At 46.5% G+C, this 72,089-nt stretch overlaps 1 protein-coding gene across 1 annotated transcript; it reads left to right on the top strand.

The window, feature by feature from the left end:
- Positions 1-36,735: 36,735 nt before the first annotated feature.
- On the top strand, positions 36,736-63,166 carry LOC311225797 (uncharacterized protein; the record flags this gene model as incomplete). The annotated part of the gene is made up of 12 exons (XM_084311191.1): positions 36,736-36,956; positions 37,067-37,355; positions 38,132-38,887; positions 38,978-39,205; positions 39,395-39,518; positions 39,679-40,573; positions 51,350-51,414; positions 54,278-54,494; positions 55,325-55,613; positions 56,500-57,333; positions 57,728-57,958; positions 61,994-63,166. The coding sequence occupies 12 exons, from the start codon at positions 36,736-36,738 to the stop codon at positions 63,164-63,166; spliced, it is 5,322 nt and encodes a 1,773-aa protein (XP_084167317.1).
- Positions 63,167-72,089: the final 8,923 nt, after the last annotated feature.

Here is a 72,089-nt window from a genome sequence, read left to right as displayed (position 1 = left end):
AGCCAGTTTCGAGAGCGACTGCATCAGGCGTGCTCTCTCGCAAAAGAAGCGCTCTCTTCTTCCCAGAGAACTATGAAACGGCACTATGACGAGAAAGCTGTTTCTCGATCTTTCCAGCCAGGTGATAAGGTTCTAGTCCTGTTACCTATCCTTGGTTCTGCTCTTTCCGCTCGTTTGTTGCCTCAACTCCAATAGTTCCGGACTCTCCTGACGTTAGTAATAGGTAAATGCTGTCACCGTGCCTGATTCCTTCCCACTGCCCCGCATGGAAGATTGTATTGACAACCTTGGATCTGCCACCTATGTTAGCAAACTAGATTTGTTAAAGGGTTACTGGCAGGTCCCTTTGACCCCCCGTGCCTCGGAAATCTCGGCGTTTGTTACTCCTGACAATTTTTTGCAATATACTGTAATGCCTTTTGGAATGCGTAATGCCCCGGCCACTTTCCAGCGACTGGTGACCCTAGTCCTGGCTGGTGTTCCAAATTGTAATGCCTATCTCGATGACCTGGTTGTCTATTCAACCAACTGGCGTGACCACATGACAACCTTACAAACTGTCTTTGACCGCTTAGCTGGAGCCTCCCTGGCCCTTAACCTTGCCAAGTGTGAGTTCGGCAAGGCTACGGTTACCTATCTTGGTAAGCAGGTAGGACAAGGACAAGTGCGTCCGGTGGATGCAAAAATATCTGCAATCACAACTTTTCCAGTGCCTACTACTAGGCGGGAATTGCGTAGATTCCTTGGGATGGCTGGGTATTACCGTGGTTTTTGCCAAAACTTTTCTTCTGTCGTCACTTCTCTCACTAGCCTGTGTAGCCCGTCCAAACCATTCATTTGGACAGCTGATTGTCAAAATGCATTTGATGGTGTTAAAGCTCTCTTATGCAGTTCCCCTGTTCTCTCTGCTCCAGATTTCTCCCTGCCGTTCCAGCTCGAGGTGGATGCCAGCGGGGTGGGAGCTGGAGGGGTGTTATTACAGGAAGATCACGATGGTGTCAGTCACCCGGTTTGTTATTTCTCCCGGAAATTTAACAAACATCAACTAAACTATTCCACTATTGAAAAGGAGACTTTGGCTATGTTGTATGCGTTGCAACATTTTGAGGTGTATGTCGGTTCGAGCGTATTACCAGTGGTAGTATACACCGACCACAACCCATTGGTTTTTCTGTCGCGGATGTACAACCACAATCAGCGCCTCATGCGTTGGGCGCTCATAGTGCAAAATTATAACCTCAGCATAAAGCATAAGAAGGGGTCTGAGAATGTGTTGGCGGATGCTCTATCTCGGAGTTAAATCTCTGTTGCTGTCGACTCGTTGTCTGTTGCTGTCGACTCGTTCTACTGTATATTGCTGTCGACTTGTTCTATTTTGCTGTCTACTCGGTCTATGTTGCTGTGGACTCGTTTTATGTTGCTGTTGACTCAGTCTCTCTTGCCGTCAACTCGTTCTGTCATTGTTGACCCGAGTGGTTGTTGTACCAACTGCTAGTTTTTTTATAGCTCTTTGTTTTGATGTACATGTTATCTCAGAGATGTTATCTCGTTGTTAAAGAAAAAAAAAGACATGTTTAGTTGGTGTTAAGTGTCAAACATGTTTTTGTCTTATGTATGGGGGTGTTACATCCCAATGTATATATTCCCCAGTGTGTGTCTCCATGTGTGTGTGTTCTCCATTTTGTTTCCTCCCTCCAGCCATTGTTCCCTTCACCATTGGTCCCTGCCAGGCCTGCCCTCACATTATAGCAACACAGCACCGATTGGTGGATGGTTTTCCAGACTCCAACACTCAATCAACACCACCCAATCATGGATCACCCCACACCTGTTAAAACATGGCTTCTCACTTCAGTCTTTCTCTCTCTCTGGCATGAGGCTAGGCCTAGTGTGATTTTGTAACCTGTAACTTTGTAACTTTGACAACATTGCATTTCGTTTATTGACCTTTGAGACTTAGTGGAAATGTCCTTGTGTGTGTATGGCCACAGAGAGAGCATTGTTAGTTATAGTTTGTTTGTGTATATATTCTGCCTTTGTTTTATGTATTATTAATGTGTTTTCTCTCTTTCTCAGGAAGCACAGATGGGGTGAGCTGCCATTTCCTTTGGATATTGTTTTCTCCTGTTTTGGTTAGGTAAGAGTAGTTTAGGTAATGTAATTTCTTTTACCATAGATTAGATTGGGTTTATTTGGAGTATAGTGGTGTTTGTTTGTTGTTTTGGCCTGGGCTCACCCTTGAGCTACATGTGCTTCCTTTGCATCTTTCAATAAATATCATTGTTGTTTACAAACGTGGTCCATCTTTTCTGTCAACCAACTGTTATGTTACAGCCCTTTACCCTTAGACTCACAGGGGTCGTAACAGTACTATATACTCATGCTAGAAGTGTGAATTGCTTTCACTTCAATACTGTTTGGCCACTAAGGAATGTAAAAACAACCTTGGGGCCTCTGGCCTCTGCTAGTAACAGATAGGTATTTTCCAACACAAGGTAATCTGTTACTTCTCCAGTAGATGTAATGACTAGAAGGGGAGGAGTCCATCCTTACTATGTAGTGTACGTTGGTTGGCTAGTGAAATGACATCACAGTGACACCACTGTTTTTAGACCAATAGAAATATGATGCAGGATCAATATAAAAATGACTGTTCCTCCTTCGAGAAGCCAGATTTGAGATTTTGAAGACTTGCTTGCAGACAGCAGGCACAAGCCGTGTCAGATGAGATGTTTTTGTTTTATACTTCTTTTAACTGAGTTGGACATTTCCAATGAAGTCTCTTCTGTAACTTGCTTTTTCTAAATAAAACAGCTTTTTATAATATATCTTTTTGTATCCATTCTTCTGACCAGACGGACGGGTAAGCATTGAAATGTTTTTGCATTGTAACTTTACCCATTGCTTAGTAATGTTCCTGATTTATGATGTAAAACCTTAGAAGTGTGTCTTTAACCAGTCGGCAACAACAAAGTCCCGTAATGTTCCTGATTTATGATGTAAAAACCCTAGGAGTGGGCTTTTATCCACACAGAGACCTAGAGAGAGAAATATATATATATAGATTTAGAAGTGGGTTCTGTATAATGGGATTATCAAGTAAAGCCATACAGTGATAATACGTGTAACGGATAAGGGAAATGGACCTCATCTGAATAAAGAGAATCCTTCCCAGTGCAAATAAAATAAAAGATTCCGCAACCCCAATCACTCGACCTAAGGTCGATGACTGGGTGGGGTCGGAACGGTGCATTCGCTATCTCTTGTCGGTCAGTGAGTAACAACAACATTTTGTAGACTCATTTGGTTCTGCATGTCAACCACTTCGCAGGACGCTGTTTGATGTCAAGATGAGCAGACCAATGAGTTATGAAGTTATCGATCTGACCTAAGACCTAGCGTGGGCACTTATCAATAACTCAATATACGTTTTTCTTTTTTACAAAACACCCAGTGTTTCGGTAGTGACTGCATAATACATAAAACATAATATTTAGCATAAAACCCCCAAAAGTGTACCTTATTGAAGAGAATATGTGTTCCATTCTTAAAGTTACACACTGATTTTCTGACTTTGGAACACATTTATTTCAAAATGATGGGATTAAACTACTTATCTCTCCATTTTTAAATAGATCATCACATATTCTTAGTAAATATCTATGTCTGAATACTTAATTGTTTTGTTAAATAGTTTTTCTAGTATTTCTAAATAATGTATAATGTATAAATAAAGTTATGTGGAATGACATAGGAAAAAAGTATTGAACACACTAACTGAAATTAATTCAATACTTAGTGGAGAAGCCTTTGTTTGTAATATAAAATAGTAAATTGTATAGTAGTGTACATAGGAATAACATTCGAATATTATTCTTTTGGTAACGTTTTATTTCTGACTACAGTACAGTATGTATTACTATCTACTACTACCTACTATGCTGCTATGTCTATACTACTATCTACTACTACAACTTTTTTCTCTAAAACACTGGAACGCATTGCTGCCTCCCAACTCCACTCCCATCTCCAATTCCAACACCCTCTATGAACCCCTTCAGTCTGGCTTCCGTCCCGCTCACAGCACCGAAACTGCACTGGTTAAAGTCATCAACGACCTCCTCATCTCCGCTGATTCCGGAGCCCTCAACATCCTGATCCTACTCGATCTCAGTGCAGCCTTTGACACAGTGTGCCCTACTTTGTTTACTTGTTTATTGCACAATGTCGCTCTATTGGTTGGATTCTTATTATATATTATTACTATTGTATTATGCACATCGTTGCGGGCAATTTCATTTTATAAATAAGTATTGTATATTAGTACACTGCATAGTATATTGTATATTATATGGTAACTCAGTTACTTCTATTCTGCATCGAACATTGTACATATGTCTATACTGAACACTGTGACCTCTTTTTTTACTTCTAATTTACATGCTATACTATTTTATTTCATACTTATCTTGTCTAGCACAGTCTCTGGAGCGTAACAGTAAGAAGCATTTTGTATAAAAGTATTCTGTACTTCTGTATGACAACTATTAAAGAAACTTGAAACTCTTTAGATCAGAACATACTTGAGGGACCCTAAGAACATCCAGTCTTTAGATCAGAACATACTTGAGGGACCCTAAGAACATCCAGTCTTTGGATCAGAACATACTGGACCCTAATAACCATCCAGTCTTTAGATCATAAGATCCTTGAGGGACCCTAAGAACCATCCAGTCATTAGATCAGAACATACTGGACCCTAAGAACATCCAGTCATTAGATCAGAACATACTGGAGGGACCCTAAGAACATCCAGTCATTAGATCATAAGATCCTTGAGGAAACCTAAGAACCATCCAAGTCAAGTCAAGTCAAGTCAAGAGTTTTATTTGTCATGGCATACAAGTATACAATGAAATGCGGGTGGTCTTGCCCGCAACGATGTGCAATACAGTAGTAACAACATATAATAGAATCCAATAAAACAACATTGTGCAATAAACAAGTAACATAGTAGGGCATATCGGTATTTGTACATAGTTATTTACATATTTTATACAATCTCAGGTTATGCTACAGTATACTATTTTTAAAGTGACCTTTCCTTAGTGGCCATAAGTGTGGGCGTGTGCAGCATGAGTGTGTGCTTGCTCATGTTAAAGTGGCTGCTAGTGTGTGAGCGTGTACAGTGTGTGTGCTCATGTGTGCTTGTGTGTGTAGAGTTCAGTGTTCAGGGCTCTGATGGCCTGGGGGAAGAAGCTGAGCCGAAGCCTCTCTGTCCTAGTAGCTGGTGTTCGCAGGCGTCTGCCTGACCTCAGCAGCCTGAACAGGCTGTTGTTGGGGTGGTGTGGGTCTTTCATTATTCTGCAGGCTCTGGATTTGCACCTCTTGTTGTATAGAACCTGCAGGGGTGGTAGTGCAATACCCGTGGTACGCTCGGCTGAGCGCACCACTCTCTGTAGGGCCTTCTTGTCCTGTGCCGTGCTGTTTCCATACCAGGCAGTGATGTTTCCAGTCAAGATGCTCTCTACAGCTCCGGAGTAGAAGGACTGGAGTATCTTCCCAGATACTCTGAACTTCCTTAACTGTCTCAGGTGGTAGAGGCGCTGCTTTGCCTTTTTTACGACTGAGTATATGTGTGTTGACCATGTCAGATCCTCTGAGATGTGGACCCCCAGGTACTTAAAGCTGCTCACCCTGTCCACGGTAGCCCTGTTTATCCTCAGTGGTGTGTGTGTCTCCTGCTGTCCTCTCCTATAATCCACGATCAGCTCCTTGGTTTTACCAATGTTCAGGAGCAGGCTGTTGTCCTGGCACCAGTGTTCCAGTACCTCAACCTCCTCCCGGTAGGCCTTCTCGTCGTTGTCCGAGATCAGCCCCACCACCACTGTGTCGTCCGCAAACTTCACTATGGAGTTGGAGCTGAACTTGGCCACACAGTCGTGTGTGTATAGTGAGTACAGCAGGGGCCTCAGAACACAGCCCTGGGGGGACCCGATGTTCAGGGTGATGGTGTTGGAGGTCTGACCCCCCACCCTGACCGCCTGGGGCCTTTCGCTCAGAAAGTCCAGTATCCAGGCGCTCAGAGCGGAGCTCAGACCCAGCTCGATCAGCTTGTCCACCAGTCTGGTGGGGACTATGGTGTTGAACGCTGAGCTGTAGTCAATGAACAACAGTCTCACATAGCCCCCCTTCTGAGAGAGAGGGTGCTGTGCAGTACTTGGGAGACCGCATCGTCAGTGGACCTGTTTGGCCTGTATGCAAATTGCTTGGGGTCCATATCACTGGGGAGGGAGGCACAAATGTGATCCTTGACCAGCCTCTCGAAACATTTCATGGCCACAGAGGTGAGTGCCACCGGTCTGTAGTCATTGAGACATGTTGGGGAGGGTTTCTTTGGTACAGGGATGATGGTAGACATCTTGAAGCAGGCAGGGACCACTGACTCCGCCAGGGATTAATTAAATATGGCGGTGAACACTGGGGCTAGCTGGTTGGCACAGTCCTTAAGTATGCGTCCTATTATACCATCTGGGCCAGCAGCTTTTCTGGTGTTCACCTGCATAAATGCTCTTCTCACACTGTGTTCCGGCGTTCCCGCCCCCCCGCGGTTGCCCCCCCCCCTCCACAATAGCCGGCGCGCCAGTGACGTCACTAGCCGTTAAGCTAGCGGCGCCACTGTCTACACTAAACCAAGCGTAGAAAGAGTTGAGTTTGTCCGCGAGAGAGGCGTCGTTGCTCCCCATTGAGGGGGCGCTGACTTTGTAGTCAGTTATTGTCCTCAGTCCCCGCCATACGCCTCTTGTGTCGTTTTGTGCCATTTGTGTCTCCAGTTTATCAGCATATGTCCGTTTTGCAAGTTTTACAGCCTTGCGCAGAGTATAGACTGAAGCCTTGTACTCTTCCATGTTTCCCGACTCTCTGCCCAGGTTGTAAGCAGTGGAGCGGGATTTCAGAGCTGCTCTGTTAGTACTGTCCACCCACGGTTTCTGGTTTGGGAACACCCGCACCTTCTTTGTGAGTACAATACTATCAGCCAGTGTTGTGATGAAGCAAATAACGTTGTCGGCGAACTCGCTGACGTCACTGGCGCTTCCTTGAAACATATTCCAGTCAACATCCTCGAGCGCATCCTGAAGCGTGGCCCCTGATTGGTCGGTCAATTTTTTTGTCTCATGTGACACGACGGCGTCACGTGATCTTTGTTTGTAAGCGGGGAATAACAAGATGGAGTCGTGATCGGATGAGCTTGTAGCCCCCATCAATGGTGGAGCCGCTACAGCCTTGTAGCGGGCTCTGAACAGGGTGTAGCAGTGGTTGAGTGTGTTAACCCCTCTTGTGGAGCAGGCGATGTGTTGAAAAAAGGACGGCATCACTTTTTTCAAATTCGCCTGATTGAAATCGCCAGCTACGATCATCGCTGCGTCCGGATGTTTGATCTGATGTTTGTTGAGATGATATTGTAGCTCTGCCAGGGCCCTGGCGGTGTTCGCTTGTGGAGGGATATATACAGCAGTCATGATGACCGCAGTAAACTCTCGGGGAAGGCGGAACAGGCGGCATAGAATGGAGAGATGTTCCATGTCCGGGGAGCATGAACGGGATAGTACCTGCACCTCCTTGGGGCTAACCCAACCGTTGTTGGTAATGAGGCAGACACCCCCGCCGACGCTCTTGCCGGAGGCTGCCGTGCGATCCGCACGTAGGACGGTGAAGGAGTCCGAGGGAGAGACGCTGTGGTCCGGAGTCACTGGCTTGAGCCATGTTTCCGTAAAACACATGATGTTGACGTCTTTTATTTCTCGTTTGAAACGGACCCTCGCTCTCAGATCGTCCATCCTCCCCTCCAACGAACGTGCATTCGCCAGGAAGAAGGATGGAATTGCTGGGCGGTAAGCAGATCTTTTTAACCTTAGCCTGATGCCTCCTCGTTTCCCTCTGTGTCTCTTTCTGCCGGCTCCTTTGTCTTTGTTGTCCCGCCTGATCTCCGGTGGCCATTCTAGGCATAAAGTGTCTCCAAACTCCTCTTTGAGTCCGGAGTTTAGGTCCATAAGTGTCTGGCGGCCGTATGACGTCCCCGCCAGTGATGTTTTCATTAAAAAAGTAGTAAAAACAAACATAATAGCTAAAAATGTGCACAATCGTTGCTGTCCAGTCATTAGATCAGAACATACTGGACCATAAGAACCACCCAGTCATTAGATCAGAACATACTGGACCCTAAGAACCACCCAGTCATTAGATCAGAACATACTGGACCCTAAGAACCATCCAGTCATTAGATCGAGTCGAATAGGTTCCAATATTCCCTTCTAACACAGAAGAGATAAAGAGGTTTCTTACCAAAAAGGGCTTTAAAAATAAATATTCTTGAACATCATCTAAAGGTCAGCAGTTTTCACTCTTCGTATATTCAATAAACACAATAAATAAATCATAAACCACCTCCTAATATATATATAAAAAATTGTAATAAAAGATTCCACCACAACATGTGTAACTCAGGCTAGGAGGGGGTCATCCATGCTGAATCAACTGCATTGTGGTGGGCCTGTGGCCACCAGGGGCGCTACTGAGTGGGGGAAGACAACTCTGAAGGCATTCAAGGGGAGATACAGCATATAGCGATATAAACATAGTCATAGCATCAAATTAGTATTTAGATAAACCACAGACAAATAAAAAAAATAAGCCGTTTCTAAGAAAAAACGATTTGTTATGTCCATTTATGTAGCATTTATCAACATGTGCGCCGCCATTTTGTTCACGCTAAATGCTGACGTCACAGAGATGGTTTCGCCCGCAGCCTCCCACGTACCTAGCTACTACTACTACTACTACTACTACTACCTGCAGCACGCTCTAGCAATATTATTAGGCTCCTCAAATATCGTTATTCATAAAAACACATTTATGTAATGTAGCAGGGTGGATTATCCCTGCTTTATGGGAGTGGTTGTACACGGCCACCGGGTAGCGGGACGCAGCAGAGCTGAGTCTAGCTGGATCCCCGACTTTAGGCCAGGAATGTCAAAGTGGAGGTCGCGCAGCAGGAGCGGATGGGGCCTAGGATTCACTGACCTAGGGATGGTACTCTGGTCCTTCTTGCCCTCCAGGGCGATCAGCAGTAGCTCCCCACACACCCCCACTTCCCCCAATACTTCCTTAGCCCTCCCACACCTGATGGCAGTAAGATGGATAATGTTTTCGCTCCCCAAAGCAGTACCCTTCCTTAATTACCTGTAGAGACCTTTAACAATGAACTATAGGCAGGGGTGGGGAAAGGGTTAAATGTTAATAAGCATTACCCGGTCAGAAAAGGGTTAAGACGGCAGACTCAGTAACAAACACACACAGTGCTCCCATTCAGTGTTTGTTTAGTGAAGTCTGATTCAAGTTACACTTAATTACAGTCTGATTCAAGTTACACTTAATTACAGTCTGATTCAGGTTACAATTACGCCCTGGCCACCTAGTGCTCTCGCTCTGTAACACAGACTAAAGTGCTTCCCACACTGGGCTAGACACAGTAACAACACCTTCCCTTTAAGGGCTTATATACTGTTCAGTCACTCCATAGGTGGGGAGAGAGGGGAGGAAGAGGGAAGGGATAAAGGGGTTACTGAATGGGAATTTTATAAAGGAACACACATATTATTACACTCAAAAGAAATGAACAGTGGGCCCACATTTAGCAAATAAAGTCCTATCTAAAGCCGGCTTGAAATAGTTGAATAGCCCCTATACACTGCCCTCCAGCGTTCGTTCAAAGCACCGTTTATCTTCACTCTTACATAGCCTGCGCCCCACAGTGGACTGTCTACCGAACACGTTTCAACACTCAGAACACCGCTGATACTTATCCAAGATTACGGGCCCAATCTTAGCACCACTAGTCCGGATGCTAAGATGGCAGACGGAGATCCCGCGATAACAGCCAGCGGGGCGGAGTAGACGCTGGGCGCATTAATCAAACGCTCAACTACCGCATTTATTTCTGGAATAACCCGTTTTGTAGCTGAGTCTGTTCCTCGCTCGCTTGCTCGCTGGTGCTCTCGTTGTAGACGTCCTCTCTCCTCTGTGTAGAACGCCAAAGAGGAAGTTCCTCTCTGTTGCACTTCGCGTTGAACTCGTTCTTCTTTGCCTGATGTCCTTCCTGCCCAGCGACCACCACCACCCCCTGCCGGCACCTGTAGTCCTGTCCCGCTATGAAACGCCAATGTTTTGAAGAAGGAGAATCAAAGAGCAGCAAGTTAATAGTCAATGTCGGGGAGGGGTGATCAAAGAGATCCGCACGTTAAGTGTCCATGTCCGGGTAGGTATGATCAAGAGCGGTCAACTGGTTACAACGTCCTCATGAACACAGGAAATGCAAAAGATTAACGTTAGCCACCCTGAATAACAACCAGACATATTCAGGTGGCTACAGTAATATTGTACAGCATTGAGCAACCCCAACAGGGGGATGCTGCATGCTCTGTCATCTTTGAGATGGCGAGACCTGCAGTTGGCACCTGAGATGGCGAGAGCCGCAGTTGGCACTGTGTGAGGCCACGACATTTGAGCAAATTAATAATACTGCATGTTCTGAAGGTCCAGATTAATAATTCAAATTAGTTCAACAGAAACAGGCCCGGACTGGCCATTGGGAGCACCGGGAGTTTTCCTGGTGGCCTGACCTGCACGCGTGTTGCTTTTTAACAGCGGAGCAGTGCAAGAATGTGACAATTTGACCATGTGACCGCGGCAACGCGGGAGAGCGGCAGTGCGGAAATAGGCTGTCTCTAAGACAAACTCTAACCTTAACCAGCTCCTTAACAGCGCCTAAACTTAACCGTTCTAACCTTAACCAACTCCGAAACAATGCCTAACCTTAACCTTAACCTTAACCATGCCTAACCTTAACCTTAACCATAGAAAGAATATTGCCATTCTCTAAGACAAACTCTAACCTTAACCAGCTCCTTAACAGCACCTAAACTTAACCGTTCTAACCTTAACCAACTCCGAAACAATGCCTAACCTTAACCTTAACCTTAACCATGCCTAACCTTAACCGGCAAAAGAATACACGTTAAAAAGAAAATCACGTTAAAAAAAAAAAATTGATGGGATTCGAACTCGTCAACAACGGACCGCAGGACCGCTGCGCTGCCAGGTGAGCTGAGCGCCGAATGAAAATCATGGCGGATTAGGGCGGTTACATAATTCCGCAAGCTCTGCCGCTCCGCTCTGCGGTTGCCGCGCCTGCCGCGGGGCGTGTCGCAGCCAATCAGGGAAAACGCGGAAGCAACGGCAGCACTGCTCCGCTGTTATTAAGCAATAGGCGACCTGCACAGATAAAAAAAAAATTATAAAAAAATAATATATATATATATATTTTTTTTTAATAATTTTTTTTTCTTTTTGGCAGGCCATTGTTTCTAGTTGTGGCGGCGGCGCAGCGCGATAGTTAGATAACCTAGGTGGGTGGGGAACAACCAGGATTTCACTGTCTGCGACAGAGTTGGAGTACTATCTGACTCTCTCTCCCTCCCGCGGATCACACACACAATGGAGCCGTGCTGCCGCTTGTGATTGGTGGAGGCGGGACCAGGCGATACAACTGATTGACAGCGGAGGCGGCGAATGGAATGGCAGATGGCACTGATTGATTGGACATTTTATTAACATATTGCAGAATGGGTACAGTACAGCTCAATACATACAATTGTTAAGGGGATGCAGACCAGAGAAAGACTTTCGTCTAGTTTACATCAGGGTCCCCCATTTTCAATTAATCATAATTGAACTCATAATCTGCACTCAGATGCAGAATAACAGCCAGGCAGTGAGCCAGGTAGTGAGGGACTCGGGAGAGATACAGTAGAGCTGTTAGGGTTTGAAACCGACCTCAACAGCACGGCACAGACAGGTAGTTCAGAGTTATTTATTTACAGAATCAAAAAGAGTCAAGTAACAATTCTGAACAACAAAAAGGGAGACTGCCTTCGGCAGAGTTATCTGCGGCTCTGCAGATCCTCTTGATGTTAGAGGTGGGGAATCGGCGTTGACGCCGTTGCGGCTCTGCAGATACTCCCAGCTTCAACTCGGAGTGGAAAACGGAGAGAGAGAGATATCAACAACAGTCCAACAGTACACAGAGGCAGTGCAGTTCAGTCCTCCCTTAGCTGAGTCCAGTGCAAACAAAAACGATACTCTTCAGTGTTATCCAAAACACACAATTTAGCTGAGTCCAGTGTAAACAAAAAACGATACTCTTCAGTGTTATCCAAAACACACAATTTAGCTGAGTCCAGTGTAAACAAAAACGATACTCTTCAGTGTTATCCAAACACACAAAAACAGATTTCCAAAAAGGATTTGGTTCCAAAACTCACCGAAGCGCAAACGCGTAAAGCGGGCAACGAGGCGCAGCTCCAAACAGAGGATCAAGGTATTCCCAGCGGCAATCCAAAGATGTCCTGGACGGAAAGTGGACGAGGCACAACAACGGGGGAAAAGCAGGCAGAAGCAGTAGTATTCAAAACGACCCGACATCGATTGAAAGAAGGTCCCAGTATATGAAGCCTCTGGGGCGCTAATCACAAACTATGACAGGTGCGTGATGAAATTGGTAATCGCTCCAGAAGCGTGTGGCGGGGAATGCACCAATCAGCACCGTACCTTAGAGGAGCGTGTGGCGGGGAACGAACCAATCCTCACAGTACCCCCCCTCCACGGGAGCCACCCGGCGACCAGCCCGACCCGGCTCGTCCGGGTGGGCACGATGGAAGTCGGTGATCAGGCCGGGGTCCATGATGAGCTGGCGGGAGACACAGCTCCGTTCCTCCGGGCAGTATCCCTCCCAGTCCACCAGGTACTGGAACCCCCGACCCCGCCGTCGAACGCCCATCAACCGGCGGACCTGCCACTGGGGGTGTCCGTCCACCATCTCGGGAGGAGGCGGGTCCGGAGCAGGAGGCATAAGGGGACTGAGAGAGACAGGCTTAACCCGGGACACATGGAAAACGGGGTGAATGCGCATGGACGCAGGAAGCTTAAGACTCACCGCCGCCGGACTGAGTACCTTCAGAACCTCAAAAAGACCGACGAACCAGGGGGTTAAGCTTCTTGGCCGAGGACCGAAGCGGAAGGTCCTTTGCGGACAGCCACACCCTCTGCCCAGGGTGGTACGTCGGCGCAGGGATCCGGCGCCGGTCAGCCCCACGACTGGCGCGCTCCGATGACCGGAGCAGCGCAGTCCTGGCGATCTCCCAGACCCGACGGCACCGGTCGAGATGGTCCTGTACGGAGGGAACTGCCACCTCCGACTCCTGTGCAGGGAGAAGAGGGGGTTGGTAGCCCAGAGATACTTCAAAAGGTGAGAGGCCGGTGGCGGAACTGACCATGGAGTTGATGGAGTACTCGACCCAGGGAAGGAAACAGCTCCAAGAAACGGGTCTCTCGGCAGCCACACACCGAAGAGCAGACTCCACGCTCTGGTTCATCCTCTCCGTTTGTCCGTTAGTCTGGGGATGATAACCAGAGGAAAGACTGACCGTTGCCCCCAATCCCTTGCAAAAAGCCCGCCATACCTGGGACGTGAACTGGGGCCCCGGTCCGAGACGACGTCCTGGGGAAACCCATGGAGGCGAAACACGTGGCGTGTCAGGAGGTCCGCCGTCTCGGCAGCCGAGGGAAGCTTGGGAAGGGCCACGAGGTGAACCCCCTTGCTGAACCGATCCACCACGGTCAGTAGGCACGTGTTCCCCTGGGAAGAAGGAAGACCCGTGACGAAGTCCAACGCCACATGGGACCAAGGGCAGCTCGGAATGGGAAGGCCTGGTGGGAGGCCTTGCTGCGGGCGCAGACCGCGCAGGCCAGTACGAACTCCTTGACGTCGTTCCTCATGGTGGGCCACCAGAATCGACGAGCCAGGAAGGAGAAAGTGTGATGAACGCCTGGGTGGCAGGCGAACCAGCTGGTATGGCCCCACTGGAGGACCCGGGACCCGACTGAGTCGGGGACGAAGAGGCACATTGCCTCTTCGCCTGGAGCGTGATGGAAGCGTAGGGCACGCCTTACCACCCCCTCGATGCCCAAGTTGACCACTCCCACCACCCTGGCCTCTGGGAGGATGGGAGTCGGGTCCTCAGTGGTTGGAGCCCCCTTGGAGTGTAACCGGGACAGGGAGTCGGCCTTCGTGTTGCGGGAACCAGGGCGAAACGTCAGCGAGAAGTCAAACCGACTGAGGAAGCTGGCCCATCTTGCCTGCCGGCCATTGAGGCGCTTGGAAGCACGGATGTACGTCAAGTTCTTGTGGTCCGTCCAAATGGTGAATGGCTCCTAGGCCCCCTCTAGCCAATGACGCCACTCCTCCAAGGCAGCCACAACCGCCAGCAGCTCCCGATTGCCGATGTCGTAGTTCCTCTCGGCAGGGAGGAAACGACGCGAGTAGAAGGCGCACGGATGTACCTTCTGGTCCGTTGCCGACCGCTGAGATAAGATAGCCCCTAGTCCAGTATCCGAGGCGTCCACCTCTACGATGAACTGTCTCTTGGGGTCTGGATGGAGCAAGACCGGGGCGGTAGTGAACCTCTTCTTGAGGGAGCGGAACGCAGCACACGCCGCTGGGGACCAGTCGAACGGCAGGGCGGGAGAGGTTAGCCTGGTAAGTGGTTCCGCCACCTGACTGTAGTTCCGGATGAATCTTCGGTAGAAGTTGGCGAACCCAAGGAAGCTCTGTAACTCCTTCCGAGAGGTGGGTTCCGGCCACTCCTCCACGGCCCGGATCTTGCGAGGGTCAGCTCGGGTCAAGCCTCTCTCCACAATGAAGCCCAGGTAATCGACGGAGTCGGAGTGGAATCGGCACTTCTCTGCCTGGACGAAGAGCCGATTGTGGAGGAGGCGCTCCAGCACACGGCGGACATGCTGGATGTGTTCCTCGAGGGTCTTGGAGAAAATGAGGATGTCGTCTAGGTATACCACCACAAACTCCTCCAGCATGTCACGAAGGACGTCGTTCATGAGCGCCTGGAATACCGCCGGAGCGTTGGTGAGGCCGAACGGCATTACCAGGTACTCGTAGTGGCCCCTGGGAGTCTTGAAGGCGGTCTTCCACTCATCGCCCTCACGGATACGGACCAGATGGTAGGCACTCCGGAGGTCCAGCTTGGTAAAGACGGTAGCCTGGGTGAGAGGCTCGAAGGTGGAGTTCATGAGAGGAAGAGGGTACTTGTTCTTAATGGTGATCTCGTTGACCTGGCGATAGTCGATGCAGGGTCGAAGGTCTCCGTCCTTCTTCCCAACAAAGAAGAAACCGGCCGCCACAGGGGAGGAGGAAGGCCGAATGAGTCCTGCTTCCAAGGACTCAGAGATATATCGATCCATCGCTGCCTTCTCAGGGACGGTCAGACTGTAGAGGCGGCTGCCGGGAAGGGGAGCCCCTGAGCAGAGGTCGATGGCACAGTCGTAAGGCCGTTGAGGCAGAAGGGCCTGAGCCCTGGACTTACTGAAAACCTCCTCGAGGTCGTGGTACTCGGGGGGTATAGTCGAGAGGTCCGGGGGCGGCTCACAAAGGGATCTCCGGGGCGAGGGACAGGACGCCGCCTGAAGACACTGGGCATGACAGGAGGAGCTCCACCCCCTGATGGTACCGGAGGACCAGGCGATGTGGGGCTCGTGCAGCGCGAGCCAGGGCCGGCCCAGGACTACTGGGACAAGAGGGGATCTGGTGATAAAAAACTGGAGTCTCTCAACGTGGTTACCAGCAATGGTGAGAAGGACAGGACAGGTGCGTTGAGTGATGTCAGCCAGGCGGTGCTGGTCCAATGCGAACACCTCCAATGGCCTCACGAGGTCCTCTAGTGGAATGTTGGCCTGGGTAGCAAACTCGAAATTCAGGAAACTCTCGTCAGCACCCGGGTCAATGAGTGCCTCCACCGTTGCCTGTTGGTCCGCCCAGGCCAGGGTGACGCTCATCAGACGGCTAGGTGGTGCACGGTTCTGGGAACGAGAAAAACGGCTCACCAGGATCTCCCGGGGTCCCGGCGAGCCTGGTCTTTTGGCCGGGTGGGGCAGTTGGAGATACGGTGCCCATCCCGACCGCAGTAGAGGCAAAGGCCGGACCTGAACCTTGCCTCCCGTTCAGCCTGGCTAAGGTGTGAACGTCCCAGCTGCATGGGTTCCTCCTCGGGCACCGAACGGGAGGGGTAGGAACCACCAGTTGTGGTGGGAGCAGGACGGACCGCAGTACCGTCACGAGTGCGGGGGGTCTGGGGAACTTCTGGAGGTCCCAGTCGGGCTCTCTCACGCCTTCCGTCCCGGAGGCGTCCGTCGATGCGAATGGCGAGGCTGAATAGGTCCTGGAGGGACTCAGGTTCCTCACGGGTCGCGAGCTGGTCCCTGACAGCGTCGTTGAGCCCCCTCATGAAGGTGAGACGAAGCGCTTGATCGTTCCAACCGCTCTCCGTTGCCGCCAGTCTGAACTCCAGCACGTAGTCGGTGACCCCGCCACTGCCCTGCCGGAAGGTGCCTAACCGAGCTCCTGGGTCCTGGCCACGGGCTGGGTGGTGGAAAACCCTGCGGAGCTCTGCCACGAAGTCTGGGTAGGAAAAACAGAAATCAGCCCCCATTGCCCAGGAGGCAGTAACCCACTGTGCTGCCCGGCCTGAGAGCAGGTTAGTCATGTAAGCCACTCGGGCTCCCTCTAAAGTGAATCGGCTGGGTTGATGAAGAAAAACCAACTCACATTGCATGATGAATGTGGCACAATCCTCGAAGTTACCATTGAACAACCGTGGTTCGGAGAGACGGGGCTCCCGAGGTGCGGGATCGGGAGGCGCGGGGCCTGCCACGGCTGCGGGTGATGCTCTGGCCGAGGCTCCTGTGTAGTAGGTGGGGTTACAAGCAGGGCGTTAAAGGCTTCACTCAGCGCTTGTAATTGGTGGAGAATATCAGCCTGCTGATTACCCTGGGCTGTCTGCAGGCTAGCCAGAGAGCCAAGGGACTCCTGAATAGGCAGGACCTGGGCTCGGAGCTCCTGTACAGCAGCCGCAGCCGCACCTAGCTGTAGGCTGTGGTCGTTGGTTAATTCAATCTGGACCGCCAATGCTGTTTTGACTCTGTCTGTGTCGGCTGAGGTCGTCATGGTCGGGTCGTAATGTTAGGGTTCTAAACCGACATCAACAGCACGGCACAGACAGGTAGTTCAGAGTTAGCCAAACACTAGGGCGTATTTATTTACAGAATCAAAAAGAGTCAAGTAACAATTCTGAACAACAAAAAGGGAGACTGCCTTCGGCAGAGTTATCTGCGGCTCTGCAGATCCGCTTGGTGTTAGAGGTGGGGAATCGGCGTTGACGCCGTTGCGGCTCTGCAGATACTCCCAGCTTCAACTCGGAGTGGAAAACGGAGAGAGAGAGAGAGATATCAACAACAGTCCAACAGTACACAGAGGCAGTGCAGTTCAGTCCTCCCTTAGCTGAGTCCAGTGCAAACAAAAACGATACTCTTCAGTGTTATCCAAAACACACAATTTAGCTGAGTCCAGTGTAAACAAAAAACGATACTCTTCAGTGTTATCCAAAACACACAATTTAGCTGAGTCCAGTGTAAACAAAAACGATACTCTTCAGTGTTATCCAAACACACAAAAACAGATTTCCAAAAAGGATTTGGTTCCAAAACTCACCGAAGCGCAAACGCGTAAAGCGGGCAACGAGGCGCAGCTCCAAACGGAGGATCAAGGTATTCCCAGCGGCAATCCAAAGATGTCCTGGAGGGAAAGTGGACGAGGCACAACAACGGGGAGAAAGTAGGCAGAAGCAGTAGTATTCAAAACGACCCGACATCGATTGAAGACCCGACATCGATTGAAAGAAGGTCCCAGTATATGAAGCCTCTGGGGCCAGTGGCGGCCGCCAGGAGAGGGCGCTAGGGCGCCGACCCACCGCCGACCCACCTATTAAATGAGAGAAGAAAAGAAATTATTTTTTTTTGTTTTTTGTTTTATAGCCCTATAAATAATATAAACATGTTTAAAATTAATAATATTTACTCATTTTAAGTATGTTTGTGTTTCCAATGCACAATATAACGTTAATAGATCTGTCACATAGTAATGTCTAAAGACAATATAGAATATAAGCTGGAGCGGGCTGTATGTGAAAACCAGCCCCTCCAGTAGTGCATTAAGCAAGGTCCCAGGCAGGTAAAGAAAATAAACACAAGGCGTTGTTCCAAATAGTAAATGATATTTATTATAGCGGGAATTTAAACCCACTGTTCCCAAAGGGGAAATAATATTTATTATCGTGGGGATTGAAACCCACAGCACAAACACAAAGGGCAAAAGGTAATTGGAGAACAAACAGGCAATATATAAATACGACCAAACAACACTAAGCAAAATATAAAGTAAACACTGGGAACCACCCAGCCATAGAGCACTACAGTATAAGAGAATACTAATAATATATATATATATAATACAATATGATATAATATAATATACAGTATTCTACTTAGCACCAGAGCAACACAAATAGATATATATATATATACTCACTTCCAGGCAGGAAGGCAAATGGCTATAAGGCCCACAACAATAGTATATATATCCTGCTACTGGAGTCCACACACAGTGGCAAACAAAGCAATGGCAACCTCCCAATCCTCTGATCACTGGCAACTGACAGAGAATGAGGCGCCCCGATGTGTACCACCTCCCAATCTCTTAACCACCCATCTCCACTGCTTGTCTTGAAGATGCACCAATCAGGGGCAACCAATCCAATCAGGGAGATGAGTGGCATCTGCGGAAACAGAAACAGCGATTAGGAGATGACACAACACCACACATAGAAAACACAAATAATATATTACCCTGATGTTACATGGTGTTAAAATATATGGCAATAATGATAATGAACAACCCACGTACGTGACAAGATCAAATAAAAAAAACTTTTTCCTGAACAGGAAGTGACTCACTCACTGTCGCATAGCCCGCCGCATTTCTCCTAGCCGTATTTCTCGCCTGGGCTAGACGCAATAACGCCTGAGTGCGTCATCGCTGTATCCGTCTCTGCCAATCAGTGCATAACGCGCTGTGCGTTGAAATATGATGTATTATGTTGAAAACCGGGCGCGATTTGAAGCGGTCTAGGCGCAAGCAGCCATAGCAGCGTCAAGAATTTCCGTAGCCGCATTTCGCGGAGACGCTCTCTGATTGGCCGACGTCAGTTTTTTTTTCCGTAGCCGCATTTCGCGGAGACGCTCTCTGATTGGCCGATGCCAGTTTCTGTTGTGTAAACTTGTGTTGTTGTGATCATAGGTTGTGTCGTGATGCAGCTAGCCTATTTGTCCTAGAGGCTGAGCGTGACGGCAAGTTCTTTCGACGGTTATATTAAGCTTAGGCACTCTTTCAAAGTTGGTTAAGGTTAGAGTTTGTCTTAGAGCATGGCGATAGAACGCCAGGTAGTTTGCAGTCTACAAAGAAATCATCAAAGTACTTGTGTTGTGTGGTGCTAACAGCAGCTAACACTTGGCTAACAAGCTATATGGGGGATGCAGTCTGGACAGTGGACAGTGGTCTGGATATACATCAACAGTGGATTATACACTTTATCAAGCCCTCCTGCCCTGGACGTTTCAACTAAACTCTCTCGCTCTCACTACACAGCTGTCTCCGAGAAATGTGGCTACGGAAATTATTGACTGTGCTTGCTGAGACGATAATAGGCTAGCGATTCAAAACGCGCTGCTGTGTTGTGAACTATAACATTAATTTAGCTGCTGCTGATGCATAATGAATGAATGGTGAGTTGTTTAAAATGACAACATATACATGTGTTAATTATTTGATTGGATTGATCCGAGAGACAGAGAGAGAGATTGCTCCAGAGCATCTCAGAGCATTACATTTTCAACTCGACCCGGCCCGGCTGCGACCCACAAGGCTGGGATAGCACCAGCCGCTACTGTCTGGGGCGCTAATCACAAACTATGACAGGTGCGTGATGAAATTGGTAATCGCTCCAGAAGCGTGTGGCGGGGAATGCACCAATCAGCACCGTACCTTAGAGGAGCGTGTGGCGGGGAACGAACCAATCCTCACAAGAGCGAAAGTCAATTAACGTTGATGTCAAGATGGACAGTGGAAGAAAGAGAAAGGGTGGAGGAGAGAGGGATAAAACAAAGAAAAAGAAAGGCCCTTACAGGAGATGCTGGTAAATCCGGCAACATTTATCAAATGTTTTCTTGCACCAAGGTCAAGGAACCAGCAGGTTAGTCAGTGATAAAAATAAACATGTGGATGTTAGCTAGCTAACGTTACCATGCAATGCATCATCTCCCCTGTCAAAAGCCCAATGTTAAATCTGCCAAGAAACAAATAAATAATGTAACCCTTGTGTCTGAAAACTAAAGTGTTATACTCTTACCATATTAGGGGACTAAATTGAAAAACGCCATAAAAAGATTATATGTTGAAATAATTTCCCACTTTATTTTCCATAAATATTTTATTCAACTTCAGATTAAAAATGAAATACTCCCACTTTTCTGAAAGGAGTTGTTAAATCTGACATTATGATTGGGGCTGAAGTTGAATAAACAATTTATGAAAGAGAAAGTCAAAATAATTCCAAGATCATTCAAAGATTACACACCTTTGCCACATATATTGGCTACAAACATAATCACTGCAAAGTTATCAAAAAAATAAGAATCTGATCAGACACAAGGGTTAAGTTGTTGTTCCCTTTCTAATTTCCTCAAAAACATCTAGTCTAGTTAATGTGATCAATATTATTTGACAATTGATGCTTTTTGTTGGAAATTTCAGTCAGTGAGCTCATACTTTGAGCTCATTTTATAGTTAAAATGATTGAGACAACGCAATCTTCTGTCTTCGTTGTGCATGCATGCGTGTGCTCACCACACGCGATACATGTGTCACTATTCTGGCAGTGGCTACTGTTATTATAGTATTGTAATGAAAGGTCTGTTATTTAATGTTTGTGTAAAGGGCTATTTTAACTGTTGATGGGTAGTGCATCAGTAAAGTGAATATGGTATTGTGCTCTTGCTCTGTTTGAATAGGTCGAGAGCGTGGTTAACTGTATTATAATAGTAAATAGAAAAAATATGTTGTGCTCTTGCTTTTTTCTGTTTGAAGGTGGAGAGAGTAGCATTGCTAGTGCCACAACAGTTTTATTTGAGGTTCATAACAGTACATTGTACTAAGCAATTGTTGGCTCATTAGTTTGTGATTCACTGACTGGGGCTATATTTTGCGCTATATCTCCCGGTATGAAATATTTCCCCAGTCCGGCCCTGAACAGAAAGGTATAGATTATAGGCTATCACCTAAAGTCTGTTGGTTGCAGTTCAGCCTCAACCGAACTCAGTCTAAACGTCTCTTCTTTCTCTGTTAGCCTCTGCCCGTTGCCGTCGGCAGATCGATGCGTGAGTATGGTATTCCTCCTCTCCCTTGGCAACACCACAACACCGTTTCCAACTAATAACGGCACTAACGTTACCACCACAGCGCTGTATCAAAACACCTCTCTCTCCTCACTTTTATTCTTCAACTAACGGTTATCTTTTTCTCCGTTCAATATGTGTTGAGTGGCTCGGCTGTATACAAAATTAACGGTATTTTGTCTCCGTTCCAATACGCGCTGTAAGCAGCGGCGATACAAGGAGCATACGGGCGAACAATAAAACAATAAAACACTATCAGGTCAACAGTAAATATATATCTTACAAATAAAACAATATAGAAAATAATAAACGTGGACTTTAGGTGATAGCCCAATTCATACCCCTCCGTTGAACCAACCCCAACCATTAATCTGAACCTCCAGAACACTGCAGAATAATAATAGGTGTGTAACAAAACCATTCATTGTGTTTGATGTAAGCAAACTGATGCCAGACTCAGCATTCATGCGTTCGGCTGAATATCGAGATGAAGTGCAGCCTACATGGTGAACTCAACTCGTTATTATTGGCGCAAAAAAAGTCAGAGGAAACAAAGCAGCCACTAATGCAAACCACGTTAGAGGGCACATGTGGGTATAACGGTGGTAATCAGAAGGCTAAGGTGATCACATGAAAAGTAATCATCAGTGGATCATAGGGCTCGACGACCGCGTTACACTCTCCCAGGTCGCACGTATTTTTCAGACATTGCCCTGTACCCGAGCTCTACCAGGCAGTGTATTCGCACATTGATAGCCTTCTGAAAGAAGACGTTTCTTCAATTAGCTTTACCAGTGATATTTGGAGCTCTGATGTCAGCCCCATGTCAATGCTGAGTTTGACAGCTCAGTGGATTGACGCAGACTTCCAACTCCGTAAAGCGCTCCTGCATTCCCAAGAGTTCTCCGGCTCCTATACTGCTGCAGGCTGCAGCGCTGGCAACAGCATTCGAGAATATGTTCCAAACGTGGCAGATATTCCGAAAGAAAATATTCATGTCATACTCCGAGATAATGCTTGAAACGTGGTCAAATGCATGAAAGACGCAGGATTACAAAGTTTGGGATGTATGGCCCACGCGCTTCAGCTGGCTGTCACGATGGAGTGCTGTCACAGCGCAGCATAAAAGACATCGCACTTTTACGCACTGTTTAGCCTATATTTTATGCGCTGTGTTCAGCCTGTTATTAGCATTAACTTAATTCACACCTCCCCAGTTTGCAACAATGCAACAGCCAATGTTCTGAGACATATTTTATATATTTGTATAATTGTGAGGCTATTTGAATCCACCATTTAGGGCTGGTGTATTCAAATAGCCTAACAAATCAAATGTAATATGTCTCGGAACATTGGCAACCAAAGAAATGTGAACTCAAGAAGGCAAAACGAAGTTTAGCCTGTTTTAGAAGGCTATAGCCAAAGTTGCCTTTTACCACCGCATAGCCTATATTTTATGCACAGTGTTTAGCCTATTAAATAGGCTAATTGTTTTTTCAGATGTTATTCAGCCTGTTAATAAATGTGTCGTTCTTGAATTCATATTTATTTAGGCTATGCTAATTAAACACACAAATGTTATGGACATCTAATTTAATTATCTGTTTATTTATTAATGCTTCAATTCATTCAGAAACGTTGCAGCAAACAATCCATATGTGAATTTGTTTACATAATGATAACGTACATAAATAACATAATATTATTGAGGGAGGAAAAAAAGGAAACTGATACCTAATGCTGAATGTGATTTGACCAAAGCACAGTATACACACACAGACAGTGGAGCTGTTTGCAGATAGCGGAGTGTTTTGACTTGTTGCGTGGTGGCGATGTCTCGCAGATAATACTACTACAAGTATAATTATATAATATATATTTTTTCTGTAGGTAACATTACATTTGATTGACAATTTACTGACCGAATTTCACGACACGACACGACACATTTATGTAGCTATCTAACCAGCACTGTAAACCCGGACCCAGCCCAAACCATCACTGTGACGTCACCATCCAGCAAAATCTAAAATGGCGGCGCCCATGGCAAAAACGGGGAAATTACATTTGAGTTTTCAGACAAATAAGCAGGATTTCACATTTGATTATAGGACCATGTCTTACCCAAGGTTCACAACAAACAAACTAGGCTCATATTGTTTAACGCTTCATCTCCCCTTTAAACTTAACCACTATCAGTGTCAGCACTGTGTTAACAGCATTGTGGAGGAATCATGGCAATGATGGAGCCCCACAGGGATGACCCCGACCAGGCCAGCAGGGGGTGCCCTTGAGTCGGGATAAGGCTGTGCTAATAAGCAGCCTTTTCAAATGAGAGACCCCCCCAAATGAGAGATTGTTTGGGTTTCTGCCGGTTTACGTTCCCTAGACCATAATGTCTGACATCTGTGATTTTGTCAGGACTGGATGAATTCTGAGTTGGCCACTGCAAAACGAACCAGCCAGCAGATGGCAATAGAGTCCATGGAATCTGTCTGTGTGCTTGCGTGCGTGCGTGCGTGTGTGTGTGTGTGTGTGTGTGTGTGTGTGTGTGTGTGTGTGTGTGTGTGTGTGTGTGTGTGTGTGTGTGTGTGTGTGGTGTGTGTGTGTGTGTGTGTGCGTGTGTGTGTGTGTGAGTGTGTGTGTGTGTCTGTGTGTGAGTGTGTCTGTGTGTGTGTGTGAGAGAGAGAGAGAGCGAGAGAGAGAGAGAGAGAGAGAGAGAGAGAGAGAGAGAGAGAGAGAGAGAGAGAGAGAGAGAGAGAGAATAAGCTGATATGAACCACAATTCTTGGCTAAAACAGTTAGCAATTAGTTGTAACCCCCCCCCCTACATGCATACACCCGCACACAGAGGGAGCATGTGGTGCACATAATAGATTTCATTTATATAGTGTAGTGCCGAGAGATGGGAGTCGGAGACGGTAGCTCGGTAGAGCGAACAGCTTTTATTCAGTACACAAATAACAACCAGCTACTGCTACGTTGCGTGCAGATGACTGACTCGTGGTGGCAGGCAGTGCCACCTCCTATAATGTTCGGGCGGAACTCTTGTTCCTAACAATAGTTCCGTGGGTGAATTATGTACAATTAACAATCACTACACAAGCCCCCCCAGAATTCAACCATGGTCAAAATCTCCACGGCGGGGAGAGACCACGACCCGGCCGCGGCGTGAGCGGACAACCCGGGGCGCGGTGCAAGCGATTGCGCCCTCCACGGCGCCCGGGGGCATGAACCGGCCACGGTGAGTGCGGAAAGCCAGGGGCGGGGAGGTAGGGGCGGCGCAAGCGCCCGTGTCCTCCCCGACACCCGGGGGCACAGACGTCGACGAGGCCAACGGTGGCCCCGTCGTTGGCGGGTCCCGGGGTAGCGGCGGACGGCCTCGGCGGGGGGAGAGGGCCAGCTCTAAGGGCTGGGAAACGTCTACGTGGGCGGGTTCAACCCTGTGGTGGTTGTACCCCACCTCAAAGGCGAGCCTTCACCAGTCCTCAGGGGCCTGTGGGCTAGGGTGTCCGGTGGATAGGTCACTCAGCAGCGTCGGACCCGAGTGACCAATCGCGACGTCCTCCAGGCGTAGACTGGAATCTGCAGTCCCGAGGGCCTGGATGTCGTGGTCGGAGGCCTGTTCCGAGCCCCTGTGGACGTAGTCGAGGTCCGGCTGTACAGCTCCGATGACGACGTTGGGCCTCTCGGCGACGTGTCTCGCGGCGCACTCGGAATCGTACGTGAGCTCTTGTCGTGCCGACCATGGCTCCGCTACCTTTGACTCAGACGTCGTGAGGGGTTCGTGGTCGGTGAAAGCCGTAAGAAGGCCGCCGTATGTCGCCCCATCGCGGACACATGCCAACGAAGCCCGTGTCTGTGCATTTATTAGGCGGCCATGTCTAATGTCCACGAGGAGACCGTGTGCACCCAGGAAATCTGCCCCAAGTAGTGGGAACGAAATGTCGGCCGTGATGCAGTCCCACGTGAACCGCTGGCCCCCAAAACACAGTTCCACGGTCCTTGTACCGTAGGTGCGGATAGGGGTATCGTTGGCGGTCGTCAGGCGTGGACCTCTATCATCGCCGGCGGTGTCCTCTTTTGTAGCTGGCAGGACGCTCCTCTGAGCTCCGGTGTCGCAGAGGAATTTGCAACCGGAGAGAGTGTCTCTAATGAAAAGCAGCCGGTTCGACACACCTGCGCTCACCGCTGCTACCGGGCGCAGGTGTCTGCGCTTATGCGTCATGACGAAAGTGCAAGGGGAACGGCATCTTGTCGCCCTCGCGCCGAAACATGCGTGGTAATAACACAGGCCTGCGGCAGCGCTGCTCCTGTTCTTCCTCGCCCCTCCCCCCTGCGGCGTGTAACCACGAGTCGAGGCTATTAGCCCTGGGGTAAAGTGTCGAGTGGCCAGGTAGAACCGATCTGCCTCCTCTGCCAGAGCACGGGGATCCACAATGTTTGTATTGGCCAGTGCCGTCTGTACCCGTGGCGGCATGTGCCTGAGGAACAGCTCTTTAAATAAAAAGTTCGGCTGCTCGGCGCCCAGCAGGTTCAGCATCATCTCCATATGCGCCGACGGCTTGCTGTCTCCCAAGCCACGTATATCCAGCAAGCGTCGGGCCCGCTCAGACGGTGACAACTCAAAAATCCTGAGTAGGTGCGTCTTAAACGCCTCATATTTATTCCGTGCAGGCGGAGCTGTTATGAAGCCTACCGTCCTCGCCGCTGTAGTGCTCCCGAGGCTCGAGACGACGTGGTAATATCGCGCGGCGTCGTCGTCAACCCCTTGTAGGGCGAACTGCGCCTCTGTTTGCGCGAACCACGCCGCCGCAGAATGCTCCCAAAACTCCGGCAATCGAATAATAACGGCATCGTTTGCCATGTTCGGTTCGGTCCCTGATACTTCAGCGAGACCAACGTCAGGGTCACCAGTGTAGTGCCGAGAGATGGGAGTCGGAGACGGTAGCTCGGTAGAGCGAACAGCTTTTATTCAGTACACAAATAACAACCAGCTACTGCTACGTTGCGTGCAGATGACTGACTCGTGGTGGCAGGCAGTGCCACCTCCTATAATGTTCGGGCGGAACTCTTGTTCCTAACAATAGTTCCGTGGGTGAATTATGTACAATTAACAATCACTACAATAGCACACTTTAAACTCAGTGAGCTCTCAAGGTGCTTCACCGCAGAAGTAAAACAAAATTAAGAATAGAATAAAAAGGTTTAAAACAAGAAAACATTCAAATGAATTGAAATAAAAAGATAAAAAAGGTTTAAAACATAAAATCATTTAAAATGAGAAAGAAAATATATAATAATAATAATAATAATAATAATAATAATAATAATAATAATAATAATAATAATAATAATAATAATAATAATAATAATAATAATAATAATAATAATAATAATAATAATAATAATAATAATAATAATAATAATAATAATAATAATAATAATAATAATAATAATAATAATAATAATAATAATAATAATAATAATAATAATAATAATAATAATAATAACAAAAAAAAAAAAAAAAAAAAAAAAAAAAAACATAATGAGCAGATTAAAAAACAGGCAGAGCAAAACAAATGGGGTTTAAGGCTGACCTTGAAGGCAGCAATGGAGACTGAGGCCTTGATGGATTACACAGGCGCGGCCCCAGTGCGGGAAAAAGCACGGTGCCCCATGGTCGACACTCGACAGCCTAGTGCGTGGGATGGCGAGGAGGTTTTGATATTTTAGCGAGTTATGAGTATTTTTGTCTGTGCAGCTCACTCACTCTCACTCAAGGCTAACTGGAGCAAGATGGCGGCGGTTCAGTGACGTCGCTCTCCATTGGCCGGCAGCGCGGGCAAGCTATCTAGTGTTCTATATATATCTATGGTTTTGACTGCCAGACCAGTAGTAAACAAACTAAACTCCAAGGTGACCCTCTCTTCCCAATCAATGAATGAATGAATAGTTTATTGCCGGGCTTTGTTTACAGATAAATCAAAAACACACGTGTGGACTTTCAAAGGGAAAGGAAAACAATCACAAATGTACAAATGTACATATACATGTAAGCTCACACACAAGATCCAAACTCAATGACCGAAAAAAAAGAATAGGCTGAAGCACTTTGCCTATCCTTTACAATTCTTAAAAACTAAATTTACTATAAGAATGAAAAACTTAAAATATGCCGCAAGATATAACTTAATTTTTTTCATTCTTTTTTAGGAAATGTAGGAAATGTAGGAAAAGTCACATTGGTCTACATCGTTTTTGGATTGGAATTTTGGAATCTATGGAACCCGTTCTAGTGACTGGCTGGTACTTAAGGTCCCCAGAGTTTGCTCTGAACATAAATCTCAAAATCTGCATTTTGTTATGATCTAGCTCATGGAATGAACTCCAACAGTCCTTAAAGCTTGAGATTATCCCCTCTGTTGCAGAGTTTAAATCCTTGATCTCCATCCTTTGTCAATCAAGTTGTACAAGTTTTAATTGATTTGTTATTCCTACTTTTGTCTCGCCTTGTTGTCTTATTGTTATGATTTGATATGCTTTTTTTTGGGTGCTTAACTCTGTATGTACATTCAACGTGACTGTAAATGAGGGAACCTCATTTATGAGTTTAAATAAAGGTTTGAAATTAAATGAAACTTGCCAACAAAATAGCCAGCATTAAACATGGTTGTCTATTTTGAAAAAAAAACAGCATACAGTACTGTAGTACTGTGTGCAAAATATACCCATAATTTGGCCCGGGATGGGGTTCTCTCATCTCTCTCATTGTTAAAGGCAATCATGAAGAAGATGAAGAAGAAGAAGAAGAAGAAAAATAAAAAGAAGAAGAAGAAGAAGAAGAAGAAGAAGAAGAAGAAGAAGAAGAAGAAGAAGAAGAAGAAGAAGAAGAAGAAGAAGAAGAAGAAGAAGAAGAAGAAGAAGAAGAAGAAGAAGAAGAAGAAGAAGAAGAAGAAGAAGAAGAAGAAGAAGAAGAAGAAGAAGAAGAAGAAGAAGAAGAAGAAGAAGAAGAAGAAGAAGAAGAAGAAGAAGAAGAAGAAGAAGAAGAAGAAGAAGTCTTAAACCCTGTGAGGCCCTCGGTTGCAAAATTACAACACCACTTTTAGCTTTTAGGCTTTTAGCTATATTTAAAACAAGTCTGTAAATGTTTATTCTAAATTTTTTTTTTTCTTTTTAACTTTTTTTTTTTTTTTTTTTAGCGTTTATCGCTTTCCTGGTCAAGCACGACCGACAGCTGCAGGGTGAAACGGGAGAGAGAGCAGGGGGAGACACTCGGCAAATGACGGCGGGTCCGGGAATTGAACTCGGAGTCAACCAGATCCGTGACGCAGCACGGAGTCCCGCGCGAGCGCGGTAACATGGTGTGCTACTGGAGCACCCTATTTTAAATCTTTTGAGCACAATTACATAGTCAATAGTCATTCAGCCTCACAATGCTATTGGATAATAAATGTGTTTATAGGTCCCACATTCTGGCCTCTGAAGTTGCTAATGTCAATTTAATTTGGGTTTTACAGGGATTGTGATGCAGATTAACACACACACACATGATGGAACCACTTTAGATTGACTATGGATTACTGTTTCTTTCAGGGGCATTCAATGGTAATTCATTGATACCCCCCCCCCCCCCCCTCCCTTACCACGAACACACACACACACACACACACACACACACACACACACACACACACACACACACACACACACACACACACACACACATACATACAATTTACACTATGCTGCTAGTAGTACTGTGAAAAGGGAGTCTGTATGATGAGTTTAAAATTCAACAAGTAGGCGTTTAAAAGGAGCTATCACAGTTATAAATGGTGCATTTATATACAGTAGCAGCTTTTATCCAAAGCGCTTTACAATTTTTTCCTCACAATCACATTCACACATTCACTCACACATTCACACCGACGGTGGAGGCAACCATGCAAGGTGCCAACCTGCCAGTAGGAGTTAGGGTGACCAGGTGTCCCCCTTTTGGTTGTACTGTCCCACCATTTGACCAAATGTCCCGCGTCCCTCATATTGAGAGGATGTCCCTCTTTTCGAAGCCAAAATAAACATGCGTCTAAAAGCCCCTCCCTACAGACAGTAAACGTAGCAACCCGCCTCTTGTCCACACACATTGCTCTGATTGGTTATAGTACTTTAGCGTGCTGCTTGCCTGCTTGTGCCGTGACTGAGACTGAGTCGTGACGCTACCTCATATCGCAAATCTGATTGGTAAAAAAAAACACAACAACATTACAAGCGAACTAGTTCAAGATGGAAAGCAGTAAAAAGAAACGGACCTGCAGTTACAACCAAGACTGGCAAACGACACATGACTGGGTGAGGCAGATGGCAGGCAATCCGCAGCAGGCTTTCTGTGTTTTGTGTCATAGTTCGTTTTCAATTGCGCATGGAGGAGAATACAACTTGAAGTGGACGTGAGTCTCACTTGAAAGTGGCTCACCAAAAAGAAACATCCAGATCTATGGATATGTTTCTTTTTAAACCAAACAATGATAGCCAGACGGACAAGGTCACTGCAGCTGAGATAACAAGTGTCTATCACACAGTACAACACTCCCATTCATACAGGTCAGCCGACTGTGGTAACCTTTAACCTTTGATTTAAATCTATTCGGTGAAGACCATGGCAGTTATTCTAATATAGAAACACAATTTATTTGTATTATTATTTTTGTATTATACTACACTGTTTTCCCTAGTTCTGTGTTAACAGGGAATATCAAACACAAGACATTCCTGTCAAGTGATGACGTTTGAATATTTAAAACAGATGTTAGGTGGTATTTAATTTGTATTTATTTTGATTTAACCTTTAACCTTTGATTTAAATCTATTCAGTGAAGACCATGGCAGTTATTCTAATAAAAAAATTTACATTATCTATCTGTCCCACTTTGTCCCACTTTGTCCCACCAAAATCGTACTGTTGTCCCACTTTGTCCCACCAAAATCTTACTGTTGTCCCACTTTTGGACTTTTTGCATCTGGTCACCCTAGTAGGAGTTAGATTATTTTGTGCCCTGTACTGTTGTAATTGTGTACGGACTGTCCTGCTCCACTAGGGGCAGGCTTTTCTCATTCACAGGATAGCAGCCATCTTTTCTACCGAATTTATCTGTAGGCTTACCTGTTGCACACTGTACAACTCCTGAGAGACTGGTAAGTTACTTATTAAGGCTATACAATAAATCTAATCATATTCACAATGACTCTCCTAAACCCGAGGGTAGAGTAACGATCACCAACAATCAGTGAAATTTGTTGACGTTATAGTTCATTCCGCATATGGTTGAGTTCTAGCTAGCTAGGTTAGCTAAAAAGGCTAGCTAAAATACCTGTTACTGTGGGGATGATAACGTCGCATGCGGTCTTGTTTAGTTAAAATGTACAGTAGTTGTGCACAAGTTTGCAACATCCTGGTCAAGTTCCTGGGTCAAGGCCACAAAGCATAGGCCAAAAAAACATTTGCCCTAAATGAAAGGCTGACATAATGGTCTTAAGGGGACAGTGATGCAACAAAAGCCTGCAGGGCTGTTTCCAGAGGAAGCTGATCAGGGAAACAGAGGACTATGGCAGCATGGCGGGTGATGGAGTCTAGGGGGCGACGTGTTAGCTGGTTGAAGGGTTTTCGTCAATAGGAAGAGCCTGAGGCGTACAGACAGAAGCTGGGGAGCGGCCTGGGGCTCCATTTCCTCATCAGACATGTTGTTGCTGTTGTTGTTGTTGTTGTTGTTGTTGTTGTTGTTGTTGTTGTGCGGTACTCCAGGTTCCCGAATGGCAGGGTCTCATTTGAGCCATCAAGTGTACCGTAGTCTGACAGGCATCTCAACAAACCAAAAAACAACCTGCTCTTTTTAATTAAAACAGGCCTAAGAGGCATGTCGGCGGGCCATTAGCCAGCCACACAGCTGAAAAAATAACAATAACAACGGCAAATCTAATATTTCACGGGCCAGTACCTTGGGTGTGCTGAATTAATTGCTTATTTGATATTGTCAAATGTGTACGTTTAATACCTTCATCCAGATGAATAATTCACCTAAGATTGATTTGACATGTAGGGAAATATAATGGAAATGTGTATGTAAATGTGTCAAAAGCATACATTGTTCATTCACAGCTAATAAATCATTAATAAATCCCTCATTGGATCATATTGTCCCTTTACACTCGATTCCTTTGATTCCTACTTAACAATTTTTTAAATTACTTATTTACTTTTTTATTCACATGTTTTTGTTTGTGTATTATTGCAGTATCTTAAATACTAAATACATACAAATTATATGTAATCCTATCTAATTGAATGTCGAACTGCTATGTTAGTATTCAGTGAACTTGTACTGAATGTGTGTGTTATATAAACATAATATATATATATGTATATATATAACTGTGAAGATTTACATATTCATACACTTGCCAGATCACTTGTCAGATCAACACAGGCAAATCAAATCCCATCATACAGTACTATACCTGGGATACCACCAAGTGAGCTTCAGACTTATTGGCCTTCATAACCATTATACTAGATCTAGACTAAGATCAGAACATTATTACATACTATACAATATTGTCTGGGCTCCATCCATCAGATGAGCTCATTATCCTCTATGGTTTCAGAAACCTACAAAGTATGGACTCATCACCAACTACATTTTCCAGACCAGTCTGAGGCTTAGATCAGTCTTAAACTACGTTTATGGTCCCTGTTATCATTTGTTTAAGTTGCCTATGCCTGTGGAATAAGAGTATTATATGGGTGAAATGGTTTAAATGATCCAGTCATATAATGGTTTGATCTTGTGAAGTAAAATGCAACAGTGAGGTAGAGCAGTCGTCTGGTAATCCAGAGGTTCCCGGTTCAATTCCCGCTCCTCCCGGGCAGCATGTCTTGAGCAAAACACTTAACCCCTAACTGCTCCCGATGAGCAGGTTGGCACCTTGCATGGTTGCCTCCCCCGTCGGTGTGTGATTGGGTAAAATGTGAGGAAAAAACACCCTTTGGATTTACATTTTACATTTACATTTAGTCATTTAGCTGACGCTTTTATCCAAAGCGACTTACAAGTTCTGTACGACAAGTCATCAGGAAGAGCACAACTCTATCAGCTGAGTAACAATGTTCATCAAAGTGTTGAGTGCTACAGTGTAATGTAGGTTCGTTTATTAGGACATGACAGTAAGGTTAGTTAGGGTTAGATTAAAAAATAAAAAATAAAAAGTTTATTTCAGATAATGGTTGAAGAAGTGCATCTTTAGTCGACGGCGAAATATTCGGCTGTCCTAACTGGAGTGGGCAGTTCATTCCACCATTGTGGGGCAAGGAGTGAGAAAAGGTGGCTTCTCCTTGATGTGCCTGTTTACAGGAAATCAAATCCTGGTTCACTTCAAATTTCCTCAAACTAAACAGTGATAAAACAGAGGTAGTCCTCATTGGCTCCAACTCCACACTCAGAGTCACCAAGCACCCCAGTTTCACCCTCACCATAGACAACTCATTGGTTTCCCCTTCCCCCCAGGTCAAGAGTCTGGGTGTCATCCTCGACAGCACCCTATCATTCCATTCCCACATCAATAACACCATCCAGTCCGCCTACTTCCACCTTCGCAACATCAACCGTCTCCACCCTTCACTCACTCCCAACAGCGCCGCAATCCTGGTCCACTCCCTTGTCACTTCCCGCTTGGATTATTGCAACTCCCTTCTCTTTGGTCTCCCCCACAAACTCCTCCATAAGCTCCAACTGGTCCAGAACGCTGCTGCCCGTATAATGACCAGAACCCCTGTCATCAGTCACATCACCCCCGTCCTACGCCAACTACACTGGCTTCCCATTAAACACCACATAGATTACAAGATCCTCCTCCATACATTCAAGGCCATCCACAATCTCGCCCCGCCATACCTGTCCGACCTCCTCCACATCAACATTCCCACCCGGTCCCTCAGGTCTGCCTCCTCCATCAACCTGACCGTCCCCCCAGCCCGTCTGTCCACCATGGGGTCAAGAGCCTTCAGCTGCTCTGCCCCCCGCCTCTGGAACTCACTCCCCCCGACATCAGGAACATTGACTCCATCATCCCATTTAAAACCCACCTCAAAACCCACCTGTTTAGGCAGGCGTATGTCTGATTACATTTTTTAAATGGATTGTGATTGTTAATGAACTGTTTTTTAATTGTTGTACGGCGACCTTGAGTGTCTTGAAAGGTGCCTTATAAATAAAATGCATTATTATTATTATTATGACCCTCCCGGAGCTCGGATAGGAGTGGGTCTGAGACGGCCAGAATATGCAGAGCGTAGGGGTCTTGAGGGTGTGTAGTTAGAGACCATTGACTGGAGGTAGGCGGGATCGGTTCCCTTTGCCGCACGGTATGCCAGGTCGAGGGCCTTGAAGCGGATTCGTGCAGCAATCGGGAGCCAGTGCAGGTCCCTAAGAAGTGGGGTGACATGGGCTGACTTCGGTAGGTTTGAGATCAGGCGGGACGCTGCGTTCTGAATGAGTTGAAGAGACTTGGTGGCAGTGGCCAGGATGTGATAAAAGAGATATGTAAATGCAGCCATTTACCATTTTACCATTTCAAATCTACCATTATTTGTCACTAACATGCAATGCATGCAATGAAATGTCATTGTTTTAATTTTCATAAGCATTAACTTAGCAACAACCTCATCACAATATGAAGCTAGAACCATGCAGACATCCACCAAGGCCTAACAACCATCCTACTCTGCCATTACGTTCGCATGCAACATTTGTCTGTGTAGATGACAGGAACAGGAGCTGCTGATATCTCTAGTCTCAACAGGCCCAAGCTATAAATCCATATATGGTGGCACTAATGGAAAGGTCACAGGGTCACCAAAATCAACAGCATTCTTCCTCTCGGGGTCATTAATGTGCACAGCAAATTGTATGGCAATCAGGCTATTACTTTTTTTTGGCTTAAGTCACTTTTTGAAGAAAATTATGTTTTTGCCTCTGGTAAAACTGCCTACATCCTTATTTGAAAAGATCATGATGTTCTTACCCAGTTGTGAAATGTTTAGTACATACTGTATCATATATTTGGTTCAGTTTATTCTGGAACTGGAAAATTATGACTTAAGGTACAGTATGACTTAAGCCGTTATTTTACGAAGGTGACGATATGGGATTGATTACAGAACCTCCTACCTGGCTCTGCCTCACCTTGGTGGAGGCACTAAAAGTGTCACTCTGTAACAAGTAAATGTTGTTTGTGTGACAACTAAATATTGTTAGTTTGTCAGCTGAGGCCATGCATAGTTAGCCTGAATGGTTAGTGAGGCAAACTTGTGGCCAGAGGATTCCTGGTTCCAACCTCCAGATCTGCTGAGACATTGAGTGGTGGGAAGCAGGAGAGAATCAATATCACCTCCGAATGTTGACGGCACTTAACCCAGACTGCTGCTGACTGGCCAATAGTGAGACACTTAACCCAGACTGCTGCTGACTGGCCAATGGTGAGACACTTAACCCAGACTGCTGCTGACTGGCCAATGGTGAGACACTTAACCCAGACTGCTTCTACAGTAACTGGCCAATAGTGAGGCACTTAACCCAGACTGCTTCTGACTGGCCAATAGTGAGCAGTGATGCCAGTAACTAGTTACTCTAATCTGATTACTTTTTCAGTAAATAGTAATCTAACTTACTTACTTTTTACAAGCCAGTAATCTGATTACAGTTACTTTTCCAAGTGGCTGTGCGTTACTATTTAGTTACGATATCATAATGCTGATGATAAGAGAGCCAGGGGTACAGCCATGTTTACGTTTATAGCTGATTTTAGAATGGCTTCAGCATGAAGTTAAATCAACTATCCAGTTTGTTTTATAGTGTCATTTGGCTACTTGAGAGAGAGTGAGAGAGTGAGAGTGAGAGTGAGAGAGAGAGATTCATGTTACGCGCGACTTGCGGAGTACGCACTGACGCGTTGTCTCAGAATGGATTTAGTAGAGAGAGAGAAAAAAAACTGTTGTCATTCTTATGTTGTGGCAGCAGCAGGGGACGACGACGACGACTTCGTAACCTAGTTACTTTCAAAGTAACTATGTTACTTTGATAATCAAGTAATCAGTAAAGTGACTAGATTACTTTTTAAAGGAGTAATCAGTAATCAGTAATCAGATAATTTTTACAAGTAATCTGTGGCATCACTGATAGTGAGACACTTAACCCAGACTGCTGCTGACTGGCCAATAGTGAGACACTTAACCAAGACTGCTGCTGACTGGCCAATAGTGAGACACTTAACCCAGACTGCTGCTGACTGGCCAATAGTGAGACACTTAACCCAGACTGCTGCTGACTAGCCAATAGTGAGACACTTAACCCAGACTGCTGCTGACTGGCCAATAGTGAGACACTTAACCCAGACTGCTGCTGACTGGCCAATAGTGAGACACTTAACCCAGACTGCTGCTGACTGGCCAATAGTGAGACACTTAACCCAGACTGCTGCTGACTGGCCAATAGTGAGACACTTAACCCAGACTGCTGCTGACTGGCCAATAGTGAGACACTTAACCCAGACTGCTGCTGACTGGCCAATGGTGAGACACTTAACCCAGACTGCTGCTGACTGGCCAATGGTGAGACACTTAACCCAGACTGCTGCTGACTGGCCAATAGTGAGACACTTAACCCAGACTGCTGCTGACTGGCCAATAGTGAGACACTTAACCCAGACTGCTGCTGACTGGCCAATAGTGAGACACTTAACCCAGACTGCTGCTGACTGGCCAATAGTGAGACACTTAACCCAGACTGCTGCTGACTGGCCAATAGTGAGACACTTAACCAAGACTGCTGCAAGCACATACATACATATATATTTATATAAGCAAATATATATTTTATCCAGCATAGATCTAACTTTATAGTGGATCTTCAAAACCTTTTCATAAAATGTAGGATATGTTAGATCAATAAAGGTGAAGACCCATTATTTCCGGAGGCATGTCAGGCTTGGGAATTGCGCATGCTATACTGACTTTAGGCCAATAGCAGTTACAGTATGGCACATAAATGCCACGCTGACGCACGCTGGTGCCCCATTGAGACCGTACAATCACGCTTGTCTCCGATTGGCTGGCATAAGGCCACCATAAACCCTGCAGTCATCTTTGAGATGATAAAACCCTGCACTCTTCTGGTCAGGGAGGTGTTGTGCCCCCCTCACGTGTTTGGGATTATGTCACTGGAGGCGTTGGGGCTGATGGTTGTTCTGGGGCTGGTGGGACTGTGTGGGGCAGAGAGCGAGGCTCCTCTGTGTCAGATACTGGGGAGCCCAGAGTTCCCTCTGCTGTCCAAGGTTGGAGATGTCACCATTGGAGGAGCCTTCTCCATCCACAGCAAGATCACAGAGCCTCCGCTCTCCTTCACTGACAACCCAACACCTCTCACGTGTTCCAGGTGTAGTATATATTTGCCTTCTTCTGTGCTTCTATTTGTGTCTTAATGAATATCTTATTATTGATTTGTGGTACGAACAACTCACAACTGTTTCAATCCTATCGTCTCAGGGTCAATCTCAGAGAGTTTCGCTTTGCCCAGACGATGATGTTTGCCATCGAAGAGATCAACAGCAGCGAATATCTCCTGCCCGGTGTTCTTATCGGGTATCGTATCTATGATAACTGTGGCTCAACGCTGTCCTCTATGCGCGCTGCCATGGCTCTGATGAACGGCGACGAAAGCACCGTGGGAAGGACCTGCTCCGGCCAGTCGGCTGTTCACGCCATCATCGGGGAGTCTGAGTCGTCTTCAACCATAGTGCTGTCGCGCACCACTGGGCCCTTCAAGATACCGGTGGTAAGAGGGGCAGCGATGACTGTGTCTAGATTACACGCACATGGAAACATCATATGGCGACAACTCAATTCTCCTTGCATTTTTCATTTTACATTTAGTCATTTAGCTGAACGCTTTTATCCAAGGCAACTTACAGGTTCTGTACGACAAGTCAGCAGGAAGTGTACAACTCTTTCAGCCGAGTAACGATGTTCATCAAACGGTGTTGAAATATTTATTATTTTGTTTAATTTCAGTGTTCATGGTAATACTGACAATATTCTGTTTACTCATGTATATTGGTGATATTGGTGACTGGGATATGAAAACACATGTATTCACCTTATCACATCTAGGACTGTAATCGTGATATGAGCTTGTATCCAGAGTACTGTGTGCATGTAAACGTTGTAATAAGTAGACCTCTAAAGAATGTGTAGTAACTTAGACTGATATGTCAGGGCAACAGTGGCTCAGGAGTTAGAGCGGTCATCTGGTAATCAGAAGGTTCACGGTTAGATTCCAGCTCCTCCCGGCAGTGTCTCGAAGTGTCCTTGAGCAAGACACTTAACCCCTAACTGCTCCCGAAGAGCATGGTTGCCTCTGCTAGGCATGTGAGTGAATGGGTGAATGAGAGGCATAAGTTGTAAAGCGCTTCGGATAAAAAAATATATAAATGCAGTCCATTTTCTTTATTTCACATTCACACTCTCTCTCTCTCTCTCTCTCTCTTTCTCTCTCTCTCTCTCTGTCTCCCCCCCCCCCCCCCCCTGCGCCCTCCGCTCTCCGTTCCACAGATCAGCCACTCTGCGACGTGCGAGTGCCTGAGCAACAGGAAGGAGTACCCCTCTTTCTTCCGCACCATCGCTAGCGACCTCCACCAGAGCAGAGCGCTGGCTCAGCTGGTCAAGCACTTCGGCTGGAGCTGGGTGGGCGCGGTCAACAGCGACAGCGACTACGGCAACAGCGGCATGGCCATCTTCCTGGCCGCCGCCCGGGAGGAAGGCGTGTGCGTGGAGTACACAGAGAAGTTCCACCGGACGGAGCCAGGGAAGCTGCTGGAGGTGGTGGAGGTGATCCGCCGGAGCTCGGCCCGCGTCGTGGTGGGCTTCCTGGCCCACGTGGAGATGAACCACCTCCTGGAGCAGTTGAGCCTCCACAACATCACGGGCCTGCAGTTCGTCGGCGTGGAGGCCTGGATCACCGCCGACAGCCTGGTGACCCCCACCAGCTTCGGCGTGCTGGGCGGATCTCTGGGCTTCGCCGTGCGCAAGGCCGACATCACGGGCTTCGCCGACTTCGTGATCAACCGGTTCTGGGAGACGGCGTTTCAGTGCACGGAGACGAACGGAGGCAATTTGACGGTGACGGTACCCTGTAAGGAAAACCTAGATCTGCTTGCTTTGAAAGATTACAATGACGATGTGGCAGAGCTGAGATACTCCAGTAATATCTACAAGGCCATCTACGCTGTGGCCCACTCCCTGCACAGCTTACTGAAGTGCACGCCAACTCAGGGGTGCGACAAGAGTGTTAAAGTGTCACCCTGGCAGGTAAAACTAACTGACTAACTCAACATTTGAAACTTCTCACCCCACTAAAGACCTACTGACCTACTATACCCCCCCCCCCCCTCCTGTTAGGTTGTGGAGTCTCTAAAGCGGGTGAATTTCACCATCAAGAACGGGGACCAGGTCTGGTTTGACAGAACCGGAGCTGCCGTAGCCCGGTATGAGGTGGTGAACTGGCAGCTCGGACCAGGCGGCTCAGTCCAGTTCAAACCGGTTGGCTACTACGACGCCTCCCTACCTCCTGGACAGAAATTCGTCCTCAGGACAGAAGCCATCATGTGGCCAGGTGGCAAGTCGGAGGTAGTGTTAATAATGCTTATGTTTGAATGATAACCGCAGCATACATGTATTTAGCATATTTTATAATGGTCAAACCGAATAACTATCTGTGACCGTGCATCATATAGTCTGACAGGGATTGTATGCATTCTGGGGTGGTTATGCAAAAGGTTTTTTTTAAAGTTCTGCCTGTCTCTCTGTCTCTCCTAGATGCCCGTGTCTGTGTGCAGTGAGAGCTGTACCCCAGGAACTCGTAAGGTCCTGCAGAATGGAAGACCTGTCTGCTGTTATGACTGTATACCATGTGCAGAGGGAGAAATCAGTAACACTACAGGTATATGTGTGTTAGATCTGGAATCTGTCACTATGCACACAACATTTATTTGTTTCACCCTGTGTAATGTATTGAGCTTTCTCCGGGTACAGTTTCTGATCTATATTTTCAGTATTTAACTGATCCAATTACAACACTATCAACCAAACTTCCCTTGCAGATTCTAATGGCTGCTTAAAGTGTCCAGAAGAATATTGGTCCAATCGCAACAGAGATAAATGCGTACAGAAGGCTGTTGAGTTCCTCTCCTTTACTGAGGTTATGGGCAAAGTACTGGTGTTTTTCTCTTTGCTTGGTGTATTCCTAACTTTACTCATGGCCATCATATTCTTGGTTAATAAGGACACCCCTCTGGTCAAGGCCAACAACTCTGAGCTGAGCTTCCTGCTGCTCTTCTCCTTGACCCTGTGCTTCCTGTGTTCTCTCACCTTCATCGGCCGGCCCTCTGAGTGGTCCTGTATGCTGCGACACACAGCGTTCGGGATCACCTTTGTCCTCTGCATCTCTTGTGTTCTGGGGAAAACTATAGTGGTGCTGATGGCCTTCAGGGCTACTCTTCCAGGCAGTAATCTCATGAAGTGGTTTGGACCTGCCAAGCAGAGGCTCAGTGTTCTGGCCTTCACTCTCATTCAGGTTGTGATATGTATCCTTTGGTTAACCATCAACCCTCCGTTCCCTTTTAATAACATGGAGCTCTTTCAGGACAAAATAATCTTAGAATGTGCCTTAGGTTCACCAGTAGGGTTCTGGGCTGTGTTGGGGTATATAGGAGTCCTGGCCATCTTGTGTTTCTTCCTAGCTTTTCTGGCTCGGAAGCTTCCTGATAACTTCAATGAAGCCAAGTTCATCACCTTCAGCATGCTGATATTCTGTGCCGTCTGGATCACCTTCATCCCAGCTTACGTCAGCTCTCCTGGGAAGTTCACTGTGGCTGTGGAGATATTTGCTATTCTAGCCTCCAGTTATGGGTTACTTTTCTGTATATTTGCACCTAAATGCTACATAATTGTATTGAAACCTGAGCTAAACACAAAGAAACACTTGATGGGAAAAATGCAATAGAAGTTTTTGTGATATTTACATGAATAAAAGTATAATTTCATTATTTCGACTTGTTATGGGTTTTGCTGAACTAAAGTAATAATAATAATACACTTTATTTGTATAGCACCTTTCATACAGAAACTGCAGCTCAAAGTGCTTCACAACAGAAAAAAGACAGGCATAAAATGAGCACATAAAGTGCAGACATAAATGCAGTTTTTTACATTAGGATCTAACATCCCAACAGACCACCTTGTTTATGGTTTGATTCAGTTTTAAATAGACAATAATAAAAATAGCAAGATAAAATAGACAGAGTAAAATAGTGCAATAGTGCAGTGCAATACAATTGTAGAATAGAATAGATTAGAAAATATATATATTTTACAGTGCAATAAAATAGCTCTGTTTGGTATCCACAGTTTAAAACTTGACAGTCTTCCCTCATGTTGTATACCCCCTTTGACCCTTTGAACCTCCCACCCAGGGCAAACCTCCCTCTCAGGGTGCAGTTCCCTCTCTCAGGGTGCAGTGCTAGGCCTGGGTCCTACACAGTTTTAAAGCCTGACAGTCTCTTGTTTGATACCCACACAGTTTAATACCTGACCGTTTTCAACACGTAATAAAAAGCTATAGACAGAGTAAAACAATACAGTGCAATAATAGAATAGTAGAATAGAATAGATAGTAAAATTATGCAATAGAATAGTGCTACAGTACAATCAACAGCGGGGTGTATTAGAAGGCTATGGTGAAGAAGTAACAAATATATATTGTTTAATTGATGTATAAAGCCATATTTAGCTTTCTTTTCTCATTATTTTGAAAAAGAAAAATATGGGGATGTATTATTCAGTACAGTTTAGGCTATAGCCACCCTTTCCCTCAATAAGACGCTCACAGTTAAATATTGCCTTCAACATAAATGGAAATGCTGGCAGCACGTCACAAACATAACAGTGTCACAGAAGCATCACAGTTTGCATTCTGAATAAGCATTTGTTTTGGATCAGTGGCTGTGTCACTGGACCGTGAGGGAAGAGGTGGTAAGAGCTCCAAAGAAATTAAACTTGACACCGTTCAACATTCCTCATGCGAACTGCTCTCAATAGAGGGCCCAAACAATGCCAAAGCTCACACTTCCATTTAGTCATTTAGCTGATGCTTTTATTATATTATATTTAAAGAACTTATTCAGTATAGTACATAGCAGTGGTACATAGTCAAATAAAATAAAGTGGCAGTGAGTTAAGTAAAGTGGCAGTGTGTGTATGTGGGATGTGTGTGTGTGTGTGTGTGTGTGTGTGTGTGTGTGTGTGTGTGTGTGTGTGTGTGTGTGTGTGTGTGCGTGCGTGCGTGCGTGTATAAAGAGTGTGTAAAGAAAATAAAAAATATATATAACTGCATTTATTGTATATAGTACTTTTATCCAAAGCGCTTTACAATTGTTTCCTCACTTTCACCCGTTCACTCATAATTCACGCGGAAGGCGAACATGCAAGGTGCCAACCTGCTTATCGTTAGGGGTTTATTGTCTTGCTCAAAGACACGTCGACACGCTGCTGGGAGGAGCGTTTTGGGGAACCTTTCCCATTACCAGACGACTGCTCTACCTCCTGAGCCACTGTCGCCCCCTCAGAGTCCTCCTCCACCATTGTGATGTTGAGAACTGTAGGAGCTTTTCCAAATACTAGTGGTAAATGTTCCTAATACAATTCAGCATGTGCCCACAAAAACAGCCCATTTTAAGAATGTTTCTTCTTGTTCTTCTCTATTTAGATCAGCCACTTTGCTACATGTGCATGTCTGAGCAACAGAAACTAGTACCCCTCCTCCTTCAGAACCGTCCCCAGTGACTGCTACCAGAGCAGAACCCTGGCTAAGCTGCTCAAACACTTGTTGGCTTGTTTATCAAGGGTGCAGGCCTGGAGGGCACGTCTGCATTGAGTACACACTCAGAGGCCGTCTCCAGGACTGACTGACCCACAGAGAGAGCAGAACGCCAGGCTGGTCAGCGTGATCTGTATAGGGGAAGTGCTAGAGGTTCTAGTGGCCTTCCCCTGACTGGGCTGATTGATTGATTGATTGATTGATTGATTGATTGATTGATTGATTGATTGATTGATTGATTGAAAACTTTATTAACAGATTGCAGAATGGGTACAATACAGTACAGCTCAATACACACAATTGTTAAGGGGATGCAGACCAGAGAAAGACTTTCGTCTTGTTTACATCAGGGTCCCCCATTTTCAATTCATCAGGACATATATGACATACATGACATACAGATATTCAGTACTGCTACATCTATACATGTATGACATACCAGATTTGCAAATACAGTACTGTTTGTGATACAGAAGGAGTCAAGAAAAGGGAGTATATACATTTGACGTAGAAACTGTACATTGGAGGAGGTTGGGTGGGGGGGGGTTGGGTACATTGGGATATTGTCAACCATACTGGGTAATTTACATTGGAGGTGGTTGGGGGGGGGGGGGGGGGGGGGTGGAGAAACACTGTATAAACAAGCAAAACTGTACATTGAGGGGGGGGGGGGGGAGACACTGTACAAACAAGCAAAATTGTACATTGGACTATTGACAAAACCATACTAGCTAAATGACTGTACATTGGAGGGGGTTGGGTTAGGACATTTACAGGGGCCAGTTTTGAATTGCAGTCACCCGTAGGTGTCCCTTGAGAGTGGTTTTGAAAGTGGGTAGTGATCCACATTCCTTTACAGCTTTGGGTAGGGCGTTCCACATTGATGTGGCATAATTGCGAAACGTGTTTAGTCCCTTATTTGAGCCGAATCTGGGTTTAACATGATTTGTGGCGCTCCCTCTGGTGTTGTGATCGTGGTATTCACTGACTTTTGGGAAGTATTTTGACATGTACATGGGTACCTTGGTCGTGTAGTGTATCTTGTAGACCAGGCCCATTGCAAGTTGCTGTACTCTGTCGTCTACTCTAAGCCATTCTAGGTTGTCAAAGTGGGCAGGGGTGAGGTGGGTTCTAGGAGTAAGGTCAAGCAGTAGTCTGACCAGTTTGTTTTGAGATGTTTGTAATTTTGTTTTTAGCGCCTTTGAGGTGCTTTGGTACCATGAGGTGCAAGCATAGTCGTAGTACCCTTGAATGAGTGCTCCTGCTAGAGTCTTCAGAGTATTCTTGTTTACCAGAGAGGAGATCCGGTACAAGAATCGAGTTTGTTGGTTGACTTTTTTTATTACACTGGATGCCATTTTGTCACAGGAGAGATTAGCCTCTAGGATGGAACCCAGGTAGGTAATTTCATCTTTCCTTGTGACAATATTGTCACCCACTGTAACTGAGAAGTCGTCGGTCTTGCTGAGTTTGTTATTTGAACCGAAGAGAATGGACTCTGTTTTGCCCATGTGTAATGATAGTTTGTTATCCGCGAGCCATACGCAGATTTTGCCTAGTTCCGAGCTGAGGGTTTTTTCAACCTGTAACTTGTTCTTGTCAGAGACCAGCAGGGCTGAGTCATCCGCAAACAGGAACAAGTTGCAGTCACAAGCTGACGACATGTCATTTGCATAAATTAGGAACAGTAGCGGTCCTAGTATGCTTCCTTGTGGAACACCACAGCTCACTGTGAGGGGGGGGGGATAGGGTACCGTTTACCTCCACCATCTGTTCCCTCCCCTCAAGGTAGGATTGCATCCAGCTCACTGATAGACTATCAAAACCAATTGCTTTTAGCTTGTCAATCAGAATGGAGTGATTGACAGTGTCAAAGGCCTTTTGTAGGTCCAGCATGACCATGCCGCAGTATTTGCCTGCGTCCACCTCTTGTTTGATGTGGTCATTCAAATAGAGAAGGCATGTGTCAGTGGAGTGGGATGTTCTGAAGCCAGATTGGAATTCGTAGATTAGATTTTTTTCCACTAGGTACTTTTCGACCTGTTCGTAGACTATTTTTTCCATGACTTTCGAGATGGAGGTGGGAAGCAAGTCCTGGATCCTGGAGCTAGTTAAGAAAAAGAACCGTGGCTAATATATCATTTATCAATATCTCTATCAGTAAAATACATCTGACATTGACACATATCTTTCATCTTGGTTCCTGTAATACTGTGAGGTTTTGCCCGCTGCTCACTACCTTTTCTCTGTTTCTTTAAGCCTTCTGTTAGGAATTCCCTACTCACTCTCTCTAGCCCCCACCCTCTCGTTCCTTACCCTTAGTGGCCACACCTGTTTGATATTCTATTATCTCTCGCACCTGTGGTGGCAGGCTAATTAGTCCCCCTGTGGGCTTTAAATACCAGGGCGCTTCCCCTCGTTTTGGCGTGGGGTCGTGTTGTATTCATGCTGAGTCATATTCTCTAACATCTAGACTCTTTCGGGAGATCCTCTGGTCTACCAATGCTGTAAGATGGATCTCTCCAGCCTTGAGATGTTTGCTCCAGCCTTCGTCTACTGTCGCCGTAGCCTGTGGAGGAGACTGTTCTGCGCTCCCTGTAACTTCCACGGGAGGCACCCCAGCGCTCCACTGCAGACCCCAGCGCAGCTGTTCGTCCTGACGCACATCTAGACCAACGCGCATCTCCCGGACCTTCGAGCTTGGCACGCTCCTCCGTCCCAGCGCACAGACGCGCATCTTCCAGACCTTCGAGCTTGGCACGCTCCTCCGTCCCAGCGCACAGACGCGCATCTTCCAGACCTTCGAGCTTGGCACGCTCCTCCGTCCCAGCGCACAGACGCGCATCTTCCAGACCTTCGAGCTTGGCACGCTCCTCCGTACCAGCGCACTGACGCGCATCTTCCAGACCTTCGAGCTTGGCACGCTCCTCCGTACCAGCGCACTGACGCACATCTTCTAGACCTTCGTGCTTGGCACACTCCTCCTCGCAGACGCACCCCGATGCGTCTCTCGGCTCCGACAGCGGCTACCCGGTGGACGACGCTCTCGCCACCGCCACTGTTCCGACGCGCACACCAAGGTGTGGCGCGCACTCTGTTCCTCGGCTCCGACAGCGGCTACCCGGTGGACGACATCCTCGACACCGCCACTGTTCCAGCTCTCTGTTCCGACGCGCACACCAAGGTGTGGCGCGCACTCTGTTCCTCGGCTCCGACAGCGGCTACCCGGTGGACGACACCCTCGTCACCGCCACTGTTCCAGCACTCTGTTCCTCGGCTCCGACAGTCGGCTACCCGGTGGACGACTCCCTCGTCACCGCCACTGTTCCAGCACTCTGTCCCTCGGCTCGGACAGCCAGCCACCCGGTGGCGATGCCCTCGCCCCGTTGCTGTCCCTGTACCTTTACGCATACGCCTGGGTGAGTTTTGATTGTGATGTCACTCACTCAGCGTAGTGCCCTTGCCCCCGTTCCCGTTGCTGTCCCTGTACCTTTACGCATACGCCTGGGTGAGTTTTGATTGTGATGTCACTCACTCAGCGTAGTGCCCTTGCCCCCGTTCCCGTTGCTGTCCCTGTACCTTTACGCATACGCCTGGGTGAGTTTTGATTGTGATGTCACTCACTCAGCGTAGTGCCCTTGCCCCCGTTCCCGCTGCTGTCCCTGTACCTTTACGCATACGCCTGGGTGAGTTTTGATTGTGATGTCACTCACTCAGCGTATTGCCTCCGTTAGTTCTCTCTTAGTTATTAGTTTGGACATTTCATCTCCCACTCTGTTTTGTTCTCTCGTGGATATTATTTTGGACATTCCATCTCCCACTGTGTGTTTGTTCACACGAAGATAGTATTTGTTTTGTTACTTTGTTATTTGGACTGTTCTGCATCTGCTCTGTTTGTTCCCTTTGAATATTAACCCTCTCCTCTGTTCTGCAGAGCGGCCCAGATGTTTTCCCACCAGTCCCCAGTTCCTCCCTGTCCCCAGCCCGCCTCCGCGGTTCTCTGTTCCTAGTTCCTGTCCCAAGTTCTCCCCTTCTAGTTCCACCTAGTTCCTGTCCCAAGTTCTCCCCTTCTAGTTCCACCTAGTTCCTGTCCCAAGTTCTCCCCTTCTAGTTCCACCTAGTTCCTGTCCCAAGTTCTCCCCTTCTAGTTCCACCTAGTTCCTGTCCCAAGTTCTCCCCTTCTAGTTCCACCTAGTTCCTGTCCCAAGTTCTCCCCTTCTAGTTCCACCTAGTTCCTGTCCCAAGTTCTCCCCTTCTAGTTCCAGCTAGTTCCTTATCCCTAGTTCTCCTAGTCTCTAGTCCTCTGTCCCAAGGCGTTCCCTTAACCTTCCCAAGGCGTTCCCTTAACCTTCCCAAGGCGTTCCCTTAACCTTCCCAAGGCGTTCCCTTAACCTTCCCTTAGGCGTTCCCTTTACCTTCCCATAGTGTTCCCCTTTCCTGCCCGCCTCTTAAAGGCACTTTACCTTCCCCTCTTGTGAGTTTCCAGTGTTTAGTGTTTTCTCCCTTAAAGGGACAGTGCCCTTTTTTCCCTGTTCTAAATAAAGATCTGTTTCTTGGCAAACCACCATACCTGTCTTGTGTTGTGCGATTGGGGTCGGTTACAAACCATAACAGTACGACCCCACCAAGTCTACGACCCCAGCCAGCACAGACTGTGTATGTTGAGTTTGCCTTTTTTTTTCTTGTCCCCTCTAGCTCCCCTGTTAGCCCTGTTAGCTTCCCTGTTAGCCCAGTTTAGCTTCCTTGTTAGTCCTGTTTAGCTCCCTTGTTAGCCTGTTACTCCCCTGTTTAGCTTGTTAGTCTCCCCGGTTAGCTCCCCTGTTTGCTTCCCGTTTTGCCCTGTTTGACCCCCCTGTAGCTAGCCATGCCCAGGCAGCTAACCCAGTCCCTCAGCAGAGCCCCTGTCTGCTAGCTTAGCCCCGGCTGCTAGCACAGCCTCTATGTTTATGCAGCCCTTGCTGCTGGCATAGGCCCTGTAGCTAGCCATGCCCTGGCGGCTAACCCAGTTCCCTCTGCATGGTCCCAGTCTGCTAGCTTGGCCCCGGCTGTTAGCACAGCCTCTATGTTAATGCAGCCTTGCAGCTGGCATAGGCCCTGTAGCTAGCCAGGCCCAAACAGCTAACCCGGTCCCTCTGCATGGCCTCCACTTTTTTGTGTGGTATTCCCACAGCTAGGACTGTCCTTCCAGCTAGCTTGTTTTCTCATGCTGGTCCAGCCCTGTCTGCCAGCCTAGCTCCGGCAGCTAGCGCAGCCTCTATGTTGATGTAGCAGTACAGCTAGCATAGGCCCTGTAGCTATCAGTGCCCTGGCAGCTAACCTTCCCTCTGCTAGCCCTTTCCCGGTGCTACCATGGTTACCCCCTTGCTACCCTGCTTGCCCCTCAGTTCCTCTAGACCAGTTCTCTAGACCAGTTCTCTAGCCCAGTTCTCTAAACCAGTTCTCTAGACCAGTTCTCTTGCCCAGTTCGCTAGACTAGTTCTCTAGACCCAGTTCCTCTAGACCAGTTCCCCCAGTTGCCCCTCTGCTACCCTAGTTACCCCTCGGCGACCCTGTTTATTTTGCTAGCCCCACTCTTGTGGTGGCTTCCCCTGCTGGCTTGGCCAGTACCTCTTGTTTTGCCCCCTGCCACTCCGTCTGTATTTGTTTTGGGTCGCCGGGTGGCTCCCGTTGGAGGGGGGGATACTGTGAGGTTTTGCCCGCTGCTCACTACCTTTTCTCTGTTTCTTTAAGCCTTCTGTTAGGAATTCCCTACTCACTCTCTCTAGCCCCCACCCTCTCGTTCCTTACCCTTAGTGGCCACACCTGTTTGATATTCTATTATCTCTCGCACCTGTGGTGGCAGGCTAATTAGTCCCCCTGTGGGCTTTAAATACCAGGGCGCTTCCCCTCGTTTTGGCGTGGGGTCGTGTTGTATTCATGCTGAGTCATATTCTCTAACATCTAGACTCTTTCGGGAGATCCTCTGGTCTACCAATGCTGTAAGATGGATCTCTCCAGCCTTGAGATGTTTGCTCCAGCCTTCGTCTACTGTCGCCGTAGCCTGTGGAGGAGACTGTTCTGCGCTCCCTGTAACTTCCACGGGAGGCACCCCAGCGCTCCACTGCAGACCCCAGCGCAGCTGTTCGTCCTGACGCACATCTAGACCAACGCGCATCTCCCGGACCTTCGAGCTTGGCACGCTCCTCCGTCCCAGCGCACAGACGCGCATCTTCCAGACCTTCGAGCTTGGCACGCTCCTCCGTCCCAGCGCACAGACGCGCATCTTCCAGACCTTCGAGCTTGGCACGCTCCTCCGTCCCAGCGCACAGACGCGCATCTTCCAGACCTTCGAGCTTGGCACGCTCCTCCGTACCAGCGCACTGACGCGCATCTTCCAGACCTTCGAGCTTGGCACGCTCCTCCGTACCAGCGCACAGACGCGCATCTTCCAGACCTTCGAGCTTGGCACGCTCCTCCGTACCAGCGCACTGACGCGCATCTTCTAGACCTTCGTGCTTGGCACACTCCTCCTCGCAGACGCACCCCGATGCGTCTCTCGGCTCCGACAGCGGCTACCCGGTGGACGACGCTCTCGCCACCGCCACTGTTCCGACGCGCACACCAAGGTGTGGCGCGCACTCTGTTCCTCGGCTCCGACAGCGGCTACCCGGTGGACGACGCTCTCGCCATCGCCACTGTTCCGACGCGCACACCAAGGTGTGGCGCGCACTCTGTTCCTCGGCTCCGACAGCGGCTACCCGGTGGACGACGCCCTCGCCACCGCCACTGTTCCGACGCGCACACCAAGGTGTGGCGCGCACTCTGTTCCTCGGCTCCGACAGCGGCTACCCGGTGGACGACATCCTCGACACCGCCACTGTTCCAGCTCTCTGTTCCGACGCGCACACCAAGGTGTGGCGCGCACTCTGTTCCTCGGCTCCGACAGCGGCTACCCGGTGGACGACACCCTCGTCACCGCCACTGTTCCAGCACTCTGTTCCTCGGCTCCGACAGTCGGCTACCCGGTGGACGACTCCCTCGTCACCGCCACTGTTCCAGCACTCTGTCCCTCGGCTCGGACAGCCAGCCACCCGGTGGCGATGCCCTCGCCCCGTTGCTGTCCCTGTACCTTTACGCATACGCCTGGGTGAGTTTTGATTGTGATGTCACTCACTCAGCGTAGTGCCCTTGCCCCCGTTCCCGTTGCTGTCCCTGTACCTTTACGCATACGCCTGGGTGAGTTTTGATTGTGATGTCACTCACTCAGCGTAGTGCCCTTGCCCCCGTTCCCGTTGCTGTCCCTGTACCTTTACGCATACGCCTGGGTGAGTTTTGATTGTGATGTCACTCACTCAGCGTAGTGCCCTTGCCCCCGTTCCCGCTGCTGTCCCTGTACCTTTACGCATACGCCTGGGTGAGTTTTGATTGTGATGTCACTCACTCAGCGTATTGCCTCCGTTAGTTCTCTCTTAGTTATTAGTTTGGACATTTCATCTCCCACTCTGTTTTGTTCTCTCGTGGATATTATTTTGGACATTCCATCTCCCACTGTGTGTTTGTTCACACGAAGATAGTATTTGTTTTGTTACTTTGTTATTTGGACTGTTCTGCATCTGCTCTGTTTGTTCCCTTTGAATATTAACCCTCTCCTCTGTTCTGCAGAGCGGCCCAGATGTTTTCCCACCAGTCCCCAGTTCCTCCCTGTCCCCAGCCCGCCTCCGCGGTTCTCTGTTCCTAGTTCCTGTCCCAAGTTCTCCCCTTCTAGTTCCACCTAGTTCCTGTCCCAAGTTCTCCCCTTCTAGTTCCACCTAGTTCCTGTCCCAAGTTCTCCCCTTCTAGTTCCACCTAGTTCCTGTCCCAAGTTCTCCCCTTCTAGTTCCACCTAGTTCCTGTCCCAAGTTCTCCCCTTCTAGTTCCACCTAGTTCCTGTCCCAAGTTCTCCCCTTCTAGTTCCACCTAGTTCCTGTCCCAAGTTCTCCCCTTCTAGTTCCAGCTAGTTCCTTATCCCTAGTTCTCCTAGTCTCTAGTCCTCTGTCCCAAGGCGTTCCCTTAACCTTCCCAAGGCGTTCCCTTAACCTTCCCAAGGCGTTCCCTTAACCTTCCCAAGGCGTTCCCTTAACCTTCCCTTAGGCGTTCCCTTTACCTTCCCATAGTGTTCCCCTTTCCTGCCCGCCTCTTAAAGGCACTTTACCTTCCCCTCTTGTGAGTTTCCAGTGTTTAGTGTTTTCTCCCTTAAAGGGACAGTGCCCTTTTTTCCCTGTTTCTTGGCAAACCACCATACCTGTCTTGTGTTGTGCGATTGGGGTCGGTTACAAACCATAACAAATACAAAGCAATATGTATTTTAATTTCTGAGTGCTGAAGGAAGGGACATTTAAACATCTTTAAATCAAACGTAAATACAGCGAGATGAATAAAATGTATAATGATGTGATTACGTACTCAGCTTCTGTGAGCAACAGAATCTTTTTTATTCTATTTATTTTTTGGGCTTTCTGTATTTTTCACCCATCCCAATTTAGTCGTTATGCCAATTCCCTTCCTGGTTGTTGCGTGCATTGCCCCACTGTCAGCCTGGGGAGGGTGTAGAACGACCACATGCCTCCTCCGATACATGTGGAGTCGCCAGCCACTTCTTTTCACGACAGAGAGGAGTTTCACTGGGGAAACATAACGGGTGCAGAGGTTCGCGCTATTTCCCCCAGAACCCCTCCCTGCTGAACAGGCGCCCCGACCGACCAGTAGGAATCGCAGTTTACAACGACCAGGAGGACACACACCCCACCGGCTTCCCACCCGCTAACACGGCCAATTGTGTTAGTAGGGACGACTGACCACGCCGGAGGTACCGCTGACAGCTGGATTAGATCCCAGAGTCTCTGTGGTGGTCTCTCCTTGACCGTGCTTCCTGTGTTCAGCCAGCCCTCTGAGTGGTCCTGTATGCTGCGACACACAACGTTTGGGATCACCTTCTGCATGCCGTGTATCTTGGCCAAGTTTTATTTGCTCTCAGATCACTATAAATTATATATTTATGGAAACGTTCATATAGCATCTCTGCACAGTTCTGTTAAAAAATAACAATTAATTAAGCAAATCAAAACGTGAGATACCTCACGATTTCCGACTAAAGATGGCCTAATTACCCATAACCTAGTGACACAACATTATCACTGTTTAACCTCTAGGGTCCCCCAATTGGGGGCTAGCAAAGACACTAACCCTATCAAAACAGCAGTCAAAGTGTATATTTTCAGCACTAGGTTTGTTTACGAATGATTTAAAAAAAAATTAAAAAATAAGAGTTTCTTTGAATAATGAGCGAAATTCCTCCAAACTCAATGTTAGCATGGTGTTATTCACCGTCAAAGATGCAAAGACAAATTATAATGTATATTCTCCTTTGTTTCATCACAATTTACTCAAGCTTAGTAACAGACACAATATTTCTGACACGGGGGAATACATTCCCTGAGAACCATAGATACCAATAACATGCAAATGAACCTTGTAGAAGTGGAGCAATCTTACATTTACTTAGGTATGTATTTTTAGGCGGATTTTTTGAAAATAGGGCTAGGGCTTAAGAGGTTAATCACCTTTGAAATTACATTGACTACACATATCCAGCCATTCTGTCCAAAAGCCAAACATGTGATAAAATACAAATGTATTTTTCTTATTGTACATCAACAGTCCTGATTTCCCAGAAGACAAAGCCATCATGTGTAGATTGATTACAGTCCTTTTTTTACTGTACATAAATGACATGTCAGCAGCATGCTCATGTAACTTGTTTTTATTTGCAGATGACTCAGCCCTGCTAGTCTCACACAAGGATCAGAACACACTAGAACAGATGCTAGGAGAAGAACTTGCAGGGGTCAGCAGTTGGCTTTCGGACAACAGGCTTTCTCTTCAGCTAGGTAAGACAGAGGCAGTACTATTGGGCTCCAAGCCCAAGCTCAGGAAAGCACGGGAGTTTAACATCCAGTTAGGAGCTGTAACCCTAAAACAGCACAAAAAAAAAGCTAAGTATCTAGGCTGTATGATAGACGGGAGCCTAGATGGGGAGGCTATGGCCTCCCAAGTACTGGGCAAAGTCAACGCCCGCACCAGGTACCTAACTAGGACTACAGGAGGAAGAAGACTGACATACTGCCCCTGTATATCGACGGGGGATGTGTGGAGAGAGTCTCGGTCATCAAGTTCCTGGGTGTCCACCTGGAGGATGACCTGACCTGGAGAATTAACACCACGGCAATAGTAAAAAAGGCACAGCAGAGACTCTACTTCCTGAGAGTACTAAGAAACTACCACCTCAGACAAGACCTGCTTGTGTCTTTTTACCGCTGCTCCGTGGAAAGCATCCTCACCTACTGCATAAATGTGTGGTTCCTCAGCTGCACAGCCGCAGAAAGGAAGGCGCTCCAGAGGGTCGTCAATTCGGCCCAGAAGATCATCGGCTGCCCCCTCCCCTCACTGGAGGGACTATACAACTCCCGCTGCCTCAAAAAAGCAGTACAAATACTGAAGGACCCACACCACCCGGGCAAAAAGCACCTTGTGCGGCTGCGCTCGGGCAGGCGTTTCAGCGTCATGCCCACCCGGACTAACAGACTGAAGTTTAGTTTCTATCCCAGGGCCATATGTGCACTAAACTCACACACACACAACATTAAGAGATAGTGCAATTATATATTTTTATATTCTATACCCCCCTGTTTTATTAATGTTATTTACGCCCCACCCTGTTTTTATGTTTTTATATTTAACACTGTGTTTAGGACTGTTTTTATTCTTATTTTACTAGCACCTAGGGTTGCATTTTTAATTTCGTTGTAACAACTGTAACAATGACAATAAAGATCTATTCTATTCTATTCTAGGAAAGCCAACCTCCTTGGCAGAGATAGCCTCAAGCTACTAGCAAATAGCCTAGTAGTACTCTGCCACTTTGACTAGGTAGCGTGTCTTGGTTCGAGGGCCTGACAATGACCATAAAAAAGAAGCTTCAGGTTTCCCAAAATAACCTGGTAAGGGTGGTAATGGGTCTTGGCCCTTGCACCCACATAGGGAGGAGTCACTTTCAGGAGCTAAACTGGCTTCCTGTGGAGGCCAGAGTTACCCAGCTCAGACTGAACATAGTGCACAATATTATAAACCAAAAGTCCCCTAGATACCTCCAGAACTACTTCACCCCGGTCAACGAATCCCACAACCACAGAACTAGAGCAAGCATAGCAAACCTTTCCGATGCAAACTGGGCCAGTGCTCCCTTACTTTCTCTGGAGCCCAGGATTGGAACAAGCTGCCTATCCCCATCAAGCAGAGCTCGAGCCTCCACAGCTTCAAGAGAAGCGTCAGGAAGTGGCTCATGGACAGAATAGAGGAATAGCCCCCTATAAGTTTGAATGGGTTTCCAATCAGTTTTTAGTTATTGTGGGGTATACAATTTTAGCTATAGGTTAGTCTTCTAATGTTTTAAATGTATGTGGTTTGTGTTATTGTCGTGTTTTTGTTGTGGCCTAACAGCCCTGGGACCATGACGGAAATAAGGGTTTTACTCTTTCTCATGTTATCCTTTGGATCCTTGTTGTGTGTTTTTAATCCATCAATAAAATAAAATCAACGAGAGACAAATATGGATATACCGGATTTATACTAAATCTACTGTAATTGGCTAACGGCTCTATCAGTAACCCTGCACGTGTCGTGATTGGTGAAGAGGGATGAGGTTTCACTCGAGCTCCTATGGCTTTATGACAATCGATAACAGCAGCCTATAAAAACGGCCAGCCGGTGATGGGTCTGGTCGATGGGGCCCTGGGCGGATGAGAACACAGGTGGGACAGTCATGCTGTTGATAGCAGACCTGCTGCTTGTCTCTCTGCTGGCCGTCGGAGCCGTGGAGCCTGCGTGTCGACCGTACGGGGCCAAGGAACTGTCTCAGTTCTTTAAGGCAGGAGACGTCAATATCGGAGGAATCTTCTCCTTCCACCAGAACCCAGTCAGTGTCAATCCAGCTTTTCAGGTCAACCCAGGGAGCATCCAGTGTGAAGGGTAAGAGAGGGTTGTAAAATTAAATGATAATCTGTCATTATTATTGATGCTAAAACTATTCTGACCAGACTTAAAATATGCCTCATTGCAGCGTATATGATATCATGAAGAGGTGCAGTGAAGAAGTAAATTATATAATGTTGAAGTGTGATACCTTGTCTCTCTTTTTGTGTGTGTTAATGAATCCTTGCACTGAAGAACCTTGTAAGTGTGACTGTGATATAAAGAAAGTGTTCAACCTCTACTGTCTTTAACTGTGAATTAACACGGTTATGGTAAATGGTAAATAATGCATTTATATAGCGCTTTTATCCAAAGCGCTTTACAATTTTTTCTCAAAAAAAAATTGTTTACCTATTCACACACCGACGGCCGAGGCAACCATGCAGGTGCCAACCTGCTCATAGGGAGCAGTTAGGGCTTAACCCTGTGAGGCCCAAATTAAATTGACATTAGCAACTTCAGAGGCCAGAATGTGGGACCTATAAACACATTTACTATCCAATAGCATTGTGAGGCTGAACAACAGGACCCATTGACTATGTAAATGTGCTAAACAAATTTAAAAGAAACATTTACAGATTTTTATTTAAATAGCTAAAAGCTAAAAGTGATGTTGTCATTTTGCAACCTAGGGCCTCACAGGGTTGGGGGTTGGGGAGTGGGAATCTAACTGGGAACATCCGGGTTACCAGAAGACTGCTCTACCTCCCGAGCCACTGACGCCTACCATCTTTACATCATAGCTTTTAAAAAACATTGTTGGTCTGAAAACATAAAACGCAGTTATGAACAAATGCTACTATCCGGCGGCTCTCCTCTCTCTGCAGGCTGGACCCGGGCGAGCTGCAGTATGCCTACACCATGATGTTCGCCATCGAGGAGATCAACAACAGCTCCGAGCTGCTGCCGGGGGTGACCCTGGGCTACAGCATCTTCGACTCCTGCCCCAGCATCCCTCTGTCCGTGAGGGCGTCCCTCAACCTGATGAACGGGTACGAGGAGAGGGCTGGGGTCTGCGCCAGGCGCTCCTCCACCGTGCACGCCGTCATCGGGGAAACCACCTCCACCTCCACTATAGGGATCGCACGCACCATGGGTCCCTTCCACATACCTGTGGTGAGTGTTTGGGTCACTATACTTTGAAAATTACAGGCTGGCTCTAGAAATAGATGTACATTAACATTTACATTTACATTTTGTCATTTAGCTGACACTTTTATCCAAAGCGACTGACAATAAGTTCTGCACGACAAGTCAGCAGGAAGGGTACAACTCGTTCAGCTTAGTCACAATGATCAAACAGTGCTGAAACTTGGGTGCTGCAGTATTGAGTGCATAGACATAAGACATATTCGTATAGTAGGAGGAGTGCATGATAGTTTAGGACAGTAAGAAGATGTACTGTGTGTGTGTGTGTGTGTGTGTGTGTGTGTGTGTGTGTGTGTGCGTGTGTGCGTGTGTGTGTGCGTGTGTGTGTGTGTGTGTGTGTGTGTGTGTGTGTGTGTGTGTGTGTGTGTGTGTGTGTGTGTGTGAGCATGCACATGTGTGTATACATGTACTCAAGTGCATAAGCGTTGAGTGATATTAGATAATGATTATATTATAACATTACATGATGACATTACATGACATGATAGCATGCATGTTCTTTTATGCTTAACTTTTGCAATGGCCTATCTGCATAAAAAATGGGGGGAAAACTCCTATCTGTATAAAAAAAAAGTGGGGGAAAACCTCCCATCTGCACTTTGCGAGGCACGAATACCTGGTCGGTATTGTTAACACATAATATAGTAATATAGTCTAAAAACAGTGTATTGTATTTGGTATCCTTAAAAAATCGCATTCTGCAACATGCTTTTTTAAATGTATTTATTAAATTTGTTTTTTTTTAGTTCTCAGATAGGAGGTTTTGCCCTGCGGCCATCGATATGAAGTTTTCTTTATGACTAACAGAGAGGAAGAATTCAACGTTCCTCTCCTCCTGTGTCTCTTCTCTCAGCTGAGTCATTCGGCCACCTGTGCCTGTCTGAGCAACAGGAGAGAGTACCCCTCCTTCTTCAGAACCATTCCCAGTGATCTCTACCAGAGCAGAGCACTGGCAAAACTGGTCAAACACTTCGGCTGGACCTGGGTCGGTGCCATCAGAACCAAAGGCGACTACGGCGACGGGGGCATGGCCACCTTCCTGAAAGCGGCAGAGAAGGAAGGCGTGTGCGTCGAGTACTCCGTGGCCATCTACCGGACCGACCCCAGGAAGTGGTTCCTGGAGGTGGTGGACATCATCAAGACGTCCACCTCCAAGGTGATCGTGGCGTTCGCCGACGGCACAGACCTCGACATCCTCATCGAGGAGCTGTACCTCCAGAACGTCACGGGGCTCCAGTGGGTGGGCAGCGAGGGCTGGATCACCTACCGCTACATCGCCTCCCCGGAGAACTACGGCGTGGTCCAGGGGGCCGTGGGCTTCGCCGCGCTCAACGCCCACATCCCCGGGCTGAGGGAGTTCCTGGCCGACAGCAAGCCCTCCACCGGGCCGGGCGACCGGGGGCTGGTGGAGCTGTGGGAGAGCGTGTTCCGCTGTACGCTGACGACGCTCCCCCGAGCGGAGGCTCGCGCCCCGGGCTCGTCCCCCCCGGCCTGCACCGGGGACGAGTCTCTCCGGGACACGGACTCGCGCTTCACAGACGTGTCGGACGCCAGCCTGATGAACAACATCTACAAGGCCACGTACGCCGTTGCCCATGCGCTGCATCTGCTGCTCACCTGCCAAGACGGACACGGGCCCTTTGAGAATAACACGTGCGCGGAAAGAGACAGCATACAACCGTGGCAGGTAAAGACGTGTGAAATGTAATACAGTATGTATGTCTGTGCCTTTAGCAAAACAGTCTATTAGGGGCGACAGTGGCTCAGGAGGTAGCGCAGTCGTCTGGTAATCCGGAAGTTCCCGGTTCGATTCCCGCTCCTCCTGGGCAGCGTGTCGATGTGACCTTGAGCAAGACACTTAACCCCTAATTGCTCCCGATGAGCAGGTTGGCACCTTGCATGGTTGCCTCCGCTGTCGGTGTGTGAATGTGTGAGTGAATGGGTCAAATGCGAGTAACAAATTGTAAAGCGCTTTGGATAAAAGCGCTATAAAAAAAAAGCAGCCATTTACCTTTATGTCTGTGCCTTTAGCAAAACAGTCTATTAGGCCAAATAAGAACATTGTGAATGTTTCCTTGCAGGTGTTGCATTACCTGACCCAGGTAAATTTCACGACTAAGATCGGCGAGAGAGTGTTCTTCGACGAGATGGGCGACCCGGCGGCGCGCTATGCGCTGGTGAACTGGCAGATGGACGGGAAAGGCTACATATTGTTCGAGACCATCGGCTACTATGACGCCTTGCAGCCTGAGGGGCAGCAGTTCAAGACGAAGGCGGGCGTGAGCGCCGTCTGGGCGGGCGAGAGGTCAGAGGTGAGGCAACGTGGACGGCTGTTAAACTGTCTGTACTAATTCGATTTAGATTAGATAGATTCATTTAACATTTTGCAAGGCGCTCACCACGAATACTGGAGACTAGGCTCGAACAGGTTCGCCTCCCTGTTCGAGCCCAGCGCTCCACATTGCTTTCAGTTTAGCTGGTCGTCCGCACTAATACACATTGGCAGTATTAGGGGGAGGGAAACTGATGGGTGGGGATCGGGCGTTGTGGACAGCGACTCCTACAGGTCGGTTGGTGCGCCTGCGCAGTAGAATCAGGAAGCGACGGGGACGGGGCCCCTCCAAAAGCCCAGACCACTGACGCTGAAAGATCGAGCCGCGCAGGTGGAAAGATGCGACTGCTGTTACCTCAAGTATTGGAGGGGACTCGTGCTATGTATGACTTAGTCCACATTGCAGCCGGCTTGTGGGAGGCAAGAAACAGCGTTCAAAGACAGGGGAGGGTTGAATTGGATGATACGGAAATTGGGATGGGAGAAAAAGTGGATAAAAAAAATAAACATTTTGTTTAGTTTATTTATTTAGCCTGTTTAAACGATATACAAAGAACAAATACAACATTTTTTAAAAGATCGATGCCAAAGCAGAGGCAAGGGCCTATATGAGAGACCTCCACTTGATTCAGAAAATACATTAAACAAAAACAAAAACATTGAAAACTGTAAAAAATCACAGAGGGAAGGGACAAAAATACACATGGTTCGATCTTGGTCAATTATGAACTTACAGAGACTACATTTTTAAACATTTAGAGAAGAAAATGTTATTGCATTATTATTGCATTCCAATGAATCACGCCCTTTTATTTAAAAGAAAACGTGCCATGGGAGGTGTGGTAATATGGAGGGTGGAGACGGGACGACCGCCTGGTGCTCTGCCTGTGAACCTGTGACTTTATCTGGAAGTAATCATTGAAGGGTTTGAAGAGAACAGACTCTGGGACATTACCGATACTTCAAAATAAAAGTGCACATTTGAAATGTATTAAGTAAGGGATAATGTATAGCTACGAGGTCATTGTCGGCCTCGGCGAGGTGTTTTAAACGTCAGTGAAGGTCAATTATTTTGCGACAATGATCGAGTATAGCTATACATTATCCCGCTTATGGCTAACTTACTAACAATATACCTAATTCATTTTACATCGACTCGCAACACTGGTTCTGGCTCCGCTCGTCGCTCCGCCCTGTCATAGCCGGCAGCTTCCCCGGCAGCCGGCAGTGTCTGATTGCACTGATGTCAGTGGGCTTGATTGCGAACAGCTGCACACAGCGGTCATTATTGTTCCACAGAGGTCCGTTATCGGGTAATATCGGACTTCTGACGTGCGCTATTGACCAATCACAAGCAAGCATTTCGGCGAATGTGAAAACGCCATGTAATAATTTGAAATATTTAAGAACAAAGCGGGGCTTGCAACTCACTTGTAGTTCCAAGGTGTTTTAATAGACAAAAAAAGGCAGTAGATGCGACGTTTCGACCTTACCGGTCTTCCTCAAGCATAATTCTTTCCTGTTAATTTGAAATATTGACATCATTCCGGGTTTTTTGCAATGATGTGCAATGCAATGTTTACTAGCATAACTCATTGGGCGCCAAAAAACGTAATACCTCGTGTTTCGCCGCCAACGCTTAAGCGGCAAAAACGTAATATCTCGTTTTACATCCTTTGATTTTTTTCCTTTGATCCCCGTTCTAAACACTCAGCCGGAGCTCCCTAACTAGGTCTCCCTGGCTCATCTGCCTACGTTGGAATTGCAATGACGATCAAATCTCACCAGGTGGCAGTATTGCCTACCTTTTGAACTGGGGATATCACTTGTCCCCCGTACTGAGTTTACCTCCGGCTGTTTCCGCCTAGGAGTGGATCACAACATAGCAATCGGTGGAAGATTTGGTGCCTCAGAGCTCTTCTTTCCCGTATGTTAGCCATGCCCAATATACACGAGTAATTGCGATCGCCATGGGATCGACTGGGATTTATTCATTTTGGAGTACTTTCTGACTGAGGTAAGGTCTATCTTAGGTAGTATTTTTTTTAACATAAAACATGCTTCTGTACCGATCACAGTGTTGTGTGTCGTGTTTTACCGGACGTAAAACATGCTCAACAAACACAATCGCAGTTTCTAGTTAAAACACCCCCCCCCTTGATGATTTTGTGAAGACACATATGTACATGGTATATACCTTTGATTTGGAAGTATTTGGGTTTTCAGGCGATCAACCAGAACGATTTGGGCATATTGCATATCACACGTCATATCTCGCAATCTATGAAAAAAGACTGGGTTATTTTGGAAAGGGGCGAAATTAACTGATTAGTCAGTGATGGACTATGAACAATGCCTGTCAAATGAGCCATACTATTGTCTCCATAGCTATAATACAGAACACACGATGGGTCTGCAAACATCGCTAAAAAGGTCAATACCGCTGGCGCCATTGAGTACAGATGGGGAAAGAGCGCGGCGCCCAATGCGTTAAAATAACACACCAATATTTTGGGAAATTAGCTTATCGCCTTCTCCAGAGAGAGACACGAAGATAGATACCAGTGTCCTCTCTGTGTGTTCAGTAGAAAGCTATATGGCTGCATGTTAGCCTAGCTTAGCACAATGAATGGAAGCGGACATGTATGGGTAGCCTACACATTGTCCAACTAACACCTCTCCCGAAGGCTACCCGTACATGTCCGCTTCCATTCATTGTACTAATAAGCTAGGCTTAGGCTAACATGCAGCCAGATAGCTTTCGGCTTTTGCCGAATAAAGACTTCTTCAAAGTCCAGTTATATTCTACTGAACACACAGAGAGGAAACTGGTATCTATCTTCTTGTCTCTCTCTGGAGAAGACGGTAAGCTAATTTCCCAAAATGTTGGCGTCTTCCTTTAACACTTTGAGTGCCAGGGACGCGATTTGACGTTAGTTCATGCCGCCAGTTGAGTGCCACCAACGACATATATATATTTTTTTATTAGCGATTTGAATTCATATTTCATCAATCGAGCCTCACGCTAGTGTTGCAGACTCTCTCTGAGCTCAATTGGGAAAATACCGCCCCCTATCGTCTCTCCCTGTGTAACTGCACCCCATTGGTTTAGACTGAGGGGGGGGGGGGGGGCGGTCCAGCCTCCTTGTGTTACTTTTCCGGCGAGGCATCTGAAGAGACCCAAGTTGATCGCCGACCGTCAGAACAGCGTGGATTATGTATTTCCAGTACCCAACGCTGAATCAATAAACGCGATAGATATTTGGAATGGCGATCAGGAATTGGAATAATCTTTTTGGATCAAATCTGATCTGAGATAAGCAATGTATTTGACCAGTCTTGGGATAATCTGATCTGTTTTGACCTATATATCAACGTGTGCCATATGTGTGTCTGTCTGTGTGTGCACGCTGATCAGAAAATGAGAGAATATATTTTTCAGATCGCTTCTATAGCGTGCATAAGTACACATATACTATAGATAATCTAGCATTTATTTGAAAACTATTCTTAAATAGGCCGAAAAATTACAACGTTTTTTGTGTATGCCAGAATATTCCAGTAAAGGGCGATTATCACGGAATCTAGTATATATTTTCCTGAAAAAACGAGGGCTTTTCAAAATGCTATAAAAACGGAAATGAACCGATTAAAAAAAACAATCCGTCTCGACAATGTTGACTGCAAACAAGTCATTGATAAACGACGGGCAGATTATACACATAATTTAAGACAGAGATTATGCGTTTTTAGAGCGCTCTCATCGAAGTGGGTGGTGGCATCCAACGATAAATAGTGCACGCCACCACGCTGGCAATCAAAGTGTTAAGTGACATTACGGATATCAAATCGATGTAAATTGATATGAGAGTAGTGTCATGAACATGTCACACACACACACACACAAAAAAAGAATAAATACCCGCCGCGTGCACGATAACGAGGTACTCGCGTGTGTGTTGTTATCGTGAGATGATGAATGGTGCGTGTGATTCCTCTGCCGTCGTGTCGTCAGGTCCCCAGGTCTATCTGCAGTGAGAGCTGCCCGCCGGGGACGCGCAGGGCCTTCGTGAAGGGCAAGCCGCTGTGCTGCTTCGACTGCCTCGCCTGCGCCGACGGGGAGTACAGCAACGGCACAAGTGAGACGGCCGGATTCGTAGCTTTCACTCTAGCCTTCGCCATGTTTCTCTTGGGCAAAATCACCGCCGGCACTTTACTGGTCTACCTGAAGATGTGCCTCTTGTACTACAGCTCAACCATGTTTATGCTTTCAGATGCAGTGATATGTGACAAATGCCCGCCCGAGTACAAGTCCAACGAGAGGAGGGATAACTGTGACTTGAAAGCGATCGAGTTCCTGACGTTTAGGGAACTGATGGGTATACTGCTGGTTGCTTTCTCTGTGTTCGGAGCCTGCCTGGCGATGACTATAGCGCTGGTATTCTTCCACTACAGGCAGACGCCGCTCGTCAGGGCCAACAACTCTGAGCTGAGCTTCCTGCTGCTCTTCTCCTTGACCCTGTGCTTCCTGTGTTCTCTCACCTTCATCGGCCGGCCCTCTGAGTGGTCCTGTATGCTGCGACACACAGCGTTCGGGGTCACCTTTGTCCTCTGCATCTCTTGTGTTCTGGGGAAAACTATAGTGGTGTTGATGGCCTTCAGGGCTACTCTTCCAGGCAGTAATCTCATGAAGTGGTTTGGACCTGCACAGCAGAGGCTCAGTGTTCTGGCCTTCACTCTCATTCAGGTTGTGATATGTATCCTATGGTTAACCATCAACCCTCCGTTCCCATACAGGAATATGAAGCACTATAAGGAAAAGATAATCTTAGAATGTGCCTTAGGTTCACCTATAGGGTTCTGGGCTGTGTTGGGGTATATAGGACTCTTGTCCATCTTGTGTTTCTTCCTAGCTTTTCTGGCTCGGAAGCTTCCTGATAACTTCAATGAAGCCAAGTTCATCACCTTCAGCATGCTGATATTCTGTGCCGTCTGGATCACCTTCATCCCAGCTTATGTCAGCTCTCCGGGGAAGTTCACTGTGGCTGTGGAGATATTTGCCATGTTGGCCTCCAGTTATGGAATGTTGTTTTGCATTTTTCTGCCCAAGTGCTACATTATTTTACTGAAACCAGAGAAAAATACCAAAAAACATGTCATGGGTAAAATTACATCAAGAGCACTTTGAATATTGTTTCTAATCCCCAATAGTCAGTTTCCTATTATGTCAATTATGGGAATATAAAATACACAGTGATTACTGAAGGATAGTGCATTCTAATTAGCAAATTAGCAACTTTCCAATTTGACTGGAACTCGAAAGACAAGTACATTTTGGTCCACCATTTATAAACAATACAAACAAACTATTTAGAGATTACAAATACTGGTACATTTATTTGAAAGACATAATTTTAGCATTACATACTGTACATGTTGGATGAGGAGGTCAGTCAATGCAAGAGTGAAATAGATGTAAAGAAAGCTAGCAGAGGTCACTGTGATGTCACTATACTTAATGCACTATACATTAAGTCATGATTTGTATTGAATACCAATGATTCTGCTCCGATTTTGTAGTTTTGTTCTGATGGTTGTCTGACCCTTGAATACATTCTGTGTTAAATGTTGACATATAACAACAACTACTGATCCTGTTCAAAAAAAATATTAATAAATATTGAATGTTCAATAAATTGGTAATTTGTGGGCTGCTTCAACACCATACTCTTCACAGCCACGAGGAACAGTCTGTTCTCACCCTGCAAATGGACCTGGATGGTAGAGAAGCCTACAGTAATGGTTCTCTGATGTTTCATACCAAGGACCACTCTATGAACAGTGCCGGTCCGCGTAGTGTTTTCCATATACTCAAGCGTGTTGCCTGCTCAAACACAGCTGACCTGGTACAGGCTAGCGTGGCATCTAGTGTGATGGGCAGAGCTGGTATTGTTGTTGTTGTTATTGTTATTGGTGGTGGTGGTAGAAAGAGATGTGATGGAGCCCTGGTGAAGCTCCTATTTCGCGACAGCTGAGAGGACTGTGTTCCCTCTCCACAGAAGAGCTCTGGTTGAAGCATCAATCATACATTTCCAAGCCTTAAATATCCCCTCCACACGTGTTTTTAACACTTAAAAAATGTTGTATGTTGAATAACAATGAGTTTGGTTTTTCCACCAGAAATGTTCAATAAACTTCTCAAAATGGCTTAGCAGCCTCCCTACACCTTGGCCCTCATTGAGAATGAAAGGTAACATAAGATGAATCTTTATTAACACATTGGCGGCCACTGGGATGAGTCTAATATCACTAGAGACGACCAGCATATGTAAACAGACTGGGGCTGTTTGTAGAGCTAAATCTATACTTTATAGTATTGCTATCTGTCCATTCTCATTGTCAATTGGGACCATAAACCGTCCCTTCAAAATGGCTTAAAGAAAAAAAAAATCATCAATACGTTCTCATTTTATAGCGCCGTGAATATAAGCGTTATACGGCATTTGGTTTAGTATATTTCCTGGAAGGCTAGATAAAGGGCTAATAGCTACTAACGTTATATATCCAATGGCATTTCCGTTATACATAAGCTACAGTTAAAACTCAAACTGCATATGATCGGCATGATCCTCAAGCATGTATGCATGAAAGGGGGGGGGGGGCGGGGTACGTCGTTTCTTATTATTGATTACCAATAACTGTGTTTGTCTAAGTAGCCACATACGCTAATCGCCTGGTTGAGTATCATAACAAGGCCCGATCAGCATGTAATTTACGTGAAAAAGATCTTACCATGAGCCGGTTGGATCCCCCCGAGCATTTCCCCGTTATCGATCGCCATCTGGTAGATCGATATGTCCATTGGCTGATAATAAATCCCCTTATTGCATAGTGAAATCCACGATCCAAAATGTATTCCGTGCAACAGACAATAGCTATCGCTTCAGGTGAGTAGAAAACTACATTAGAGATAAAAAAAAAATAAGACAACTTCGACCACAGGGAACACTGCATTATCGCGATAGCGCCCCTAAGAGGATCTGGCCGGTAATGCACTTTCTCAAATTCAAAGAGTAGGGTACATCTGCAGTGCAGCTCGGCGACCTTGAATAGGTTATTAAAATGGAATAAAAGCCAAAACAACTTGCCACGGATATATCCGTCTTTCTGTCCTTTAAGCATGGATTCGAAAGCCGGATATATCCGTGCTTGGGCGCCATTGTGTTAATCCCCTTGTGGAAATTCTGGGGCCATAGCAGCACAGGAGAGCAACGCCATGAATGCTCTGCCTCCCCTCCTCCCCTCACATATTCTCACAAGTTTCACCCAAACACAACACTTCCTTGTCATAACTATAGAGATTAGCTGGAAAAAAATATTTGTTTTCGCACATAGATGTATCAGCATATAATACGAGTTTCACATCAGCATTTCACGTTAGCAGTTAGCATTTCCTGGACGGATGACAGTGTGGCCTGCTGGTCAATAGCGACCATGATACGTTTGCAGGATTAGTTCCATCACACAGGCGGCTCAGATTCTGAGGAAGTACAGAGAAGCTCAGTGGAAGAATGTGAAAAGGGTGCTCTGGTGACAAGTTCTGCACAAAGAACAATCTGTATCGTCAAAGTCATGTCTCCAAGAGAAGTAAACTGTAGGGACCTTAAATCAACAGCCTGTATACGGTTGGAATATATTGTGCAGATACGACACTCATCACCTTTATGAGACGGTTGGTTAGTTGTCGCTGATGGAGAGACGCAACAAACACTGGTATTTGTTCATTTTGAAGTAAGCTACCTCCTTATACTACTTCATTATTGGTAAGCTACCTCCTTATACTACATCATTATTGGTAAGCTACCTCCTTATACTACATCATTATTGGTAAACTACCTCCTTATACTACTTCATTATTGGAATGGAATTTTGGAATCTATGGAACCTATTCTAGTGACCGGCTGGTCCTTAAGCGGCCCACATGTGGGCCCTCTTGAGGACAATTTGCTCACCGGTACTTTGGCGACCTCTAGTAGCTCGGGTGTGCATATATTTTAATACAATATATATATCGAATTAAAGCCCCATTTGTTGCCTGTCAATAGCCCTTTCAGGTGACAAAATCTGTTTGGCGGTTCTCGCGTTACATGCCGATATGTGAGGCGTGCACGAAGTACCACTCTCGACTCTTGGGGCTCTAGCTCCGTCAATCATTTGACGATCTCGAAAATTTGTGTGGCTTTCCAATGATACCCCAAGTGGGGATTTACGAATCAGGGATCTAGGTGAAAAGTAGGGATGTTCGATATTGGCTTTTTTACCGATACCGATATACCGATATTGTCCAACTCTTAATTTCCGATACCGATGTCAACCGATATCAACCGATACCGATATATGCAGGGTCCCCCCCCCCTGGGTAAATAAAGGTTAAATAAATGTAAACAAAAAAAACCTCACATTTGAATGCCAATATCGGCCGATAATATCGGTAGGTCGACAATATCGGACATCCCTAGTGAAAAGTCACAAGCGAAAACAGGAAGAGAAAAAACGCAGAATGAATCGAAGTCTATGAGGAAAAGGAAACCAGGAACGCTACACAGTTTACCAAAATCAAAAAAAAAATCACTCAATTCTGAACGGATTTCTATGAGATTTGGACTACACAAAACTTGGACCCATGGTGGCTTTTCAGCCATACACATTTTTGGGGAAATACTACTTCTGGACTACTAACTACTACAAAAAAACGTGAGTAACAAGTTTTTCTACAACTCAAGTTCAGACCTATGTTACTCTATTTCATTAGCACTAAAAGTGAATTTTCTTTATTGTATCAGAAACTTCAGAATCTTTCAAAAGAGACCAGGCTCATGCATGTGCTATAAGTATACAGTATAGTATTTTGGTTTGCAAAAAAGTATGCAATCCTCAAAAACGAAAACTAAAATGACCAATTTTGGGGGCGCCTGATAACACATTGGTCGCCAAGAACGACTTACGCCGTTTTTGCCCGCCATGCGTTGAGTGCCAACAACGGCGTAAATCGTTTTTGGGATCAATATTTCATTTTTTCACCATGGCATTCATAATTCATCCAGTCTCTCTCCGGACTGCAGCGGCACCCTGTATGAGATTGCAACGCCTCAATACCGCCGCCTGGTGGATGGTCGGGCGAGTTACACTCTCGCCAAAACCGGAAGTGGCGCTGGTGCATCGAGGAAATCCCTCCGGCAGTAATATCTTGTTACGTGGATCCAGACAAACACTATAGTGCATTTGGATCACTTTCTTAAATCATTCATCGATATGATTTCGGCGTTTATTGCGCCATACAAACCGGAAATGGATCTAGGAGATCGGCATCAAATAATTGGGATCTTTTTCCTCCAGTCTCATCGGCGAACGGTAAGAGGACACTAACGTTATTTTCAGCCCGATTGTTTATTCATTTCACTGCAAACCATCAGATCAATGTATCAACCCATACTAAATAAAGCCGTTACTGACGATCAAGGACTTATAAATGACCCCCCGTGCCGGGCAGCTCCAGGGTTTGTCTTGTGATGACATCATCAAGAGAGTATTGGCTCTCTATGTCTCCAGCTCCTGAACAGCTTTTGAACTGACATGTTCACAAATACAGTATAGACTGAAAACATTAGGACATAAAGCCACTTAAAAGCACACGCCGGGGCGGCTGATTGGCGCAGTGGGCAAGGCGCTTGCCACTAACGCAGGAGACGCTGGGTTCGAGCCCAGCTCTTGGCGTTGCTACCGGCTGGCCAGTCGTTCATACTAACACAATTGGCAGTGTTAGAGGGTGGGAAAGCCGTGGGTGGGGATTGGACGTTGTGGACCGCGACCCCTACAGGTCGGTTTGGTGACGCCGGTGCGGCGGAAGCAGGAAGTAGCGGGGGCAGCGTGAGCCTCCCACGCGTTACTCCTCGCCACAGAGTTCGAGCTGCTGCGGTGAAAAGATGCGACAGGCTGCCTCCTCGTGTACCGGAGGGGACACGTGATGCAAGGCTTCTGTCCTCACTACAACCGACCAGTGGGAGGCATAGTCTAGCAATGTTCAAGACAGGGGAGGGAAGAATTGGATAATACAAAAATTGGGATGGGAGAAAAATAGAAAATGGGGAGAAAAAGTGGATACAAAACATTTATTAAAATAAAATAAAATAAGAACACGCCAACATTATGGAAACATTTTTTACAGTCTTCTCCTGAGTCAGACAAGAAGATAGATACCAATGTCCTCTCTGTGCGCTAAGTTATCCGGCTGCAAGCTAGCTTAGCTTAGCACAAACAAATGGAAGCAGATACGGATCAGCTAGCCTAGCTGTTGGCCAAAAACAAGTCTGAAGCACTTTGAACTGCAACTTCTGTATGAAAAGCGCTATACAAATAAAGTGTATTATTACTTCTCCCAAAGTTTTAAGATAGGCTAGCTGATCCGTATTGTAGTAATCAGGGCCTTCAAGGCCTTCAGTAGGTTTTCTGATCTGCACGGTTTCAGCTAGCTAATCACCCAACCCACAAGGGTATGTGATTCGACACAAACCTCCATTGACCTCATTTTGACCTCTGACAAGTCCATGATCTCCAATAAAGGGGTGATAGCATGCGGGTTAAGTGATCATTATATGATTTTCTGTACCCGCAAAAAGCTAAAACAGAAGGCCGGCTGTCACAAAACAGTCACATCTAGAGACCTCAAAACCTACTCTAGAGAGGCCTTTAACCAAGAACGGGGGAGCTTGGACTGGTCAGATGAACTCAGTGGTACACAGGTTGAAGAAACATGGCTTGGATTCAAAACCAAATTCACAACAATACTCAACAACATGGCACCCCTAAGAACTACCAGGGTTAAAAATCACGCTGAGCCATGGATGCACACTGAAATACTGGCCGCTATGAAAACCAGAGACAAAAAATTATCTGAACTTCATAAAAGTCAGACAAAGCTTTCCAAAAGCTCAAACAGTGAACTCCAAGCCCACGTGGTTGAACAAAAAATTCAAAGAAACAGAATAAGAAATGACGTAAACACCATGATCAAAACCGCAAAAAGAAATGTCATCAATGACAAAACTGAGGAAAACAAAAACAAACCACGTGAACTTTGGAAATTACTCAATAATCAACTAGGCTGCAGTAAAAAACTTAAAACCAGATTCTCAAACATAAACATAAAGACGGACAACGCGCTCATCACAGACAAGCTGCTGGATGTAGCCAATTACTTAAACATCTTCTTCACAAACATAGCCACAACACTGGTAAACAAACTACCCTCCCACTCAGGGCATTATGGGGTAGAACACATACAGTAGTAGCATACTACAAAAACCTAGGGGTCCACAAAGACGACTTCAAACTTGAAATGGTAACAACCGATGAGGTACTAAAAAAAATGTAGCGCCCTCCAACCTAACAAGGCCACTGGCCATGACAACATCCCCTCCAAATTCCTCAGAGACTCAGCAGCCGCCATCACACCAGTCATCACACACATAATAAACCTCTCTATAAAACAGGGACACGTCCCCAAGGACTTCAAAATTGCGAGAGTGACCCTTCTGCACAAAAAGGGCAGCAAATTAGACCCAGGCAACTACCGCCCTGTTTCTATTCTCACCTCCATCTCGAAAGTCATGGAGAAAATAGTCTACGAACAGGTCGAAAAGTACCTGGCAGAAACAAATCGAATCTACGAATTCCAATCTGGCTTCAGAACGTCCCACTCCACTGACACATGCCTCCTCTATTTGAACGACCACATCAAACAAGAGGTGGACGCGGGCAAATACTGCGGCATGGTCATGCTGGACCTACACAAGGCCTTCGACACTGTCAATCATTCCATTCTGATTGACAAGCTAAAAGCAATTGGTTTTGATAGTTTATCAGTGAGCTGGATGCAATCCTACCTGGAGGGGAGAGAACAGATGGTAGAGGTAAACGGTACTCTATCCCCCCCCCCTCACAGTGAGCTGTGGTGTTCCACAAGGAAGCATACTAGGACCGCTACTGTTCCTAATTTATGCAAATGACATGTCGTCAGCCTGTGACTGCAACTTGTTCCTGTTTGCGGACGACTCAGCCCTGCTGGTCTCTGACAAGAACAAGTTGCAGGTTGAAAAAACCCTCAGCTCGGAACTAGGCAAAATCTGCATATGGCTAGCCGCTAGCTGATAACAAACTATCATTACACATGGGCAAAACAGAGTCCATTCTCTTCGGTTCAAATAACAAACTCAGCAAGACCGACGGCTTCTCAGTTAAAGTGGGTGACAATATTGTCACAAGGAAAGACGAAATTACCTACCTGGGTTCCATCCAGTGTTGGGAAAGTTCACTTTCTACATGAACTAGTTCAGTTCATAGTTCATAATTCAAAATTTTTAACTAAAGTCCATGGTTTCAAAAATGAACAAATGTATAGTTTATAGTTCTTTTTAAAATTGTTTTAATTTTTTTATAGATTTTTCACGTACAGTTACTTACATTACAAAAACACACATTGGGACAGGGGGGGGGGGGGGGGGGGGGGCGGTCCTCCAGTTTCCACACCATAAGCAAGCAAAAACAAAACACAAAGAAAAACAAGCTAAAAGTAAAGCAAACCAAGACAGGCACTGTACATTATTGCACTTGCCTCGAGCCCATTCACATGTAGATTTTTTTTTATCCTAGGTCTGTCCATACAATGGGGCATTGGGCCTTTAGAAGGATCAGCAGGAAAATAGTCTAATAGTGGGGCCCACACCTCCTGAAAGGAAGCGTCATTGCCTCTATGCATTGCACTGAGTCTTTCATGGGGTAGCACACCGAAGATCTCTCTATACCACATTTGTATAGATGGAGGCTTATCCTTAATCCAGTTTATCAGAATGCATTTCCGGGCTGAAAGTAGAAGTTTAGAACGATCATTCATTGAACGTGTTCAGGTACATCACTGGTTCCATCCTAGAGGCAAATCTTTCCTGTGACAAAATGGCATCCAATGTAATAAAAAAAGTCAACCAACCAACTAGATTCTTGTACCGGATCTCCTCTCTGGTAAACAAGAATACCCTGAAGACTCTGGCAGGAGCACTCATTCAAGGGTACTACGACTATGCTTGCACCTCATGGTACCAAAGCACCTCAAAGGCGCTAAAAACAAGATTACAAACATCACAAAACAAACTGGTCAGACTACTACTTGACCTTACCCCCAAAACCCACCTCACCCCTGCCCACTTTGACAACCTAGGATGGCTTAGAGTAGATGACAGAGTACAGCAACTTGCAATGGGCCTGGTCTACAAGATACACTATACGACTAAGGTACCCATGTACATGTCAAAATACTTCCCAAAGGTCAGTGAATACCACAACCACTACACCAGAGGAAGCTCAACAAATCATGTTAAACCCAGATTCAGCTCAAACGACTAAACACGCAATTATACCACATCAATGTGGAACGCCCTACCCAAAGCTGGAATGTGAATCCCTACCGACATTCAAAACCACTCTTAAAGAGCACCTACGGGAGGCTGCAATTCAAAACTGGCCACCGTAAATGCCCAAACCCCCCACCACCTCCTAATAGACAGTCTCCTTCCCACCGCATGTATATATTCTCTCTCCCACCCACCCCCTCCAAATGTACAGTCTCCACCCCACCGTATGTATATTTCTCTCCCATCCACCCACCCCCTCCTAATGTACAGTCCCCTCCCCATCATATATATACTCTGTCAGGATCTATGGGTAACAGTACTGTATATTTGAATACCGTTTATGTCACAAATGTATCAGTACTAAATACCTGTATGTCCCTATGCCATAAATGTCATGTATGTTGTGTATGTCATAAATGTCAATATGAATTGAAAATGGGGTACCCTGATATAAACAAGACAAACGTCTTTCTCTGGTCTGCATCCCCTTAACAATGGTGTGTATTGAGCCGTACTGTATTGGACCCATTCTGCAATCTGTTAAAGGGGAACTATTTTACTATTTCTTTCACTATTTGGGCACTTTTACACAATTCCTGTGAGTCTATGGAACACCTCTGTAATATATATATTTTTTTTATTCATTGT

The sequence above is a fragment of the Notolepis coatsorum genome (genome assembly GCF_963971535.1).
Source record: "Notolepis coatsorum genome assembly, chromosome: 1".
NCBI classification, from domain to species: domain Eukaryota; kingdom Metazoa; phylum Chordata; class Actinopteri; order Aulopiformes; family Paralepididae; genus Notolepis; species Notolepis coatsorum.
This window is presented reverse-complemented; position numbering and strand designations above follow the sequence as displayed.